The 72,089-nt window shown below is 38.4% G+C and overlaps 1 protein-coding gene across 3 annotated transcripts; it reads right to left on the bottom strand.

Moving 5' to 3' along the window:
- Nucleotides 1-1,910: 1,910 nt before the first annotated feature.
- On the bottom strand, nucleotides 1,911-47,781 carry LOC128855669 (transient receptor potential protein). 3 transcript variants are annotated; one of them, XM_054090760.1, is made up of 16 exons: nucleotides 47,586-47,781; nucleotides 37,575-37,801; nucleotides 33,300-33,540; nucleotides 27,588-27,730; nucleotides 20,765-20,966; nucleotides 20,226-20,402; nucleotides 19,834-20,068; nucleotides 19,595-19,747; nucleotides 19,379-19,524; nucleotides 14,394-14,761; nucleotides 13,908-14,265; nucleotides 3,829-4,048; nucleotides 3,576-3,750; nucleotides 3,356-3,516; nucleotides 3,036-3,196; nucleotides 1,911-2,970 (listed from the first exon to the last, which is right to left on the bottom strand). In XM_054090760.1, exons 2-16 carry the CDS (start codon nucleotides 37,721-37,723, stop codon nucleotides 2,086-2,088), a joined length of 3,774 nt encoding a protein of 1,257 aa, XP_053946735.1. In that variant the 5' UTR covers nucleotides 37,724-37,801; nucleotides 47,586-47,781; the 3' UTR covers nucleotides 1,911-2,085. The 3 variants fall into 3 exon arrangements, with proteins under 3 accessions (XP_053946735.1, XP_053946734.1, XP_053946736.1); XM_054090759.1 differs by having other exon boundaries at nucleotides 47,541-47,781; XM_054090761.1 differs by lacking the exon at nucleotides 47,586-47,781 and adding an exon at nucleotides 45,433-45,532.
- Nucleotides 47,782-72,089: the final 24,308 nt, after the last annotated feature.

Genomic DNA, 72,089 nt, shown 5'->3' on the forward strand with positions numbered 1-72,089 from the left:
GATGTTGTTGTTGTTGTAGTGGTAGAGTATTCCTGCTCAAATATTCGTAATTAGCGAAAAAATACCCTCGGCCTCACGTTGCCAAACCCGTTAAAGCTTACGTGAAAACACTGAAACGGGAAGTCCTACCCCACCCGCCATATTCTCCAAATCTCCAGATATTGCGCCGTCCGATTATCACCTGTTCCGATCGATGCCACATGGTCAAGCTGACCAGCAGTTCCATTCATATGAAGACATCAAAAAATGACTTGATCCGTGGTTAGCCTCAAAAGATGAACAGTTTTACCGCGACGGTATACGAGATCTACCAGAAGGATGGGAAAAAGTAGTAGCTAGCGATGGGCAATACTTTCAATGATTCACTTGTAACCATTTTTTCAGAATAAAGTTGTATTTTCTTGAAAAAAACAGCGAGAACTTAGTTGCGCACCTAATACAAATGGAAATTTATTTCATTAAACAGAAGTAGTCGTTCGCACAAAGTTCAAGCAGCTCATAATTTTCGGGCTTTCTTCAGGTATCCCCTGGATAGCTTTCGAGCATCCAATTGGCAGCGAGCTAATGTGGGAAGGCGAAACAGCCTAGTATAGCTGATTGTGCGCTGATATTGGAACGCACCACATAGAAAAGGAAAAAATTAATGAAAATAAAAACAACGCCTGGTGTGAGAACAGCCTATTCTGATGACGTCCACGGTAAACGAAATAAGCATTGAGATTTGAGGGCATGCACGTGGAATGTGCGGTTCTTTATTGAGAAGACACCAGAGACCCCACATGGCTGTTTGATGTCCTCATGAGAGAAAGGGCTGACATCGGCGTCATTCAAGAGATGCGATGTACGAGGCATGGCAAGAAGATTAGGGGACCTTGCGGTGTAAAAGGGAGGAAATTCGGGGTTAGATATGTGGTCTGAGAGACTTTGCGGCCAAATACGATTAAACAATTTCTATGATCGCTTGAAACGTTTCTATGTGCGATGTTCCTGCCCCGATATATAATCAATGGGAAGGGTGCGGAAGGAAAGGATTTTTAGTCCCACGGGTTTCCAGTTTCTTTGACCTGTAACTTCTTTAATCTTACGCTCAGACGCAATTTATTGCAAGAGCGTAGAGTTGCTGACGCTTGCGAATGATGCTGACATCAGGCTTTAACAACTGCGATGTTAGCTCTGCCTTCTCTAAGCTGGATACAGAAGCAAAGCGAATGGGTTTGGTGGTGAACAAGGACAAGACGAAGTACCTCCTGTTATCCTTAAAGCAAATAGTCGGTGCACTCGCGTATCTATACCGACCTCACTGTTGGCAGTTATAATTTTGAAGTAGTTGGAGACTTCTCTTATTTAAGACCAGCACTAACACCGATAATAATGTCAGCCTTGAAATCCAATAGAGAGCCTCTCCCGCCAACAAGTGCTACTTTGGACTAAGTAGCCATTGAGTAGTAAAGTTCTCTCTCGACGAACACTTTATAAGTCTCTCATCATGCCCGTCCTAACATATGGCGCAGAAGCTGGGACAATGAGAATTATTCGATGGAACGTCTCTTTGAGTATTGGAGAAAAAGATACCTTGGTAGATTTTTGGACCTTTGCACCTGGACGATGGCGAGTATCGCAGGCGATGGATCTGGATACAGCGAATAATCTAGCGCTTACGCGTGCTAGGACATACCGTCTGAGTGGATACAAACACTACAGCTGTGAAAGTATTCGATGCAGTACCCGCATAGAAGTAATGGAGTGTAGGACATTTCATGCCATGTACGCCCTTACGCCCCAACGCCCTTAAACCTGGTAGTCTGGTACCTATTTGGGTGCGACACTCCTTTGATGATACTAATAAACTTGTAGCGGATGAAAGTAATATTTAATGAAATCTTCCACAAAAGCTAAAAACTATCCCTAACTGCAACATGCCATCACCTTTACCGTTTTTATTCATAATTCATTTATTTCACTTAAGACGACTTCAATTTAATATAAATTTATTTGTCCCACACAAAGCTCAGTAAGCCTAAGTATGTTTGTCAGTGTTTAAAATACTTAAATCGGTGGCTAAAAGTATACATAAATCTTCTCGCTTTATAGCCAACCGGATATCATGCGACCCGTGACTGTGGATTTGCCACGTTCACCGCCGGCAGCCGCACTACTTTGACCCACTTTAATAACCGGCTTAGCAGGTGCTGGTGCTGCTGCTTTCTTGTCGTCCGGTTTCTTCTCGTCGGTCTTCTTTTCATCGCCCTTCTTTTCATCGGCCTTCTTCTCATCACCCTTCTTTTCGTCACCCTTCTTTTCATCACCCTTCTTTTCGTCAGCCTTCTTTTCATCAGCCTTCTTGTCATCTGTTTTGGCAGTCGGCCCCGTACCACCCGCAGCATCACCACCGCTACTACCACCAGCAGCTTTTGTAGTAGCCGGCGCTCCCGCCTCCGCTGGTTTTGTGCCAGTTGTAGCAGTTGCATCCGGTTTAGAGCCCGCGGGTGCAGCTGGTGCAGCACCTTTGGCAGCGCTGGCGGTCGCACTGGCACCTGCTGCAGCGGCTGGCTTTGCGGCTTCAGTTTTGGCAGCATCCTCTTTCTTGGCAGCAGCTTCGGGCTTTGTAGCTTCACCGGGCTTAGCAACAGCTGGCTTAGCGGCAGCGGCATCACCAGGTTTGGCGGCAGTTGCGGGCTTAGCATCGGCACCAGCGGGTTTGGCACCATCTTCCTTCTTCGCATCAGGTTTGGCAGCACTTGACGCTGGTTTAGCCGCAGCACCTGCAGCGCCTGGAGCAGGCTTGGCTGCTTCGTCCTTCTTTGCAGTATCGGTTGGCTTGGCGCCAGCTGCTGGCTTGCCGGGTGGTGCAGGTGCAGTTGGTTTGCCATCACCTGGTTTGCCATCTTTGGGTTTGTCATCCGAGCTTGAGGCTTTCGAGACGGTATCGGCCTTGGCATCACTAGCGGTTTTCGCTTCATCAGGTTTTGACTAAATTTGAATGAAAAATGTGAAAAAAGCGATTATTTAGGTATTAGAACAGTATTTGTACATACGCCTGCATCTTTCTCGTCCTTGATAGTGGCACTTGTCGTAGCTTCGGCATCTGCAGTGGTGGTTGCAGCTCCCACTTCGTCAGCGGCCATCTTTTTCTTCATGAACTTTACGTATGCGACACGTGTGGCACGTGTCACGTCGCCCAAGTTGGGATTGTATTCTATGCGGAAAGGAAGGATAAGAAAGAAAGGTTTTGAAAACATAGTAAAAGCGACTAGAGTTCAGGGAAGGTTTGTGCGCTTCTAAAAGTAGATTTAGCTATCGAATTTTGTTTGCTGCAAGAGCGCATATTCCATAAAAAGAAAGCAACTGTACGCACCAATCAGCTGATTCTGGTTCATCCTGAGACCCTCATTCGCTTGATCGATGATCTTGCGCCGCAAGCTGCGCTGACTGTGGCGCTGTATGGAGGAACGCTTGGAGCCAATCGGATCTGCGGTCATCGTATTCTGGCGTGCAATTGCATTCCAGTCCTTCTCGCTGCAAGTGAGATAAATAAACATTTTACAGTTACTCCCTCCTTGCTTGTTTGCACCTACCCCGACTTCAGCGACTTCTTCTTGCCAATCACTCGCGCCAACGACGAGAAGATATCCTTGCTACCCTCATCTCCTACAGTCATTTCGTGTTGCAGATTCTCAACAAAACCGATTTGGAAATCTTTCAGTATACGTCGTTCCATCACCTTACCCTTCTTTGTGCCGGCCGCCGCAGCTGCGAAAACACATTAAGCATTCAACTCCGTCGGGGGATGCGCTCATAAATTCATTGTCACAGCCGTCTATCACTTACCTGCTGTTTTCTTCTCAATATCGGGCACATTGAAACGATTGGTTTGGAAAATATCCAACAACTCGAAACGCAAAGAGCTAATGTCCTGACGCACTTCAATGATATCATCTTCGGTTATGCCATAGTCGTCACGTCGTCGTTGCTCTGCTGTGACGAAACGTCGTATTAGCAGTTTCATGACTTTGTCGTGTAGCGCCTGCGAGCGTTCCTTAGTTTTACGCTGTAAGAAAGAATGAAATGGAGCGCGTATGAGACTCGGTGTTAGCAAATGAAGTGCGAGTGTGTGGATGCAAAAAATATGTGTATGTTAGTGTGTTGATGCTTATTAATGTCTCAAGAAATGCAAACTAGAAAATTTCTGATTTTCCACAACACTTTGGCGCCGATTGTGACAGCTGATGCTGGGCTATGGCTATGGCGTTGACGTAAGGCCACCAACTGAACAAAATCTAACTTAGCCACAACCGTCCAAGTTGCGAAATTGTTAATAATCACCTGCAATTTATTTCAATCTCAAATCGCAAGCGGTATGGCTCACAGACACCTCACTGCTTTATTTAGAAGGCGGACTAGTTATTATTGTCGGGTGAGGTAGGTTAGGATAAAAATAAATTTATTGATCTGATATGAAATTAAAAAAAAATTTTATTTATTTTTGTATGAAAACTGAAACATATTTTGAACACCAAGTTAAAGTATTTTTCTGAAATTAGGGCGAAATTAGGGAAACTTTTCCGAAAGTGTTCCAAAAGGCACAGTGACAAAGAAAATATTTAAACGATGAGTATTAGGAATTGTGGATGGGGAGTGGTTGCATGCTAGGAAGAACAACTTGCGCCCATGCCTGATATCTGACCGGACGTATAGAAAATGCGAGAATGAAAATGTGTTAAACTAATTTCACTTCATCAGAAGAGGCTTGAATTTCAGTTGACTCTCTCTGCTTGAAGTCTCTTCAAGCTACCTTCGGTTAAGTTTCCTGCCCTCACGTATGAGAGTTGCGCCTCTGTTAGCTTTAGTACTTAATTACAGCTATCCTCTTCTCCCAGTGGAGCAAAGGGCCTCGAAAATCTCTCTAAATCGAATTCTGTTGTTTACTTCCACGCATATCTATCGTCATTCAGTTCCCTATCAACAGTTCTTCGCCAGGTTTTAGCAGGGACACCTGGCCGACTGGATCCTTGCGGGCTCTACCTTAGTGCTTGTTACCTTTAAATCAGGTATATCCAACCCTTGAGCTCGCATGTACATGAAAAAATGGAAAAAGTTATATATACGAGTGGTGCCTTTTATATGTCGGGATTAGAGAACAAAAACAAATTTTAATCATCGAAAATCACTTTATTGTTTTTCAAAATATTCTCCATGAAGATCTATACACTTTTGCGTGCTTTTGAACCAATTGTCGAAGCACTTTTGCCACTCTGAATGAAGTACCTCCAAAACATGCATTCTGAATGCCGCAACCGCTTCTTCAGGTGTCGAAAAACGTTGACCTCTCAGTTTGTTTTTTACGTACGGGAATAAAAAGAAGTCATTCGGTGCCAAGTTGCCAAGTCAGGACTATACGGAGGATGACCCATTAATTCGATGTTTTGGGTGCTCAAAAATGCAGTTGTTTGAGCCGATGTGTGAGAGCTCGCATTGTCCTGGTGAAGAGTGATCCGTCTTTGGCGATTGGTTTTCCTAATTTCTTGGAAGACAACTGGCAAACAAATGGTTGTGTACCACTCAGAATTTACTGTTCTGCGTTGTTCTAGTGGTACGGTTGCGACATGTCGAGTTTTTCCGAAAAAACAGGCGATCATTTGCTTACAAGTGTTTCGTGCGCGAACAACTTTTGTTGGATTTGGCTCATCTTGAAACACCCATACAGTCGACTGCTGTTTACTTTCAGGCTCATACGCGTAAACCTATGATTCATCATCTGTCACGATGTCATAGACGTGTTTCGAAGCCCCGCGATCGTATTTTTTTAGCATTTCCTTCGACCAATCGACACGAGCCTTTTTTTGAGCGATTGACAAATTGTGTGGGCTCCAACGCGAACAAATTTTTTTGACAGTCAAATGTTTATGCAATATTGAATGTATGCTGGTCCCACTAATGCCTAAGATTGTCTCAATCTCACGATAGGTCACATGACGATCTTGCAATATCAGTTCGCGCACAGCATAAATGGTTTTCGGAACGACAACTGATTTTGAACGGAGTTTGCCGTATGCTGTCTAACGATCAACACGTACTGCTGAGAAAAATATTCAATTAGCCCGTGCGAATTTCTAAGCATAAGATTAACTAGATTAATTTGTTTTCGGGAGTGCTAGATGTGGACTAAAACCATTCGTCAGTGGTTTCATAAATGATGTGTGAGCGCAATGCGCTTGAATTTGCATTTAAAAATGCTAAAAACCCTGCAAGCAGTGACTTAAATAGAAAAAGAAAAAATGACAACGTGATAGAGGACACAATGTCAAAACATAGCAAAAACAATTACTATGCTATTCTAGACAATGAACTAGAAGAGTGTAACGAAGTGATAAAAAAAATTGAGCAGTACTTGCATACCAACAATCTAAGCAACGAAATAAGTGAACAAATAAAAACTGGTGATACAACAAATAATACCACTGTTACACCAACAAGTGCAAAGTCAATTACAAATCCAGTTGCCTCTACTAATGTAAACAATGACAGTGAAACAAAAACAAACAAAAATGTCAAACACAAAAACAATAGTAAAAATATTCCCCCTATAAATACATTTGATATAGAATCGAAACAAATTATAGAACTAATAAAAGATGGTTTAAGGATAACACAATTCACAATTAAAGAATATAAACAAAACAAATTAGCAATTTACCTAAAAAATATCGCCGACTATAAAAGAGTTCGAGAATACTTAGACAAATCTAAAGTGAAATTCTACTCATATACGCCTAAATGTTTGAAAACAAAAACTATATTAATGAAAGGGCTAAACAGTAACACCGACACCAAAGACATTTTGAGTGAACTTTGCAAATATCAAAACGATAACCTTGAAATCCTCAAAGTAACACAATTCACTTCTAAAAACTCAACACATCAAAAAATAAAACTACCAATTTTTATGATTCAAATAAGTGCGGAAAGCAATGTTAACGAACTGAAACAAATTAAAACCATTTTATACCACTTCATTAAATGGGAACACTTACGTAGGCCTGAGATAACTCAATGCAGGAATTGCCAAAGCTTCTTCCATAGTGCAGCCAATTGTAACCTACCACCAAGATGTGTCAAATGTAGCGGAACACATAAAACCGAAGACTGTTCTTCCTCAAGCGGAACCTTGACGGAGAGGGAAAATGTGTACTGTGTCTTATGCAAGAAGTTTGGACACCCAGCATCTTACAAAGGATGCGACCGATACAAAGAACTGCAGCAGAAAATTAGATTAAGAAAACAAAACCTCATTGCCGCTAAGACAAGCACCACTTCAAAATTCACTACCCCTAAGTTTAGCTATGCCGACGTAATTTAAGAAAATATTGGGACAAATAGTCCTACTAACAATCAAAGTTTAATACTGCTAGAATTAAAAAACACAATGTTATCTCTAAGTAGGCAAATTATGGCTCTTCAGAAGCAGCTCGAAATACAAACTGCACGAATCGATGCAATATGTAGTCTAGTAGACTCAGTATGAATTCGCAATCGCATTTAAAAATAATTTCCATTAATGTTAACTCAATCATTAATATAAATAGAAGAATAGAATTAAGTAAGTTCTTAACAGATAACAATCCAGACATAGTTTTGCTGAACGAAACCAAACTAAACGCAAAGCACAAGCTAAAATTTAATGGATATAATCTAATAAGGAGAGATAGATCTAGTAGAACGGCAGGTGGAGGAACTGCGATTTTAATTAAAGAAAATATGAAATTTACCAAAGTTTTTAATTATAGAGTAGACTCCCTCTCTTATTTAGAAGCATGTATAATTAAAATGCATATGCCCCCGAATAATATCATGTATCTAATTGCAGCTTATTATCCATCAGGAAACAACAACGATGCATTCAAATCAGAACTTAATGTAATATTTGAAGCTCTTGACCTTCAAAACCCAGATCATTACTACATATTAGCAGGCGACCTTAATAGTAAGCACTCGGACTGGGGAAACACGCAAAACAATACTAAAGGCAACGCTTTAAAAAAGTCAACTTCAAAAAGCTGGCCTCGATTGCAATCTGCTAGAAAAAAATTTTACAACAGGCAACTACTGCATCAAAAACAGTGAAGATATACCCGATATAGTAGGGCTTCATTTTGAAACAATTCATTCTTCAAAACAGTGCAAACCTGACAATCTCGTTCACTTACAGGTGCAAGAATGCTTCAATAAGTTTTTAGAAACAAAAACTTTATTCGACAGCTTTCGAGCAACCAAAACAAGATTTGATGCTATCAAACAAGCCAATAATTTAACCGAAGAACAAACCGGCAACTTTTTTATTCGTTTCGATGATCTCTCAGATATATTTTCCAATCTGAAAAGTAAACTGTCCTCAGGCTTAGACCAAATACCTAACATCATTCTGAAAAACTTATCCCAAGAACTAATTTCAGAATATTGCACACTATTCAACAACATGTTGAATAATGCCTATTTTCCTCCTATTTGGAAAACAGCTAAACTGATCGTGATACCAAAAAAAAGAGAAAGACAAAAACTGTTTGAAAAATCTCCGACCAATTAGCTTGTTACCAAACATTAATAAAGTTTTTGAGGTCGTAATCAACATAAATATAAATAGGGTCACTAAAACCAACACCTTAGTAAATTCTAAGCAATTTGGTTTAAATATAGACATTCAACTATATACGCAATTAACGTTTTGACCTCCGAAATTAACTGGAGCTGGAATAAAAAACATGTCACAGGAGCTTGCTTCTTAGACATTGAAAAAGCTTTCGACAAAGTGTGGATCAAAGGCCTGATGTCTAAACTCATAGGCTATAAATTCCCGGTTCACCTCGCCATTCTCATTTATAACATGCTGTCAAATAAAAAATTTTCAGTACATATAAATAATATGAAAAGTAAGCGCGAATTTAATATAGCAAATGGTTTGCAACAAGGGACAGTAAGTGCGCCAGTACTTTTCAATCTCTTTATACTTGACTTGCTGGATAAAATAGACAATATCATAGCCTTTGCTGATGATATTGTCATTTACCATCCAGACAGAACAATAGAGGATATTAACAGAAATCTACAACTGAAATACAATATCGTAGAAGATTTTACAGCAAACTGGCATCTTAAAATAAATACAAAGAAATGTAAAAGCATTTTGTTTCGTCCACCCATAAAAAGATGCAACTCAAATATCAGAAAAAAATGGAAAAACCTAAATATTATATCTAATGAAACCAGAATCCCTATTCAAACCACTGAGAGAGTCAAATATCTCGGTATTCACCTTGATCAATTTTTATACTATAACGATCACATTAACCTCCAAGTCGAGAAGACCGCAAGAGCTTTCCATATCTATAAAAGAATGTTTTCATCGAAACTAGTACACAAGAAAATCAAAATATTAATGTATCAAACCCTGGTAAGACCGATACTCACATATGGTTGCTCAATTTGGTACAACATTTCACCCTCATATATGGAAAGACTAAGGAAGCTTGAGAGAAGAATACTACGATCATGTACTTCCTTATATAGATCACAAAATAGTAACTATACCAAATACATCTCGAACTCAAAGCTATATAACACAGCGAAAGTGCCCAGAATTGATTGTCATATTATAAATTTAATAAGAAAACATATCCGGCGTTGCCTATATAATACCAATAACATATTAATAACAGCGTTTTACTACGAAAGCGACGATTATTTCTCACTAGCTATTTCTAATGGATTTCCACCTCCCGAATCCTTCTTATACCTCGACAAAAAAGGCTTTATACAAAACGAAAACCACACGCCAATAATATATCACATATTCAGAAGAGCGAACAATAAAATAATCACATCAAAAACACTTAATGCAAATAATAAACGTTTTGATACATATATTTCAAGCTGCGGCAAAATCGAATCCACCCTTACCATTAAAAACTGCTGGTGGTTAACAAATGACACGCAACACTAACTCATACCACCTTTCTAGTCTGACTACCTTCTTTTACTACTTTTAAGCCTTTTATTATAAACAATAATCTATGCATCGTTTTTGTTCCCTTTTTCCCTGCATCAAAGTTATAAAATATTTTAATAACTTCTAAGTTAAAACAAAATTAATTTCAATACTAAGGAAAAGTTACTCGACATCAGATAATATACGTACTTGAGAGCTCGTCTAGAGACATTGTACGACACATCATTACTATACTAATACTATTGTTTATTGTAGTACTTAATAATATAATATTAGTTGAAAATAAAAATAAAAAAAAACTGATTTTGAACGACCTTCACGAAATCGTCTTGGAGTGAGCTACGACCACGATTGAATTCACCATACCATCGATAAACACTGGTCCTTGATGGAGCTTCATCGCCAAAAAATGAATTAAGTTCATCCATGCAATGTTGCTGAGTTAATCTATGTCGAAAGTTGTAAAAAATAATCGCACAAAAATATTCACGACTTAAATCCATTTTTGGTCCGAGATGAATCTTTTAAGTTACTGTAAACAACACAAATAGCGCTGGTATTTTAAAACGTTCTGAGTACGTAAAAGCCAAAAAATGTCAAACTTTGCGATACAGCTGTCTAGTTCCCGACATATAAAAGGCACCCCTCGTAAATAAACTAATGCTTTCCCTATAAAATATTTCACATTACTTTTGTGACGGAAAACAGCAAAGTATCCATAAATAAACTTTTACGCGCATCCAAGGCATTCACAAAAATTGCATAAATTGGCGTTGGGCATAGCTGTTGTAGAACAATCCATGATCAGAAAGGCTTTGCGAACTGTTAAGTCCATGTAGTTGCTTAAGGCTCCTGTGGTCCACTTGTCCTTTTGAAGACTATAGGTCAGCTAGAAAAAGGGACCACCTGCAATATGATTGCTGGGAAGGGCAGCAGAAGAGTGCTCTGCACAGTGAGCTGAACAGCGATCTCTATCGTATGTGAGGAGCATTTTTGCTATGTCTCTATTAGCTGATATTCTCATGAGCTTGATAGTGAGGTATTCACCTCTACCCTAGAGAGAAGTTATGCATTTCCCAAATAATTTTGTACTCAGTCGCTGGGTTGCCAATTGTGGCCTCAGAAACAAAGCTGATGAAACGCAGCTGATTATATTTGCCAGAAAATACAAACCTCCACACTTTACATTTCTCAGTTTAAATAACCCTTTTCTCTCGCTTTCGGAAGTTAAGTATTTTGGAGTGATACTTCACTCTTTCTACTTCTGGAAATCTGTGTTCGTCAAAACATAGGGACTCTAGTCATGGGTCGCTCTCTGGGTGTACCACGTAGTGGTTCTGCCAATTTATATTGTATGGATGCCTTGTTTGGTGGGAAGCTCTCTGGAAGAGCTATAATATCTCTAGGTACAAAGAAATACTTGTATTGAAATCACCGGAGCATGTAGAACTTGTTCCACTTGTTTTCACTGTCAGTTCCAAGAGGGAATCGGGAGTGGGAGCAGAGGTTTTCTCTAAATCAGCCAATTGAATTTCCTTAAAATTGCTGAATACTCCTAATCTTTTCAGGCAGAAGTCTTTGTGATCCTACAGTCATGCGGAATGCTAAGGTAACACAGCAGCGAGGGAGATATTAAGGGGGGAGCCTGGTTTATAGGGTCAAAAAAATCAATTTTTTGTTTTTCGTTTTAAGCGATTGCTAATATATTTCAGAATATTCCCACAAAGTTACAGAGCCTAATTCTCAATATTTCCGTAGATACAAGGCCAAAGGTAGGCGAGCGTTAGGTAGTTACGCTGTGTCCGGGCAGCTATAGTACAAACTTTATCTTCTTTTCTCGACTTTTCATTTTTATGATTTCTTTGAATTGGCGTACATGAATGAAAAAAAACTAATGAACCTTTTGAAATTAATCATAGCTTGTTGAATTTAGTATTAAATTCTCTTCTATTTGAACTAACAAAATAGATATAAAAAAATTTTCAAGATTTTTAAACCTCCAAAAACTTGAAATTTTGGAATTTTTCTCAGTTTTCTTAGTTCATCTAGAATAAAAAATCATAATAATTAGAAATCCATTTGAATTTTTTGCTTTAGATAATAATTACGAGCTGTATCTTGTACGCCAGTTGGAAACTCCAGCGTTGCAGCGCACTACTAATTTCTATGTTAAACATTTTTTTCGACTTATTTTAACCAGTAAAAAAATGTTTATACTTTTTAAATGTTCATAAAAAGATAGAAACAATTTGCAGTGCTAAATTAATTTTTTCCTTAAAAAAAATAGCAAAGAAATGCAATTTTTAGATCTCATAAACCAGGCCCCCTTAACATTTTTTCCGATAGTCAAGCCTCAATCAAAGCTCTGACGATGCTATTGTGCAGATCCAAATTGGCAAACCCCTGTAAAGGATATCAAAGCTATTGGGTGTGCAGGTAACATTTCTCTGATTTGCGTTCCAGGACTTAGAAATATAAAGGGAAATGAAGTTGCCGATATGTTTGCCAGGAAAGGAAGTGAGTTGGGCTCAGAGACCTCCTACCCGTTCATCGGCACCCCCCTGGCAGTTGTTAAAAGGGAATTGACCAACTTATTTGTCAGTAAGGCGCAGAAAATATGGATCTCTATTCCTTCATGTGCTACTTTAAAATCCTTTTGGCTCCAGTACAACAGATGCAGGGCGCAGATAGTCCTGGGTACTCCTCGCCATTTAATTTCTAAACTCGAAACTAAATTTGCCGGTCATTGGACGGTCGGCACGCACGCAGGAATGCTAGGCTTACCATTTAATTCCTATCCTATTGCGGATGCTGTAAGGCCCTTTAGAGGAGGAGAGTGTTGCGAACTTTCTCTGTAAATGACCAGACTTGGCATAAGACAATGAAGGTCACTGGGCGCACTGCCCCAGGCTGTCGAAGAAATGAGCGCCCAGTGACCTTAATCGTCTGGGCGCTCCCGACAGCTTGGGTCAGTGCGTTCACCTAAGCCCCATCAATTTTGCCTATTACATCAACAGCTCTGGCTGGCTGTAGATATCTGCCTGTTGGGGGTCTCAAAATGGTATTAAATCGACGCTTTAGTACTACTTGGGGGGTGCCAGAGTGGTACTTCAACCATTGCACGTACCTACTAACTATACTAGTCAACATTGCATTGACTACTTCTATGAGGCCGTCCACTTATACTTGGAAAATATTACACTTATTTGGAAGCTCAAACAAATGATATGGCCAAAAGATTGTTATATGTATGTTCCGTAACAGAATGTTATTCGGCTCTGATTGAGTTTGACAAAATCAGCTGATGGGCCAACGTCACTTGGGTCACGAAGCGGTTTGTTTACAAAAAAAAAAACTGAGATTGAGTTAGTGTTATGCGAAAAAAATCTAATCAATCTTTACTCAAGCTGTTTCGTTGCCATCTGAACAGTGACTGATTGGACGGGTATGTCAGTACTTGTACATGTGAAATAATCGTAAGAATTCGTCAATTGGTAGGTGGCAGTCAAAGTTCCTCTCACAATATTTTGTTCACCGTAGCTAAATAGCACAACTGGTAATCTATCATATTTGAATCAATGTTTAATGATGAGTTTTTCGTAGAAGACTGCTTCACCAACCTTTCCATCAATTATTCCATATATTATTCGGGCCCTTATTTCTAACTATCTTACGCAAATAAATCCTCTATTGAGAATACATGGGTTGAGAAGAGTCAACTTCGAACCAATGTATGTGAAGTAGTCACTTTTAGCCGGAAGGAACTCAAACTTTCTAATATTCGAGGTTTACACATGAGAACATATAACCACACAACAGGACGTGTTTTGAAAAACTGGGACCCCCGACCTTCGTTCCCAATTAAAATGTTTATATAAAAATATTTTTAGCCCTTTATTTTACTTACCATAAAACTCTTGGTGCGCTTTGGCCCCTCCTTGCCCAGTGTCTTGCGCAATAGCTTAACCGATGGCATTATATTGAATGGAGGCGGCACAGTGCCACCATCCTCGAAATAGCTCATCCACAGCTGAGAGCGTGCGAATTTCCATTCCACATCGGCGCGTTCCGAAATAATTTGATATGAATTGGACATCATAGCGATGAGCATGTTGAGGAGCACAATGATGTTGATCACCGAGTATGAGCCGAACATGAGTAATGCCCAGAAGCGGGTGAAGCTCTTGATGCCAGCCAAATCGAATGACACCAAATCGACTAAGCCGAAGGAAGCCCAAAAGAGTGACTGTGAAGTTTCGAAGAGACTGAAAAAAAGTTTGGTATTTAAGTTTGCTGATTTTCATTGTATTTAAAAATCAGTCAATTTGGAAAACATTGAAATTATTTAGAAATTTCTTAAGTGCTAAAATATTTAACTTTTTCACGCTCTTACTTCGAAAATCGTCGCCAAATAGTACAGGCTTTTTCTTGGTCATCGAAGTCTGCCACATCCGGATGCAAATGGTAGCATTTGTTCTTCTCCAATTCAGCATAGTACCACAGCAGTTGGTTGAGTCCACAACCGAAAGCAAACAATACCAAAGTGTAGATGAAGAAGAATTTTATGATATCGATTATCATTCGGCCCAAAGAAACTTGCAATGGTCCCAAATGTGGATTGATGGAGAAGATGTGCACCAACTTCAAATACGAGAAGACCATGCCGGCAGCAAAAGCACCCTCAGAAAGCAACATCGGATCAAAGGGATGCCAGTGTTCGCGTGGAAAGTATGGATCGATGCCGCGATACCACAAATCGCGCTGGAATAGCGGAAATAAATAAATGGAAATGACGAAATTATGAATGAATTGTTTTGAAAAAAATATATGGATAGTTGTACATATCTAAATATATTTATATTTGCTATTTTAATATATAAAAACTTAAAAAACAAATTGCTTTCCTTTCTTCCAATAAAATAAAGTATACGCAGTGGGTATCACAAAAAGTCTATATTTGTTCAGGCACAAAGAAAACAATCATCCGTTTTAGTAGCTTTCATTCTCTTTCGCTTGATACTTTTATAAAAAACAATTTTTTGTAAAAACAATTTTTGGAAAATTTAGTTCATTGAAATTTCAAAGTCCTATACAAAATTTGAAGCAATCAGCAACATCGCTCTTAACAGTGAATCTAACTTCGAAGTGGGCAGCACAACAGCCAGCAGCAAAATAGCAACAACATCTTGTCTTTGTTTAGCGTAGCCCAGGGATCAGGTAACATAAGCTCAACAAAACCAAGGGTAGAGATGGCATACAGCCAGAACTACTGATTGCCAACCCGCAAATTTCAGCGACAATTCTGCATTCTCACATCGTCGCCGTCCGGGACAATGATAAGCTGTCTTCGTCCTGACCAAAAGGCATCATCCGGAAGCTGCCCTACAAAGGCAATTTACGTGACTGCGCTAACTGGCGAGGAATAACTCTGCTAAATGCCACCTACATAATTCTAGCCACGATGATACAAGGCAGACTCCAATTTATCAAACGCTTCTTAAGGAGCGAACAAGCTGAATTTCGCCCTCACACTCTTTCGCATTATAGTAGAGCAATTAATTGAGTGGGGCTCCCCGCTATAAAGCTGCTCGTCGACTTCAAGAAGGCATTTGACACAATCAAACTAGACTCAATATGGCTAGCGTTGACTAGAAAGATTATCCGCCTCATCGGGGCCTTTTACGAGAACTATAAGCTGGCGATGCTTCCTAAAGGCAACATCCGTGACTTTCTGACAGAGCAAGGACGGTATTCAGGCGAATGCATACAATATGAGCCAGTTCCCATATATCCAGGCGCACTATACTGCGATTATTCAGCTCATGTGTGAAATTAGTATTGTTGTATGGAAGCGAAACATGGCTGGTCTCTAACACCGTCACACAGAGACTACAACCCTTCATCAACAAAAGCCGCGGCTTCATCTGCAGAATATTCTGGCCAAACAACATCAGTAACGACGCACTGTGGAGATTAACGAACGAGGGACCCATCCTTAGACAGATCAAACGCAGAAAGTAGCGATGAATAGGTCACACATTGAGAAAACCACCAGAAAGCGGATTGGCACTGGATTGAAACCCGAAAGGTAGCAGAGTTCGCGGTCGACCAAAAACCACTTAGAGAAGGGCGATGTTGCGCGAACTAGCAGATGCTGACATCACATGGGACGGCCCAAAGACAATAACCCAGAACCTTTTTCGATGGAAGAGTCTTGTCAAGGATATAAGTAAAATAAAAAAACTAATTTATGAGAAAATGAAAAACTGAGTCTGCAGAATAACTTTAGTTTCGTGTTCATATGAAATTTTTTCCTAGAAAATAAAAAACATGTATTTGTTTCGTCACCGTGTTCTACAGCGTTGCTTGATTTTTACATACTACTGTGGGCAAAAAGTAAGGTGAATTTATTTGTCAAACTTCGCGAGATTAAAATTTCGCTCTAGTTAATAGGACTATCAATAAGTTCGTGCGGTTTTTTTTCGAAATTTGAAACTTTATTGACGTAAAATGTTTACAAATTTAATATTCAAAATATTGTCCATCGCTTACTACTACTTTTTCCCATCTTTCTGGCAATTCACGGATTCCCTTTGTGAAAAATTCGGTCGGTTTTGCCGCAATCCACGAATCGATCCATTTTTTGACTTCATCGTAATTACGGAAGTGCTGGTCAGCCAGGCCATGTTGCATCGATCGGAAGAGATAGTAATCGGATGGCGCAAGGTCTGGACTATACGGCGGGTGGGGTAGGACATCCCATTTGAGCGTTTCTAAGTATGTTTTGACCACTTGTGCAACATGTGGCCGAGCATTGTCATGTTGCAAAATAACTTTGTCGTGTCTATCGGCGTATTGCGGCCGTTTTTCTCGCAGTGCTCGGCTCAAACGCATCAATTGTCGTCGGTAGACATCCCCCGTAATCGTTTCATTCGGTTTCAGTAGCTCATAATACACAACACCCAGCTGGTCCCACCAGATACACAGCATAACCTTCAGGCCATGAATATTCTGCGCCGACGTCGATGTTGAAGCATGGCCAGGGTATCCATACGTTGCCCGACGTTTTGGATTGTCGTAATGGACCCACTTTTCATCGCCAGTCACAATTCGATGCAAAAAACCCTTTCTTTTGTGCCGTTGAAGCAGTTGTTCGCATGCCATAAAACGGCGTTCAACGTCTCTTGGCTTCAATTCATACGGCACCCAATGGCCTACCTTTCGGATCATTCCCATGGCTTTTAAACGTTTGGAAATGGTTGATTGATCAACTCCCAAAGTTTTTGCAACCTCTTCTTGCGTTTGAGCCGGATCTTGATCGAGCAATTCCTCCAATTCGGTATCCATGAACTTTGGCGGCGCACCCTCGCGTTCTTCGTCTTCCAAGCCAAAATCACCACTTTTAAAGCGTGCAAACCACTTCTGGCACGTTCGCTCAGATAGAGCATGCTCACCATAAACTTCCACCAAGATACGATGACTTTCGGCTGCTTTTTTCTTCATATTAAAATAATGAAGAAGAATTCCCCGCAAAAACACATTATTTGGCACGAAATTCGACATTTTCAAGTGTGGTAAAAATATTGTTGTTTACGCTTCAAATAAAAAACTTATACTGACGTTTGTGCCTTACGACAGTAGCTCTCCAATGAATGTTTGGAAATGTGGATCGATGGAATAATAATCAAGTTACGCCATCTGTTGTAAAACCGCACGAACTTATTGATAGTCCTATTATATTATATCTTTCATGAGTTGGCAGCACTGTTAATAACATTTGGGCCAACTTTCATGTAAATGCCATTATCAGTAATATATTTACGCTTGTGTTTACCAAACGACCAAGAGCGCATTTTTCGATTTTTACAATGTCTGATTTGATTGAGCAGAGAAGTGCCATCACATTTTGTTTGCGGAATGAAATTTCGGCTGCGGAAACGTTTAGCATGTTGCAGAAGGCATTTGGTGATTCGGCCATGTCGCAGAAAAATGTTTATAAGTGGTACAAAGACTTCAAAGAGGGTAGAGAATGTGTTGATGACTTAGAGCGCTCCGGACGACCTTCGACGTCAACAGATGACCAACACGTCCATAAAGTGAAGGAGTTAGTTCTCAAAAATCGTCGGTTGACTGTTAAAGACCTTACCGATATGATCGGAATATCAGAAGGATCTGTTAAAACCATTTTGAAAGACCATTTGGGCCTACGAAAAGTCAAATCTCGTTTGGTACCGAAAACTCTCAATTTCTTGGAAAAAAGTCGACGCGTTGATGTGTGTGAAACAATGCTTTCAGACTATCAGGACAAGCTCAAACGCATCATTACGGGAGATGAGACTTGAATTTATGCTTACGACCCTGAAACAACCGACCAATCAAGCGAATATCGTGCTAAAGGCGAGGCCAGACCGAAAAGAGCACGTCAAAGTCGTTCAAAAATAAAGGTCATGATGACAGTTTTTTTCGATTTTCGTGGTGTGGTGCACTATGAATTCCTTCCACCTGGCCAAACTGTTAATAAGGAATATTATTTGAGCGTTATGCGTCGTTTACGTGAAGCGATTCGCCTAAAAAGACCAGAATTATGGGCCAACAACTTTTGGTTTTTGACCATTTTGCCAAAAACTCCACGCATATCTTTCCGCAACCACCGTATTCGCCTGATTTGGCTCCGTGTGACTTCTGGCTATTCCAAAAACTCAAGAGACCACTCCGGGGAACGCGTTTCGAGTCGATTGAGGAGATAAAAGCTGAATCGAAGAAGGTGCTGATGGCTATACCGGAAATGGACTATTTGGCATGTTTCGGGGATTGGAAAAATCGTTGGCATAAGTGTATTTCATCGAGAGGGGATTATTTTGAAGGGGATGAAATTGATTTACAAGAATAAATAAAGATTTTTCATTTTACAACCAAATTCCCCTTACTTTTTGCCCACATGTGATGATAACCAGAATTTTTAAATTAATTTTGTTGGATGAAGTCACCCCATGGACCGAAAACCATACATTGTATTGCTTTTTCGATATGAAGGGGTTTGAGAACTCATAAAAACAAGGTTCAATAGTTCACTCTTAGCATAACATTCCTTCAGATTTGTCAAATAGCTACATTTTGAAAATTCCTAGTGAAAATCTTTAGGCCCTTGCATAAGTTAGAGGTTTGTCATCAGAATCATTTACTCGATGCTGAGCGACAAAAAAAATTATTCAAACACAAAATTGGATGATTAATTGTGCGCTAAATGGTGGCGGTAAAGTGATCATCTAAATGAGTGTTGAGTGCAAATTAAAAAGCAATTTGTGTAATCCAATAGCAAAACCTTTCAAAACGCCAAGTAAGAAAATAACTCAAAAAATGATGAAATTCTGTACTAACATGCACTATAATCCATGCAGTAGCTCTACAGAGTATCCACGTAACATAGAACATATTCGATACGAAGTCGACAATATTCCAAAGGTCCATAATATACTCGAACAAGCCATCGGAATAAAGTGTTTTCAGTTCGCCAAAGACTAAACCTTGAAGTAGTGAAAATAGTTTGATCAAAATTAGCATTTATACAAAGTTTATGTTTCATTCTCGCTTTACTGGCAATATAGGTGATGATGCCCAATTCAATGGGTCCCGGCAGCGAACCACGCTCGTGCTTACGCCAATCTTCCAACATGGCCAACATCCAAGGAAATGCCAAAAGCTCGAAGGCGAGATCAACCACCCGCAATGAAGCTGCACCCAAAAGCACTGAAAAACGATACAATTAATAACCACAAATATATTAATTCGCAACTTTTGCGTTTCAAAAACTACATACACCCCTTCGGACTTACTCAAAAAGAACATATACGAACAGGAGTGCGATATAAATTTCACAAATGGCTTCCGCATGAATTTGCCTGCATCAGAGTCCGGCGCCAGCAGATAGTTCATACTGTTAATGGGAAACATAGTGCCCAATTTCACTACGTCCATGATCTGTTGAGAGGCTTGTTTGCGCCTAAAACCAGGCAATCCCTCATACCAAATGGCCGCCAGCAGCTGTTGCACATTCGGATGTGCCACAAACTATGGTGGTTGAAGGTGGCGGAGACAAGTTGAAGAAGCGAGAGAAGAAGGAAGAAAAGAAGAACAAGAAAAGTGCAAATTTAATTTATTTACCCAAAACAGATGCATAACCAACTCGGAGTGCATTGATATAGCACACACACACACACACACTTACCGCCTTCTGTTTGTAGCGTATGGCCAATTTGAGGCGCTCCAAAGTTTGTCGCTGCCCCGGCATCCAAATGTCAGTTGTTGGCTCGTGATTGAAGTTAAGCATTACCTCCAGTTCGGTTGAAGTGCGCGCGTGATCCAATAATGATGAGACAAATTCTTGCACGCCTACACGCATTTCCTATGGATGAAAAAGTACAAAAATAAAAAACAGCGCACATTACATAGATACACACCCACACATTTTCTATGTACAACTAATACTACAAATACAAATATCACCATGCTTGTGTGTGCGTGTGCAGGTTCGTAAAAAGCGTCTAAACAAATCAAACAATAGTCAAAGCCTTCCCATTTTGTCAACCTTAGTGCGCATTAGTGGTAATCTTATTTTTGGATTGCCTTTTTGTTTTTTAGCTATTTGCTTTGTAGTGATGCTTTTTTCTCGTTTTTTTTTTTTTTTTGTTTTTCCATTTCATTCCTTTACTTTTTTTCTCTCTCTCGCTCCTCATAAATTTTTTTTATATTTCATGCATCCTTTACCGTATATTCCGCTCTGAATTCCGATTCCATCGCCTGCAATCGCTTCAATTCCCATGAGAGTTCAAAGGCCGTCAAGACGGGATCGCGCGAGCTGAGCGCTATCAGTGAGCTGGCGGAGAGCGCGCGGTAGGCGTTGATGCGCGATTGGGAGTGCCGCAGTGAGTCGGTTTCTTGCGAGGTGACGCACTCATCGCAACCGCATCTGTGGAAGGAAAGTTGTAAGTAATACAGATTTTGACTAGGTGTAGCAAAATAGTGTTCTTAATTTTGTCTGATTTCGGTTTGCGAAGTGTGTAGCCCTATGGTTTAAATTTTTAAACGGTTATTTCATTACTCTTAGGGCTGAAAAGGCATATAAAATCGCAAGACACTTAATACTGAGGAGCCAAATAAATGTAAAAGTTTTACGTGGAATGCAGCGAAGATAATTTTTTTAATATATTTTAAACCTCTACGGCAGCCGCCAGAGTCAAATAGGTTTGTGCGTGCTTACCATTCGGGAGTGCGTAGGTTCAAATCTCCCTGAAACACCAAAATGAAGAAAAAGTATAGAAATTATCTGCCGTTCGGAGCAGTTCCTCCATTTTGTAGAACAACATGAAGACGTACATCACAAATAGGAAGAAGAGCTCGGCCAAAGATCCAAAAATACCACCAATATATATATAAGCCTCTATCTCCGTCATGGAAGTAAATATTTACTCCGTTAGCGAAGCGGCAATTACGATCCTGGGCTTGTTAATGGTGCCCTCGAAATGCATGGCTTCTCTTTCTTTGACACCCGAACTCTTAGATGGTAGGTTCAACTGGGTATTTGTTCATAGTGATATTAGAGGAAACCACTGGATGAGCTAACTAGGCCCGACACCTGTGAGGTACTTTCCGCGCAAAGTGAAAGAATTGGGAATCCCTTGATCACCAGTGATCTGCCCCTGGAAAGGGGCTCAGCAAATGCTAGGCAAGTACAAAAACTTGTAAGGCTGTGAGATCATTCCGGTTACGGGCGATTCAGAGGCGTTCGAGGGAGCTTCTTAGTTTAATAAAGCTTCAGGTCTCGAATTTTGTAGGTACTCTTAGCGGGCATTGCTTGCGAGGCATGCATACCGTGAGTCTCGACAATACTTCGAGTCCCTAGTTTTGGCAGCTGTCTGAAGAATGAGGTGCAACCATCTCAGCACCTCCTCCTTAGACGTTCTGCTCGCACAAGGTTAAGATTTGAGGATTTTTGCTTTTACTTCTTTGTCGCGCCTACTAGTATAGAAAGACTTTTCATTAGACACCAAATGAATTTCACCAGTAGTTTGAAGCGGTTAGAATGACCGTCATTCAGTCGCACTTTGCTCGTTATCCATACCACCATTTGCCCTCTCTGCTCTGTTCTTTCCCTCCATTTTCCTTTGCAATAGTATCACAATGGATTCATTTGATTTTTCCCCCTTGTGGGTTTTCCCTATGGATAACCATTTAATCTAATCTAACTTAACCCTGTACCTCTTACAAATATGGACCAGTGAGGAATTCATCTCACAAGACAATAGAGCCGCCTGACTGTAGCTCAGAATGATAATTAGCTCGGGGCGGAAATTTCTGTCTAAGTTTATCCCTAAACATAGACAGATGGCATACACCTCCGCTTGGAAGACGCTTGGAAAACCACCCCTCGGCAGACCGCCTGATAATGGGACCGTATATTCCAACGTATTGCCTTCTGAGGTTTTCGAGCCATCTGTGTGGCAGTGCAGGGTACACTCCTGGAGTTTCCTTTCAAATGAAAGTCTACTCTAGTTTAACTTATCGTTCAGTTTAATTCTAAACTTCTTCTCGAATTTGATGACTTTAGTGATATTATCTCAGGTATTCCATGTTTTTAGATGACATGATGACGTTTTTCAAGCAGAGGTCTTCGCGATCCTGCAATCATGCAAAATGCTTAGGGATCGCTGTTGGGAGGGAGACATAAATATTTTTTCCGATAGTCAAGCTGCGATCAAGGCCCTGTCGTCGCCGTATTGCAGCTCTCTTCTCGTAAACTCCTGTGAGGAGGAACTCAAACGTCTCGAATGTGTAGCAAATATTTCCCTTATCTGGGTTCCTGGGCACAGGAATATAGAGGCAAAATGAAATTTCCGATGAGCTTGCCAGGAAGGTTTCGACAGCACCGGTTTCAGTTGTCTCCTTCGCAGACATCGGTATCCCTTTGCCATTGTTAAAGGGAAGCTACACAATTTCTTTCTAAAAAAAAAAACGCAGAACAGATGGAGGTCTGTCTCATTGTGTGCTATTTCGAAAAGACTATGGCCTTAATACGATATTAACAGAAAGAACGCTTAAGGAGACGGGAATTCCCCGCCATTCAATTTCCAAACTCATTGCGGTGTTCACTGGTCACTGGATGATCGGTACTCATGCGGAGAAGATTTGAATTCCTTATAACCACTATTGCTGAAGCTGTGGGGATCCTGCAGAGAAAGAAACTGTTGAGCACTTTCTCTGTAAATGTCAGGCTCTTTTAGTGTACCTAGGGTAATCTTGCCATCTAACCTACCTACCTAGATGACATCACTTTTCTTCTCCCGAAGCCTTCCCTGGTAATATTCAGCAGGATATTGCTGATTGACTATATGAAGCGCTGCCAGCTCAAGTATCACCTCCATGGCAGCTGAAGGGCGTTGAAAAATAAACGCCATTTTCGAGGTAGTTCACACTTTTTTTTCTTTTTAATATCAAAACTCAATTGGCTATAAAACTGCATACTCGGAATTTTTTACTAAATTCTGATTAAAACTCTGCGATTTTTTTGAAAATTTATTGACTTAATTTTTAAATTTGCCCAAAAATTAAAGTTTGGACTTATATGGGTTTTGTAAGAGAAGGAAAATAAAAATAAATTTAAAATTTAATGAGTAAAAGGAAAGCAAATACAATTTTATAATAAGTCATAGTGCTGCATTTTTTTAGCAAACCATACTTATAATATTGGTTATGGTGATTGATCAAAGTTAGCTGATGCTAGAAGAGAGGCAGGATTCATTTGGCCTAAATTCAAAAAGTCGATTGCAAATCGGAGTTTTACGTAACAATTCTCCAGGCAGAAATACATGCCATCGAGATATGTGTGAAGAAAGGTCTCCGCAGAAGATGAACCCACATTTACAAACTTTCAGATAATCAGAAGGGTTTGCAATCCTTTCTATCAACTATTTATGATCACCTCATAAATGGCAAAATACTGTCTGAACCCTTTCAGAAGATTAGGCACCTCCTAAACATTATTATTAGGCTGTGCGCATGCACACGAAGGACATGAGGAAAGTTAAACAGCGAGCCATTTAGCAAAAGCTTCTAATTAGACTAGAATCTTTCTGTGGTCTTACCAAGGGCGACGTCCCTGAACTTCTCTGGAGGTTGGAGAAGAAGAAATTCGTTGAATATGAATTTTTATGGGTCAGCGACAAGCGACAAGCTAACGCCGGACTTAAGACTTTTAACTGGTTACTTTACAGGTCATTGTAGCTTGAGACTTAACTGGTGTCACTTACCTTACCCAATTTCTTAAAATGGTCTCTCTGAGATCATCATCTGCCGATTCTGTGAAATACACACAGAAAATTCAGAGCAAATGCCTTGTAAATGTTCTGCAGTAGCCAGAAAACGGCACCTTGTTGGTACTGCCGTGCCTCCATATAACTTATGGATTAATGAACACCAGAATGTGCTAACATTTTTAGAAAGCCTTTAGAAAGTACTTCAGCATGCTTTGCACAATAGATCTCTTTTGGTCGCAGTGCGCAGTGGCCTACTCATGATAATAATAATATGGGTAATTGAATTCTAGCATTAAAGTACGCAGTAGTATCTTTTCTCAATAACTTTGTTTTTTTTTTCATTTTTAAAAATTGAAGCATTTTATTTGCAGCCAAATTTTATAATTTGAGTTCTTGAAAACCAACCAGGTCTATCGACAGCGACATGAAAAAAAATGTTCATGCTTCAAAGGTTATGTTGTGCATCTGGTGAGATCAGCAAGGTGTCATCGGTTATGAACACTTTAAACCCTCTTAAACCATCACTGCTGATCGTTATCGACTGCAGCTAATGCGTTTGAATCGAGCTCTCTAAGAAAAGCGGCGGGAATGGGACGGTAGACATGACAAACTGATTTTGCTGCATGACAACGCCAGGCCAAACGCTGCTAAATCGATTCAGAAATATTTAAAGCTCTTGCCTCACCCACCGTATTCCCCAGACATTGCACGTTCGGATTACCATCAGTTCCGATCAATGCAGTCAGCCCCTGTTGGAGAGCGGTTCACCTCTTACGAGAGAATCGCAAACTGGGCTCAATGAATGGATCAAGTCAAAAGAACTCGAATTTTTCGTCAGAGGAATTCGTATGCTGCCTGAAAGATGGAGTAAAGTTATAGCTTTCAATGGCACATACTACTGTGGGCAAAAAGTAAGGTGACTTTGGTTGTAAAATGAAAAATCTTTATTTATTCTTGTAAATCAATTTCATTCCCTTCAAAATAGTCCCCTCTCGATGAAATACACTTATGCCAACCATTTTTCCAATCCCCGAAACAAGCCAAATAGTCCATTTCCGGTATAGCCATCAGCACCTTCTTCGATTCAGCTTTTATCTCCTCAATCGACTCGAAACGCGTTCCCCGGAGTGGTCTCTTGAGTTTTTGGAATAGCCAGAAGTCACACGGAGCCAAATCAGGCGAATTGCGGAACGATATGCGTGGAATTTTTGGCAAAATGGCCACGAAGAACGAGTGCAGTGTGAGACGGTGCATTCTCGTGATGCAAAAACCAAAAGTTGTTGGCCCATAATTCTGGTCTTTTTAGGCGAATCGCTTCACGTAAACGACGCATAACCCCAAATAATATTCCTTATTAACAGTTTGGCCAGGTGGAAGGAATTCATAGTGCACCACACCACGAAAATCGAAAAAAACTGTCATCATGACCTTTATTTTTGAACGACTTTGACGTGCTCTTTTCGGTCTGGCCTCGCCTTTAGCACGATATTCGCTTGATTGGTCGGTTGTTTCAGGGTCGTAAGCATAAATTCAAGTCTCATCTCCCGTAATGATGCATTTGAGCTTGTCCTGATAGTCTGAAGGCATTGTTTCACACACATCAACGCGACGACCTTTTTCCGAGAAATTGAGAGTTTTCGGTACCAAACGAGATTTGACTTTTCGTAGGCCCAAATGGTCTTTCAAAATGGTTTTCACAGATCCTTCTGATATTCCGATCATAGCAGTAAGGTCTTTAACAGTCAACCGACGATTTTTGAGCACTAACTCCTTCACTTTATTGACGTGTTGGTCATCTGTTGACGTCGATAGTCGTCCGGAGCGCTCCACGTCATCAACACGTTCTCCACCCTCTTTGAAGTCTTTGTATTACTTATAAACATTTTTCTGCGACATGGTCGAATCACCAAATGCCTTCTGCAACATGCTAAATGTTTCCGCAGCCGAAATTTCATTCTCGCAAGCAAAATTTGATGGCACTTTTCTGCTCAATCAAATCAGACATTGTAAAAATCGAAAAATGCACCAAGAGTGGTGGTGTGTTTGGTAAACACAAGCGTAAATATAAATATTATTAACAGTGCTGCCAACTCACGAAAAAAATAACTAGAGCGAAATTTTAATCTCGCGAAGTTTGACAAATAAATTCATCTTACTTTTTGCCACTTCACATAATTCATGTACAATATTATTTAATTTTTTAAATAATTCGTAACTTTGGCTAAGAGAGGACGGAAACTTACTCCCATACCCAATAAATAATTCAATGTGATTCGAAATAATACTCAAGTATTTATTTCACATTGAAACTCCACAGGTACCATTAAAATTATCAAGGCATAAGTGCGAGTTTAGAAGGCATAACAGCTGACCTAATCAAATTTGTGTAATTTTGGACAGATCTCTGGTGAAATTCTCAACATACACACGCACAGGTATATACAGGTATATATATATACAAACCAAACATATAGTACATATAGATATGTACATAGATGCATCGATGAGATATGCACACCAGTGCATGTAGCGCTCACTTTTACTGTTTACGGTGCGAGTTGCGTTAAAGAGGTGCGCTGTGGAATACTCAACGCTAATATAAGCAGTACCCATCAATTGTGGTAGCCCACATAAATTCACACTATTTCAACATCATGTTATGTGGCATGCAACACGAAACAGATGACGGCAATAACATCTACAGTATTGCAAAAATAATGCAAATTCGTTGAAAATCACGTAAGTATTCGCCTACTAATGGTGGGCTGTGCGACGGGTGCGGTGCTTGAGTGCAGGGACAGCACAAATAAGGAAACGTGCCAAAAGCGAGCAATTTCGGCTATAAGAATCGTCAGCAATGGCAGCAACAATAGCAAAAACTAACAACTACTCGCATTCGACATTTGATGAACCTGTTTGAATGCGAGTATGGGTGTACTAGTTTGTGTGTGCGTATGCATGTATGTGTGTATATATGTATGTAGGTGTGCATGTATAATTATGGGAGGCGTGTGCTCTCGAAAGTGGTTGCTCGAAAAGGCGGTCTGGCTTATGCGTTACGTCAAAATGGGTCAATAGTGGCAGTTGAACAAAAAAACAAAACAAAAAAAAAAAAAACCAAGTTCTAACGGAGGTGCGAACTAACCCCTTGATTATTGACAACTGCTAAGCTGCAGCGGATTACAGGTATACCTACCTGGGTTGTGTAATGCCCATATACTCTTTTCTATGTTGGTGTGTGTATGTATGTGTGCGTGCGTGTGATTAGCTTTACTCACTTCACGTCATGCGGCATGGGCAGCGTTGCACCCCGATCCAATAAGATTTTAAGTATCTCGTAATTGTTGCGATGAGCTGCCAATATTAATGGCGTGATATCCGGCGTAAATGTCGACTTATTTCGGTCAACAGACTCCCAGCTCTGCAATGGGAAAAATTTAAAATTATATATGAATTAATTGTGTATATGTAGGAATTACAAAAGTATGAAAATATTTGCAAACAATTTCGACCAACATCAAAATTCACTAAAACTGTTTTACGTTGGTGTGCGGGCGTGCGTGTGTGTATGAGAGGGTGTGCGCTGCCGATGTCAATATATTAAATGTTTACGATACCGATCTTTTCGGGACTCAATTATCGCAATTACGGGATCTCGGGACTAGTCCCTGAATTTGGGTACTCATTATTTTCCAACAACTTAACTCGAAAACACAAAGACACCTAATCCAAAACGTGTAATTTAAGCCTCAATGCGGCCAAGACGGAACTATTGTTTTTTTTTTGTCGGGACAGGCTAGCAAGTACAGTACTCAGATACAATTAAGTCCATTGTACTGCACTCGGGTTCCCCTTTTCATTTTCTTTAAATCTACTCGACCTCCGAAGAAATCTGAGTAGATCTTGTGGTGCCAAGGAGCCAAGTTGGTCGCTTCTTAACACATTAGCGCCAAAAACCTCAAACCTGATTCGAGCGAAAGCGGGGCAGACGCACAGGAAGTGGCCCGCCAGCGCATCCTCCTCTCCACAAACTGGGCAGAGTGCACAGTCTGAGATGCCTAACTTTTCCATGTGCTTTGCCCAAAGAAAGTGGCCCGTCATCTGTCCAACCAGCCGCCTACAATCCCCTCTGCTCAGTGACAGGAAGAGTAGCGACAGTCGGTCGGACATTACAGTTAACATCGGTTTTGTCTATCTCCAGTCTCTCTGAGCCTGCCAAACTCGCTTATGGCTTAGAGTAACTCGTTTGCTAACCGTGGCTTTGATGACTGCAGAAGGCAGTGGCGGAACGGGCTACGGTCCAAGAAAGTTGGCCTGAGTGCCCTTTCTGGCTAAAGAGTCCGAGATCTCGTTACCCGCAATATCCAGGTGTCCCGGGACCCATGTTAGCATCAGGCTTTTATGCCTACCGACATAGTTGAGCCTGGATTTACAGGACTCGAATACCCTTGAAGTACGTGGGTTGCTTACTTTTGTCGACCGGTGACAAGGCGCGCTACCTTGGTCTAACCCTTGACAGGACAATTTCATGGAAGCTGCATTTTCAGGACAGAGTAAAGAAGGCTGCCACGTCGGTGTACTCATGTACAAAAATTCAAGTTTAAAATGAGGCTTAGCTCCGCTTAGCCTCACCGGACCAATTATGACCTACGGATTTCTGGTCTGCTGGTCAATCTTTAATAAGAAAACGTCAAGAGGCTAGATAGTATTCAAAGTGCGGCTAGCCTCAGTATTGCTGGGGCGCTCAAAACAACGCCAACTACGGCTTTAAATGTTATGCTGCATTTATTGCCGATTGACTTTTATTGCGTGTAACTAGCCGCCAAAGCGGGGCTAAGATTGAGGGAAACATCGATGCTCAAGACAAACAAATGTTACAATAACAAACAACCAGAAACACTCGAGCAGACTTGGGATGTTGCCGGGTATTCCTAACACCACTGACTTTTGCGACTTGATGAATACATGCCTGGACAGGCCTACAATCCATTTTCCGTCCAGAGGAGACTGGCAAAATGGTGTAATAAATAATATAAACGGGGTCAAGGGAATATACACCGATGGCTAAAAGCTCAATGAATAAGTGGGAGGTAGTGTATTCTCCGAAATTATAGGCACCGATATATACTTTCGGTTGCCTCATCATTGCAGCGTATTCCAAGCTGAAATCTTGGATATCTCACAAAGCTTTTTAGCGTTAATAAGAAGCATAGGCCCAGTTAAAGAAATCTGCATTTGCTCCGATATTCAGAAAAATCGCGACTATCATGTAAACACTCATCTAAGACAAATTATTAAAAATACTTGCACAGTATTTTTCTATTAATCTACTCTGGGTGCCTGGAAATATTAATATTAAAGGTAACTGTAAGACAGGTGAGTTAGTTGGGTTGAATTCCTCGCTCCAAATTAGTAAGATCAAGGTCGACATACCCATTTCCTTGGCGTCATGTACACTTTTGATAGACAGATACGCCATTACTATTGCAAATTCTAACTGAAAACGGTTAAAAACCTGCGCTATCAATAGACAAACATGTCTCGAATGGAATATGGGTCGCATTAAAAGTCTGTTTCTATACGGGTGTATGGCTCAATGAAGAAGACGGTTGGGATTGCTCGGTCTCGCTTTTCTGGACAACATTACGACCAGCTTTTTAAAGCCCACACAATAGCTTAGAGAGGATCAAGTGTAGTAAGGATAAGATAGTTCCGGTGGTATCACAAGGGGCCTCGAACGGGCGTAGGTGCGTCCGAGGACAGCCACTTAGGTAGGTAGGTAGGGTGGTTGTCGTAAGACACACTTAGACCTTCGGCAGGTCCATTGTGATACCACTGGAGCTTATCCTTACTCTACGTGTTCCCTTTCAAACCATCCGGTTGCTTTAATAAACGAGCAGAACTTCGTTAGTTTCAGATGGGCTATATCCGCTACATCGGTTAGAGATGCGGTATCGAGGGTGCGCAGCCTTCTCCTAGCTAGGCTTTCACACTCACATAAAAGGTGTCTGACTGTTTCCTCTTCTTCTGTATTTAGACAGCTTCGACAGAAATCGAAGTAAGGTAGTCCTAACCTTCTAGCGTGGCTGCCTATTAAACAATGACCTGTTAATACACCTATCATTTTTCTTATAGATTCTCTGTTGAATCTTAGCAAGATCTTCGATCGACCGCTGTTCCAGTTCGGCCATGTCTGTCTGCTTAGTTCGCATGTTGTGAGGTTTTGCCAGATTGTATTTACCTTTTTGATGGTTTCCCCGTCTATAAGTAATTTACAAGTGGCTATAGGCATGGGTATCAGCGCCTTATCCGGTTCGAGATCGAGCGTTGTACCGGCTCTTGCAAGTTCATCCGCCTTACAATTTCCTGGAATGTTCCTGTGGCCGGGTACCCATATAAGGTGCACCTTGTAGCACTTAGATACGTCATCTAGTAGTTTAAAACATTCTAGAACTGTTTTTGACGAGTGCGTTTTTGATTCCAGCGCTTTTATTGCTGCTTGACTGTCCGAGTAAATGAAGACTTCATTTGTGGATAATACTCTCGTTTTTATTTCTTTAAGCCCCTCTTTTATGGCAGTGACTTCCGCCTGAAATACACTGCAATGATCAGATAAGCGAAGTGATTGGCATACTCCGAGTTTGTCGGAGTAGACCCCTCCACCTACTTTGTTATCCAGTTTTGAGCCATCTGTGTAGATGTTTAAGTCATTTATCTTAACAATGAGCCCGTTATCCCATTCCTCTTTGGAAGGAAATACTGTGACAAGGGATTTATTAAAATTGATGTCCTTGGTCCTACAGAAATCCGTTGTGTTGGGAATGCAGGGGAATTGTTCTAAAATTGAGGAAAGTCCTCTTTGGTTCGTTCTGAGTAGGCCGATTTCTCTTAGTCTGAGAGTTGCTTTGGCAGCTGTTTGCTTACCGTACTGCTCTATTGGTAAAATGTTAAGCATGATATTTAGTGCATCTGTGGGTGTGGTTCTGAGGGCCCCGCAGATGCAAAGACTGGCCATTCTTTGTACGTGTGCCATGGTTCTTTTAATGTACAATTTATCTAAAGCTGACCACCATACTAATATGCCGTATGTTAGGATAGGTCTGACAATTGCCGTGTAAAGCCAGTATACGATAGATGGGGAGAGACCCCAACTTAGTCCTATCAGCTGTTTACAAGAGTATAGTGCTATTGTCGCCCTTTTTACTCTATCTTCGACATTTGCCTTCCATGTTAGCTTTCGGTCTAGTATTAGACCTAAGTAGCGGGCCTCATCACTAAATGACAGTGCCGTTCCACCTAGAGTCGGAGGAGTTATATTTGGAAATTTGTGTTTCCTGGTAAACAGGATGAGTTCAGTTTTATTGGGGTTGACGCTTAGCCCATTTGCTTTTGACCAGTTTTCAACCATGTTTAGTAAGTCCTACATGACTTCTATGAGTGTATTGGGGAATTTCCCCCTTACTACCATTGCAACATCGTCCGCCAGCACCCATAGGAGAGGGGACAGCACACCGCCTTGAGGTGTTCCTCTGCTAACTTTTTTCTTGATCTCTGAGGCCCCTAGGGTTGCGATCACAAATCTGCTCAAGAGCATGTTTTTGATGAACTCAACCAGAGCGCCAGAGATCCCTAAATCCGTCAGTGCCTTTATTATGGTATCCGGTAGGATGTTGTTGAATGCGCTCTCGATATCTAGGAAGGCTACCAGTGTGAATTCTTTATTATACATTGACTTCTCGATTTCTGTAACAAGTGAGTTAAGTGCCACTTAACCTAATCTAACCTAATGCAACGAAAAAATTGCTATATTATTGTTTGACGTGCGTGACTACCATTTGGAAGTGCGAAGGCTCGAATCTCCGTGGGTAAAACACCAAAATGATCAAAAAAATATATATTTATTTATTTTTTTTTTTGTTTTCAAAGGTCTTCTACCCTATAACAAATTATAATTAAATATGATTTAAGAATAATTTTTTACCAAAAGTCACAAAATATTTTATTAATAACAAAACAAACGAAAAAAAATTTAATTTATTTGCATTCAAAAATACTTTAGCGGTCGCATATCTGATCAAATAATGAAGCTGAGCAAATGTTTTCATTCGGAAAGTGTTTGTTGGATGTGGAATTCTACTCGTCAAACCCTAAATTGAATTCCTCGTTACCGTTTTTGATCTTTTGCATTTCAAACACTATTTTTACTCGTATTTTATAAGAATATTTGAGTGCGCCACTATTGATTGTCTTGCGAGATTTTGACAACTCAAAGCGAATATAAATATTTCAGTCATTCGCAGACTGGAACAATGAACACAAGAAACCCAGCTGAATTCTAACGCAAAAGTACTTTTTAATGCCGTTTTTTGCTAGTGTAGGTAGGTAGGTAGGGTGGCTATCGCAAAGACACACTTAGACCTTACCACTGGAACTTTTTCTTATAATATGCGATCCTTTTCAAACCATGCTGTAGCTTTTATAAGCGAGCAAAGCTTCGTTAGATAAGGATGTAAAGAATGCACTATCAAGAGCGTCAGGTCTCCTTCTGGCTAACCTTTGACACTCACATATGAGATGTATGATTGGATGTAAAAGGAGGTGTTTCTTCTTCTTCAATATCTTGACAGCATCGACAAAAGTTATGTGACATCCCCAGTCTATTTGCATGCCTTCTGACTAGACAGTGTCCGATGCAGTAGTGATTTTTTGCGGTCGTGCTTATAATGTCGTGAAAACTAATATAAAGTAATAGTCATGAGCTCAATCATTTGCAGCTTTTTGCCCAATATGGACTAGTTCATTAATTGGTATAAATATTGTTATTGCATTCCTTTGATAACCGCCAGTTCGTAAATCATCACCATTTAAAAAATACCTAACAGAGTTACTAGCATTGAGACATATAAGTGAACTACCTTGGCTTCAAAGTAAACTGGTAGCTTAAAACTGGTAGGTTTGACACAGGGTATACGTAGGTGCCGCGTACTTACATAAGGCTGCCCTTCTTTGTGGTGAGATTCCTCCCATTGCAGTAGCTCCTCCACCGCTTCGACATATTCCTCCGATATGGCATGCAACAATGAATCGCCCACTTCAATGCCACACTCCAACAACACAATGATTAAATCGAAGTTCTCATTCTCAATGGCGGAAATGAGTGCGGAGCGATTAAGCGGATCGACGCAATTTATATTAAATTTATCTGGTTGACCTTTATTGTCTTCGATGATTCTGGAAATGTAAAAACAATGAGCAGCAAATTACACTGAAGAACAAGTTTTTTATATTATTTGATTGGAACAGGAAAACAATCGACATGAATTGTGAGTAGTCCAAATTGGCAGTACAAATTTATGGTAGAGTCTATTTTAACACATTTATTTTGATGTAGAATTTCTTATGTTAGACGGATGAACATCAAATTTTAATTAGAAATTCTTTCTACTGCAATTTTCTTTCAAAATAATACTTTGTAATACTGATACGTGATACTTTGTAATAACAAAGAAAATAAAAAATTAATAATAGAAAGGAATACTCTTTAATTACAAATAAACGGCTTTTGAGTTTTCCACAAAGCCCACCGATCTTTTCTTACAAATATTTTCCTAAAACATTTTACTACTCCAAAGAACTTTTTTTGTTTTTTTCTGAAAAAAAGTGTTCGCTTGACCTCTAAAAAGCATAGCTGGAGTGTTAAAATGTTCCAGTAAAATTATTCTCTTTAAATTCTAATATCTACTACTCGTATCATCATCTATTAGCGTTGCAGCCCGAGGTAAGCCTTAGCTGCCTCAGCTATCTTCTTCCATTAAAATGATTCAGCGCTAGAGACTTCCAGTTTTTGACGCCTAATTTCTTCAGGTCCTCGGTGAGTTATGCAGCCAAGTTGGTTTTGGTCTGCCATGTGGTCTCGAGCATAAAGGATTGTAGTTCAGCAGAAGTTTTTGTGGCCTGCCGTCATCCAGGCGGATGATGTGACCTTGATAAATCTTACAATATATTAGGTTGGGGAATAAGTTCGTAGCGTTTTTATATTTTCTTGTTTTTTGCAACGATTTGTTTGCTGTTTGGCAAAGGGTAAGTATTCATTCGATAGAACTCTTTCTGCTCTACAAGTTTGAGGCTTAGAAATGGAATACCAAGGAGGCAGAAGTCACCTGCTCTTCCTTGTTTTTTATCGAGGTCAAAAAGGTGCCAAAGCAGCGCGGAACATTTGCGGCATCTATGAAGCAGGTGTCATAGGCGAGTCTACAGTACGGTAGACAAGGAAAGCAACATTCAAAAATGGCGACCTTGATACGTCTCGCAGCGGAAGGCCTTCTGAATTTGATGAAAAACGTCTCAAATCACTTTTGAAGGTGAACAGTCGCCAAACCAGCCGTGAATTGACGAAAAAACTAACTACGTTCATAAAACGATTCTCAATCACCTTCATCCATTGGGACTTCCCAAAAATTGGGAGCCTGGAGGCTGACATGCTTAACGAAAAAAACAAAGAAAGTCGCCTTCAAATTGTTTTTCAACATCTCGCCCACCATCGAGCAATACGCGGTCATAAACATCGCTTTTTGTACCGAATCGTCACGCGAGATGAGAAATGATGCTTATAATCAATACAAAGCAAAGAAAGGAGTGAGTGACTCCAGAAGATACTCCTAAACCGAGCGTGAACCCGGATATTCCTCCAAGGAAGATCATGATATGTGCTTGGTGGGACTGAGAGGACATGGTGCACTGGCAAATGCTCGAAAATAATGTCTGCATAAAAATAAATAAAATAATAATGGTCTACAAGGAGCTCTACATTACCCAGCTACACCGCATGAATGAGGCTTTTCGACTGAAAATACCTGATCGACCTGGTCAAACCATACTCCATCACGACAACGCCAGGTCCCACGTTGTGCAAGTCGTCAAAGCCGCACTCCAGGAGCCGAATGGGAGATCCTTCATCATCCGCCGTAATCTCTGGATCTTGCACCGACCAATTATCATCTTTTCTGCTCTCTGTTGAACCATATGAAGGGCATTACCTTCGATAACAAAGATGTCCTTAAAAACTGGCTCAACAACTTCTTTCGATCAGACCAGGCGATTTTTAGCTGAACAGCATTAGCAAATTGGTCGAGAGGTGGAGAGGGGTTGTAGAAAGCAACGGCGAATAAAATACTGTGGGCAAAAAGTAAGGTGAATTTATTTCATCTGGGCTAACTTTCATGTGAATGTCTTTATCAGTAATATATTTACGCTTGTGTTTACCAAACGACCAAGAGTGCATTTTTCGATTTTTACAATGTCTGATTTGATTGAGCAGAGAAGTGCCATCAAATTTTGTTTGCGGAATGAAATTTCGGCTGCGGAAACGTTTAGCATGTTGCAGAAGGCATTTGGTGATTTGACCATGTCGCAGAAAAAATGAACGTGTGGATGACTTGGAGCGCTCCGGACGACCATCGACGTCAACAGATGACCAACACGTCAATAAAGTGGAGGAGTTAGTGCTTAAAAATCGTCGATTGACTCTTAAAGACCTTACTGATATTATCGGAATATCAGAAGGATCTATGAAAACCATTTTGAAAGACCATTTGGGCCTACGAAAAGTCAAATCTCGTTTGGTACCGAAAACTCTCAATTTCCTGGAAAAAAGTCGTCGCGTTGATGTGTGTGAAACAATGCTTTCAGACTATCAGGACAAGCTCAAATGCATCATTACGGGAGATGAGACTTTGATTTATGCTTACAACCCTGAAACAACCAACCTATCAAGCGAATATCGTGCTAAAGGCGAGGCCAGACCGAAAAGAGCACGTCAAAGTCGTTCAAAAATAAAGGTCATGATGACAGTTTTTTCCGATTTTCGTGATGTGGTGCACTATGAATTCCTTCCACCTGACCAAACTGTTAATAAGGAATATTATTTGAGCGTTATGCGTCGTTTACGTGAAGCAATTCGTCTATAGAGACCAGAATTATGGGCCAACAACTCTTGGTTTTTGCATCACGATAATGCACCGTCTCACACTGCACTCGTTGTTCGTGACCATTTTGCCAAAAATTCCACGCATATCTTTCCGCAACCACCGTATTCGCCTGATTTGGCTCCGTGTGACTTCTGGCTATTCACAAAACTCAAGAGACCACTCCGGGGAACGCGTTTCGAGTCGGTTGAGGAGATAAATGCTGAATCGAAGAAGGCGCTGATGGCTATACCGGAAATGGACTATTTGGCATGTTTCGGGGATTGGAAAAATCGTTGGCATAAGTGTATTTCATCGAGAGGGGATTATTTTGAAGGGAATGAAATTGATTTAGGTACAAGAATAGATAAAGATTTTTCATTTTACAACCAAATTGCCCTTACTTTTTGCCCACAGAGTATAATTGATTAACTTATTGATATAATTACTTTTTATTGTTTAAACAAACATTTTCAGTAAAAACGCTACGATCTTATTCCACAAATTTGTCATTGCAGAGACTTAGTAGCTCCTTATTGTGTCTGATTCTGTAGTTGCCATCTTTTTCGCGTATTCAGCCAAATAATTTGCGCAATATTTTGCGCTCAAATATTCTTAGGCGCATCACGTCTGCAATATTCATGCTCCAAATTTTGGCGCTGCAGGTCAACACGGGTGTAGTTTGCACCTACATGTGAGAGATTATGATTTCAGGAGATTTATGCTAGCGTAATATGCACGAGTCGCTGCCATTATCCTGTCACATATATACGCGCAGTCCTGCATGCTGTTGTCGTTACTTCTTAGTACATCGTGAAATGTATATTTGGACACGCTCTCAAAACTGAAGCCTTCGATGTCAATAACTTCAGACGCTTTCCTTTTCACTTTTGAGATGCTCATATATGATATTTGGTTTTGTTTTTGTTTATTGCTACACAGGTAAACCAATCTCGCATTTTTTTCTATCGGCGACAAATACTCGCATTTTATTTTATTTTAATAATATTTTTTTATTAATATGAAGTTGTCAATGATCAAAATTTAGAAATTTTAACCCACTGTAAAAGGAAACTGGGATAAGCTTTACCATAACTTTGTTCTACAAAGGTGTTCTACTTATAATGTGCGAGTATGTTCAGAGCTATGTGGCTACTTTGTTGTTTCAAAAATGTTGTAGGACATTGTTATTTAAATAAATTTATACAGATCCTTTGAATTATATTTGGTTGATTTATCTGATTACCCGTTCATCTGTTCACCTGCTTACTTCTAAATTATTTTTCACTTATTTTAGCTTACTTCTTAACACCCTGAATGTCACCACGTTCGGCAGCTAATATGAAATTCTTTTCAATCTCATTTAGCATATACTCCTCTCCCATGGAGATGTTGTAGCTGGGATCACCCTGTTCAGGGTCATCAGCAGCGGTCTTCCGTTGCTGTGACATTTTTCCGTTTCAACACGCACTCCGAGGAAGTTTTTCGCGCAATAAAATTATTGTTGAAGAGTAAGAATTTTTGTGGATCTGAAAAATAAGAGAAAAAAGTTTAAGAAAAAAAGGAATATAAAAAAATTTTAAATTACTAAAATGTGTCATATATCAAATGTTGACTCCAAAGTAAAGTAATTTTTTCTTTTATTTTTAAATAAGTACCTATAAGTATATGTAGCTGTGTACAAAATAAAAGTAGCGCTTTATTCAAAATTTTCAAATACACCAAAAACGGATTTTTTTGATTAATTTTGAGAAAGTTTTCCGATTTCATTTCATTATGATCACATCGAATATTGCAAAGAAGTAAAAAAAAAGATTAAATAAATGTTGCTCCAGGAAAAATGCGAAAACATTCAGTTCGCTGGAAATGTGACGTGTTATTATAACTGATAATATCTATATATAAATGAGGCGCTTACACACTGCTTTGGTTGCTTGGCCGCGTTCTCCCTCCTACAGTAGCACATATTCAGAAAAACGCACTCTTTGCTACCTTCTCTCTCTTTTCTCTTATTTCTCTCTTTTTTCAATGCATTGTTCGAAACAACTGCTGACTTCTATTGCTTTTTAAATATCAAACTAAATATAAGACCAAACAAACCTAAATAAAGAAACCGAAAACAAAGAAACGAGAAAATATTGTAAACATTATGCCTTACGCTATCCTGCGACCAGAACGGAAATGACAAGCGCCCTTCGCGAGAAGCTGCTCACTAATCAGAACAGCAAAGATTGGGAATCAACAAATGTCACGCTCACCCAAATCATTCAAGAGAAAATCGGCACAGTAAGCTCCACCAATACTAAATCATGGATCTCTGACACTACTTGGAGCATTATTCAGCGTAGAAATTAATTCAAAGGGCAACTGATCAGAGCGAGGGCTCTCTTCGGACAGTCTACAGAGAGGCGGCGAAGCAAGTAAAGAAACGGCGGCAAGAGCAAACAATATGAGAGAGCTGTACCGCATAGTTGACCGCCTAACCAAACAGCAGAGTTACAGTAACCAACCATTCAGAGACCTGAATGGTGTTTTACTGACCTCCAATGATGACTAGATCCGTAGATGGAAAGAACGCTTTGAAGCAAATAGCAACATTGTTCTTAGCAGGGAATCTAGCTTCGAAGTGGGCAGCAAAATAAAAACATCTTTCCCTAATCTAGTGGAGATTACGAATGCAACCAAGAAGCTGATCCACAAATTTCAGCAGAAATTCTGCATCCCCACATCACCGCCGTCTGGGATAATGACAAGCTGTCTTCGTCCTGAACAAAAGGCATCATCGAGAAGATGCTCAAGAAAGGCGATTTGCGTGACTGCGACAACTGGCGATGAATAACCCTGTTCAACGCTACCTACAAAATTTTAGCCTCAATGATACAAGGTAGACTTCAATGTGTCAAACGCTCCTTAAAGAGTGAACAAGCTGAATTTCGCCCTCATACACTTCGCATCATAGTAGAGCAATTAATTGAGTGGCGCTCCCCGCTTTGCATGGCCAACGTTGAGTAGAAACGGAGTTCCTAGACATATTGATGAGATGGACTTCGCCGGTGACATCTGCCACGCTCTTACAAACTCACTGACATGCAAGCGAAGGCGGGCAGACTAGTCACACTGGCATGTACTGTCAGACTGGAGGTCAACATCACCAAGACAAAGGCTATGAGAGTCAACCACAATAAAGACATATAATGGTTGACGGTGTCCGGTGGAATTTGTCGAAAGTTTCTGCTACCTCGACTGCGCTCTCACGACAGACGTCGCAGTAGATAAAGATATTAACTGCAGGCTAAACAAAGCAAGGGCGGTAATCAGGCAAATGCATACAGTATGGACGAGTTCGCAAATCTCCAGGCGCACTATACTGCGAATATTCAGCTCATATGTGAAACCAGTATTGTTGTAAGGAAGTGAAACAATCTTTCGACAAGAAATGCCTCCGCATCATCTGTACAATATTTTGGCTCCACACCATCAGTAACGATGCGCTGTACGGATCAACGCATGAGGAACCCATCCTATAGCAAATCAAATGCAAAAAGTGGCCAGGAGTATGTCAGACGCTTAGAAAACCACCAGATAGCATCACAAGAATGGAACTGGACTTGAACTCGCAAGGGAGCAAAGGTCGCGGTCGGCCAAAGATCACTTGGCGAAGGTCGATGTTGAGCGAACTAGCAGATCCCGACATCACATGGGACGGCCCAAAAACAACAGCCCCGAACCGTGTACGATGGAAGAGTTCTGCCGAAGCCTTCTGCTCCCGAACGGAACGAACAAAGATATAAAAACAAAAATGCTGAAGTCAGCCGATAATGGGAAGGGTGTAGCTGTGAGGCTACAAGTCGTGCATGCTGCTATGCCGGTATAGTACTACTCATGAGAGTTTCCTCTTCACGGGCGTCATCGCAGAAAGAAAAAATAATAAAATTTCGCTCAAAAGCACATATATACATATATAGACTACATTATTGGTGTTTATTCCCTTTTGGGGTATTTGGCCGAGTTCCTCCTCCTATTTTGTTGGGTGCGTCTTGTTGTTGTTCCACAAATAGAGTGACCTACAGTTTTACGCCTACTCCGAGCAGCAGATATTTTTATGAGGAGCTTTTTCATGGCAGAAATACACTCAGAGGTTTGCCATTGCCTGCCAAGGGGCGACCGCTATTAAAAAAAAGTTCTTCTTCATTTTGGTGTTCCACCGAGATTCGAAGCTTCCGAATGGTAGTCCTGCACTAACCCGTTCGGGTACGGCGGTGGCCCGAAATCATATACAGTGAGAAAATGAGTTACACAAGCAAGCTCACTCGACTGTCTGTCACATTTGATCTGTGGTCAGTAAGGACTATTCGTCTAACGCCTGGAGAAATAACCTCAATGGTGCGCTGTCTAGTTAATTCAAAGGCTATTCAATTTCATGAAATTTCTTTGTAAACTTGTACCGATATCAACTTCGTTACAAAATATTCAGTTGGCAGTGCAAGGAAAGTTAGACTGTTTCCGGAAAATTTTCAATGAATTATCAGTGAGCTTAGAATCTCTTTTGTCGTTGGCTGCTAATGGAAAGTGATGATGTCTGCAGTACAACAAAAAAGGGAAAATCTTAAATTTGAATTTAAGAAGAGCTCCTTGTAGAAAAAGCCTCTAGCAAACGTTTAACTTCAACTCGAACTTTGAGTCTTCTGTGGGTACAAATCTGTTTTATCCTTTGATAAAATATTCGCTAAGCTAAACTTCGTTCAATAATGTGTGTGACTAATTAATTAAAACACATTTTTTTACCAAAATTCGTTTTTATTCATCAACATAGTCCCCTTTTAGGGAGATACAATCATTCCAACGCTTTTCCAATCTTTCGATACCGCCTTTGTAAAACGATTTTTCTTTGCCTTCAAAATAGGCCTCAGTTTCGGCGATTACTTCATCATTTGAGCCAAATCTCTTACCATGGAGCATCTTTTTGAGGTCTGCGAAGAGCCAGTAGTCGCTGGGGGCCAAATCTGGAGAATACGGTGGATGAGGAAGCAATTCGAAACCCAATTCGTTCAATTTTGCCATGGTTTTCATTGATTTGTGACACGGTGCATTGCCTTGGTGGAATAACACCTTTTTCTTCGCCATATGAGGCCGTTTCTTTGCGATTTCGTCTTTCAAACGCTCCAATAACGCTATATAATAGTCGCTGTTAATGGTCTGCCCCTTCTGGAGATAGTCGATGAATATTATTCCATGCGCATCCCAAAATACAGACGCCATAATCTTGCCAGCCGACTGCTGCGTCTTTGGTCGCTTTGGGCGGCTTTCACCGGCTGCATGCCACTCAGCAGACTGCCGATTTGACTCTGGAGTGAAATGGTGGATCCATGTTTCATCCATTGTGATGTACCGACGCAAAAACTCCGACCTATTGCGCGTAAACATGTCCAAACAGCTTTTTGAATCATCGATTCGTTGTTGTTTTTGCTCCGGTGTGAGCAAACGCGGCACCCATTTGGAAAACACCTTTTTCATACCCAAATGTTCGTGTATTATGGTATGTACACTGCCTGCTGATATCTTTGGAATGTCAGCAATCTCCCTGACTTTCACTTTAGGGTCGAACATTATGATTTTCAGTGTTTTTTCAACGTTTTCCGGAATAATCGGTGTCTGTACGACCACGTTTGAATTCGGCATACCAATAACAAATGCTTCTTTTTCATGGAGCAGAGTCCGAATAATGTTTTTCAAGCCATTCCTGGCATTGAACAGTATTTTTTTTCATTAAAAAACAATGATAAATTAGCACACGGAATTGCTTTGAATTCATTCTTTTTAAAAACTCAAAAGTAGCGTTACTTAAAGCACTGTAACTTGTAAACAAATGGTCGGATTAACATATGATTTTGACAGTAAGCCTAAAAAGGTTGCCGCCATCTACGGTTGTTATTAGAAGGTCTTTAGCATAAATGTCCTCCAGGGGCTTGCCATTGTTTGCCGATGGTCGATAGAAAAAAAAATGTTTCGATCATCTTATGTTCCCCGCCCAGGGTAGGCATCGATCCCAGGAATTAACTGAATGGTAGTCAAAATGTTCGGCATTCAGTTTATATAATTTAAGTAGATTTGTATGAGAGTCACCTTGGAGCTCAAGTCAGGTTCATTTATTCATTTGCTTCAATGGAAAAGCCAATTAATTACAAGGGTTTCTACTAACAAAGCGATATCGTAGATTAAAACAGCATAATAGAGTTCGAAGTGAATGTGCTACTGGAACATACCTTGCACAATTCGTACTGAAGTTCTTGATATAGAAATTATAATAAAAACGAAGAGTCCGTATTGAAATATGATATTGAATGGAAATCGGTAGGTTACGAAGGTATTGACATGTCGTACTTTGTAGGTACAAAACGTGAAATAATTTAGGGAGTAAAAACAACGTTTTTATTCTGTTTTGAATTAGTTGTTGTTGAAAGTTTTCAAATAAAAAAAATAAAATTATAGGTGGGTATAGCTAGAAAATTCATGCATTTGTAATCAGCGCAAGCTATCTGGGAGTTCTGATTTTGTGCTGTCTGATGTTTTCCTAGCGAATCGGGAGAATATTTTAAGTAGTGGGCCAAGAGAATTGCCTAGTAGATCATATTGCCAATGGCAGATCGCCGATTTTATTTCTGCCATGAAAAAAGCTCCTCATAGAAATATCTGCCGTTCGGAGTCGGCGTAAAACTTTAGGTCCCTCCATTAGTGGAACGCACATCACAAATATGAGGCAGAGCTCGGCCAAATACCCAACAGAAGTGTACGCACCAATTATTTATTAATTTTTTTTATGTTTTGTCTTGACAACTCTGATGAAGGCTCTCATTTTCGACGGTCATTACGTTATTTCGAAATTAAGTGTTCTTAATTAATATTGGAAAGGCAGATCCACAGAGAGAGCGTTACACTCACTAGTGTTATAGAGAAAGCTCTAGAGTACAAGGAATATGCTTTAGGAGTATTTCTAGACATTAGTGGTGCATTCAACAATGTGTCGAGAGAAGCCATTTTAAGGGGCTTAAATATAGTACAACGAATACAGAACCCGCTCTTTATTCATGGATAAAGAACTTGTTAGGTTGTAGAATAATGAGGGCGGAATGGAACGAGGCTATACTCACTAAGTAGCAAGCGAGGGTACGCCACAGGGTGGTGTTCTATCGCCACTTCTCTGGCTACTCACAGTTAATGAGTTACTAAAGAAATTTGAACGTACGGCAGCGAAACTAGTAGTATATGCAGATGACATAGCCATAGTAGTGACAGGCAAATACCTAAACACCGTGAGTAACATAATGAATAATACTCTCGCAGCAGTGCACGGATACGATACTTTTTACTACATAGAAGGTGTAAGATCCCCTATTGGCAACCCCCGAAGCTAAACGACGTGGAACTAACTCTTAAAAACCACACAAAGTACCTTGGAGTAATTTTGGATAGTAAACTATCATTGAAGTACAATATATTACAGTGGAAGAAAAAGGCCAGCAACGCACTATACGCATGTAAAAAGATGCTGGCAGTTACATGGGGTCTATCTCCTGCTATAATGTGTTGGTGCTACTCAGCTATAGTAAAACCAATATTACTATACGGTGCTCTGGACTGCGCTAAGAAAACCGACATATAAAAAGCCTATGGAAAGTATTCAACGCCTTGGTGCACCCTACACAGCAGGTGCATTGAGAACTACTCCAACGCCAGCGCTTGAAAGAATACTCAACTTGTCACCGACTGATATTGCGCCGGAATGTCTAGCAGCTAAATCCGCCGTAAGACTCAGTGTGACAGGCGAATTTACCTGCAAAATATGCGGACATAGCTCAATAGGTACGAGCTACAGGGTTCAGATGGACTATATAACTCCGAAATGCAATTGGGGGAAGAAATTCCGAACAACAAAGAAGAAGAGGGGTGGAAAAGAGGAATGAAACCTAACTTAAATACTCTTAATATATTTACTGAAGGTTCGAAAATGTTAGACGGAGTAGGGACAGGGATCTATTGCGCAGAGCTAGGCAACAGGCAGCCGTTTAAGCTTCGTGACCACTGTAGTATCTTTCAAGCAGAAGCCTTTGCTGTAGGTAAGGCTTCGGAAATAAAATTCGCAAAGACATCAAGCAGCGTCAAAATAAATATATACGTCAACAGCCATGCGGCCATAAAAGCAATAAACTCATATGAAATTTCATTTAAAAATGTTCTAAAAAACGGGGAAGCCATAGAGAGACTAGCCGCAGACAGACGGTTACACATCTATTAAATGCCCGGACATAAGGTCATTGCAGGAAACGAAATTGTAGATGAGATTGCCAAAAGCGAAGTTTACATACAATTCGAACAAGAAAGCGACGGTATACAATGGCATCGCTGCGGACATGAAAAGACGGATAGACAGGCGGTGGAATAATCTGCTTCCACTTGTAAAACCGCGAAAATCATGTGTACACAGAATGCAGACAAATACGCCAGATTCGTACTAGCGCTGTCTAGAAAGGAAAGCAGAACTAATGTAGTTATGCTTACAGGTTACAATTTTTTAGCGGCGCACGCATACAAGATAGGAATTACAAACAACGATAGCTGCAGATTTTGCAATGAACTTGAAGAGAGGGACACGCTAGAAAACCGCTAGAACACTTTCTATGTTCTCGCTTTGCGTTAGCTGGAACCAGATTAAAATGTTTAGGAGCTTTACAATATGAGAAGTTAGAATTTCTCTCTGGGATAGAGCTCCAAAGTTTACTTAGATTTGCAAAAGTCGCAGACGTATTACAAGATGTCCACTACAAAGAAACGTAAGGGTCTAGCTCCATCTGGTAACACTAAGAACAAATAGGTCTATGTGATGGCTTTCAGCCGGTCAGGTCAACCTAACCTAACCTAATATTGGAAATATTCGAAGCAGGTTATTTAGCCTCGGTACTGAGCATTTTTGGGTTTTTTTCTGTTTAGGTTAAATATTAAGTACAACGCGAAAGACTTTTTTAAATTTACACGCCGTGAAAATGTGTCTTCGAGCTTTATGGTTTTCAAACTGTTTTCGATAATACATATCGGCCTTCAAAGTGTAACTGTTGTTAAAATTTTTTATTAAAAACAGCATTTAACTTTTATAATATTTGTGTACCATAAATGGTTCGCGAATATCTGTACTGTAACTTTTATTAATCCTTCCCACAGGCTAGGCTGCTGAATTCCATGCTTTCCTGCGCACAACAGTCGGTTCTGTGTGCGTTGGCGGAACGGTCTGGATTTTTATGTAGGACTTCCACCTCAGCAGTATTTATACAATCTTATCGAGAGCGTTTTATAATCTTACAGCAACATCAACAACAACGGCATGAATATCCTTTTACAGGCTTATTTATTTTTTCTACATCACAGAATCATTTATTTGTATTACTTGAGTAAAATTTCAACCAACGCAATTATTTTGTATATAATATTAAGGGGGGAGCCTGGCTTATGAGGTCTAAAAATTGCATCTCTTTGCGATTTTTTTTTTAGGAAAAAATTAATTTAGCACTGCAAAGTTTTTTCTATCTTCTAATGAACATTTAAAAAGTATAAAAATTTTTTGTACTGGTTAAAATAAGTTGAAAAAAATGTTTAACATAGAAATTAGTAGAGCGCTGCAACCCTGGAGTTTCCAACTGGCGTACAAGATACAGCTCGTAATTATTATCTAAAGCAAAAAATTCAAAGGGATTTCTAATTATCATGATTTTTTATTCTAGATGGACTAAGAAAACTGAGAGAAATTCCAAAATTTCAACTTTTTCGAGGTTTTAAAGAAAAAAATGCCTTTCTAAAAAAAAAATGCACTTCAACTTGGTATAAAAAATCTTGGAATTTTTTTTTTATCTATTTTGTTAGTTCAAATAGAAGAGAATTTAATACTGAAGGGAACAAGCTATGAAAGAAATCAGAAAAATGAAAAGTCGAGAAAAGAAGATAAAGTCTGTACTATAGCTGTCCGGTCACAGCGTAACTACCTAACGCTCGCCTACCTTTGTCTTTGTATCTACGGAAATATTGAGAATTAGGCTCTGGAACTTTGTGTGAATATTCTGAAATATATTAGGAATTGCTTAAAACGAAAAAAAAAAAATTCATTTTTTTGACCTTATTATCCTGCAAAAAAATTATTCAGCAAGGACATTCAAGGACATTTCAATCAACAAGTTTGCACTTATCACTTAATTAGTATAGCAGATGCAATATTTTGGCATTGATTTTTTGTGTTAGATGTACTTATTTGTGGGCCATTCCACGTCAAGTGAGGCTCCCTTGTACTCAGACCAGGTTGTGATTTAAGGGTCTAGGGGTAGTCAGAATAAAAAAAAATGGATTTTATTTGCATTTTCTCAAAGTACGATATCCTAAAAATATTTCGTGAAAATTTGAAGTGAATCCGTGAAATATATTTCGAGTTATTCAAGAATTAACGAAGGGCTCTCGGGCGCTCCGGAGCGTTGGTATGCTGAAAAAAATGGTGTTGCACGTATGAAAGAGGCAGATAAGCGCGCTAACGATAGCTCTCGAGAAGGTAGAATGCTACGTAGGCAACAACAAATCGATAGTTTGAATGACGGCTGAAGTACAATTATATGGCCCAGGAATAGATGACACAGTGTAATTAATTAAATAATTCGTATAACTCTACACAAATCGTTTTTATTTCTCGAAAATCTGAAAAATATTTCCTGAATATTTTCCCCAATTTTTTTCAATTAGTCAGATTGACTTAAAAATCGTTACTCGGAAGGCTTTTTGGATCACTGAATACGAAAAAAATAATTTTCGATATTTCAAAATTCAAAAAGGCGGAATTTCGGACACTCATCATTACGAAGGTTTTTTCTTTCCATTCATAAAGAAATATGAAGTAGTGAAAATATACGTATAAACTTGTAAAAGGATATTGAGATCGTTGTTGTTTTAACAGCATAAAATGTTCTCCATAAATTTTTGGTAAATACTGCTGAGGAGAAAGTCCTTTATTTAAGTTATATTCACTTTTAGGCAGGTTGTTGAGGCGGAAGGATCTTTATATTCATTTCGTAGCTATCAAAATTAGTTCAAAACTTAATAGAAAATGTTTAACAAAACATTTTAGTATCCTTTCAATATTGCTTATATGCTTCACACACACATTTTTGAAGTCACTGTATTTTCAATAACCAACACAAGGACACAGTTCGATATATCTCTGTATTTTTTCACAAAATTTACGTTTTATTGGCGTTGTATTCTCCGCTCACACATTTGTCTTTTCACCTTCTAATCCACACAGTATATCCTTTAGTTCGAATAATCCTTTGCTCCTTCACTAGTTATCCACAAATCGTATCCTTTCAAGGATCAATTGCCCTTTTGATCCTTGAGCGAATATCCTTTTTAACGCTTTCAATATTTCCCAAATATTTTACTTTCCATTTTTTCGATTCCGCAATTTTGTTGTTAAGAGTTCAAGAATTCGCGAAGAACTGAAGCCAAATTGGCCTAACGCCTTGGTATATGCTACTAATTACATTAGTGTATAATAAAAGTCGGTCAATGAAAAATCGAAAAAAATCGCAAAAATTCAATCGATTCAAGAGGCTTTAAGTCGACTTCTAGCAGTAAGAATACGAGACCACTAAGCATAAGCGGTAGTAGAGAGAAAATAGAGAAATAGCAAAACCAGCTGCATAATAGATTTTTACGTAGTATTATTGGAAATTGTAAAAAGACAAAGACGAGGCTTTGGAGGTATGCGACTGTTGTTTGGAATGTTGTTAAAATATTATTGGCATCCGATACGCGAGTCATGCGGCTGTTGCCGGCACGTGAGATTTCAAGAAAAGCGGATTTCCAAGCAGAAATTGCTGATTTTGTCTGAGCTTAGCTTGCGGGTTGTCATAGCAGCGGATTTGAAACGTCTGTCATAAATCTGCTAGTGCATTTGTGTTATGAAAAGTCTACTCATAAACACTATTTGCCATTCGAAGGTGCCATTCATATAGAAAAAATCCAACGACAGCAATCTAAGATCCTTGGAATTTTGACCATGTCTGACAGGTACACGAAAAACGATGACATCCACAGGACTTTTAATATAGCAAGAGTAGACGAAGAAATCAAAAAGATAACAACAAGGCACTTTGAAAAAATACACACACACAGTAATGCAGAAATCAACAAACTTCTTGAAAGGGAAAGAAACGCAAAAAGGCGTTTAAAGAGAACCCGACCAAGCGACTTAATAATGATAAATGTTAAAAAACCATAAATATGTAAAAAAATAATTAAAAATAGTTGTAAAATGTAATCATGTAAAGTGAAACTTGTATTGGATTACACTGTGGAACAAATTCAGGTTAGCAAAAGTTAGGTCCATTCTGAGAGTGGCGGGTGAAAATAGAGGCGAAATTAGAAGACCCGTATCGCGCCGTTTTTTTATGTTAGTTCGAATTTTTTTTAAATCGGCATTCGAAGTTCGAAATCGGAGCAAAATTGTTTATATGGTTTTTTGGCTATAACTCGTCGACTAATTGATATTTTTTTAATCTGTAAAAGCCAAATTATTGCTAGAGACCTGTGCAACAATTACAATTTTTGAAAAAATTGATTTCGAAAATTTTTGTGGTACTTATGAAACAATATACCGAAAATCGGCTCCGATTTCGAACTTCGAAGGCTGATTAAAAAAAATTCGAACTAACATAAAAAACGGCGCGATACGGGTCTTCTAATTTCGCCTCTATTTTCACCCGCCACTCTCAGAATGGACCTAATTTTTGCTAACCTGAATTTGTTGCACAGTGTTATTGTATATTATTTCGTTTATTTTAATTTTATCGCTTTTGACACTGACCATTAAGCGATGTATATAAATCCTGACCAAATTGTTAAACAACATACTTAATGTCAATGGACAGATGTATAAAATAAATGGGGGGGGAAAAAAATCCCTTCGAAAACCATAGTCACCGATTTTTAGTGTTTGACCCACATTGTGTCTGACAGAGTCCGATGTAGTTGAAACTAGCGCTTTAGTTTTGGCTTCGTTTATTTCTCAGCCCATACATTTTGCTGCTCTCTCGCGAAGGCTTCTTTCAAACTCGGCAGCGAGGATGCGATTATGTCTATGTCGTTCGCGTAAGCTAGCAATTGAACTGATTAAAAGGGTTCCTTTTCTAAGGGTATTAGTGCTATCAAAGGGTGTTAAATTTTTGAAAGCCGATTGAGAAAGTACTGCCTGTACATTTTCGTTTGGGTTATAGTCCGAGCTGTAGGCAGGATATTCTAAAATTGCCTTAAACTCTTCTGTTGCTGTTCCTCATAGAAACCATCATCAAAGAAAGTAATAAGTACTTCGTCTAGCAGTTCTATATATTCACCTTCCCAAAATTGGAACTTTTCTGCAAATGTCAATCTGGCCCGTTTGTGTCGTTTGGTTAACAACTTAGGCTTAGTTACTCGTTTTACATATTCTGGACTAGAATCCGCTTCATGTACATAATTTCAGTGGGGCTTGATTAATTCACAGCTACGCGTTTAATTTTTTGAACATCTCTAGCGCTAAGTTTTGGTTTTCTACCACTTCTCTTCATATATCCGTACTCTTCTTTCAAATAGAAGCAATGGAAAACCACCGCTTTGCGACTTTTTAATATTGACATGGGTTTTCTGAGCGACATATTTTTGTGTCTAAGCCAAAACAAGGATAGTCAAGGAGGGAAGGAGAAAAATATCAGAGAAAGAGATCGGAAAGAATTAAGGTAGAGATAGAGGTAGAGATAGTTAGTCCTGTGAGAATTTTGCATATTCTTTTACAAATCTGTAAATATCCCCCAGTTTTAGAGAACGAATATTACCCATTATCATGACAACGGAACCCAAAACTCGTAGTCGTACTCTAGCAAAGGCAGGACACTCACAGAGAAAGTGCTCAGTGCTATCCGACTCCTCCAAGCATGGCAGGCACACTGGGACCTCAATGATTCCAATGGTGATCATATGCTGACCCCATGGGTTGTGTCCTGTAATGATACCGGCCATCAACTGAACGTCTTTCCTTCTAAGTTTTAGTAGAAAGTTTGACAGTTTTCTGTTCGGACTTGTCACAAAACACTTCGCAGTTCTGCAGCGTTCTAGACCAGGCTCTTATGTAGATCGCTCTTTATGTAGATCCAGGACCTTCAGTGCAGCCTGACTGTCACTGAAAACTGCAACCTGTTTCCCGCTCCCTCTCCTCTCGATAATACAATATGTATAATTGGACTATTTTCCTATTCTTGCTTTAGTAGAGATCATCATAAGTGGAGAAGAACTTGGCTTCACTTGGTTTAGCGTTTATCACGGCAACTAAGAAAAAAGAAGATAGAAGAGGTCATCTTAATCATCTCGGTAGTATACTTTTTTCGTGCAGTTTATTAATAGCTGATGCAACTTCCGAAAGTAGATGTTTTGTTCACGAAGTGTCCTTTCTATATTCAAACGATGGTGAATGATAAAGAGTGATGCTAAATGAAATAGTGACACCAAACTAAGACAACGCATTTCTTAAACACAAAAATGACAGCAAAACACGAGCAATCAATATATTTGCGGTTCTCTACACAATCAAGAAAAAAAAGCAGAAAAAGGCCAATTGCATATTCTCTTCTCCGTGTGTGGTACCTATGAACTTACTTATAAACACAAAACATACAAATGGCTACTTAAAAGTGAAAGCAACATTGGTTTATTGTTAATTGAAGCCATAGAAAATATTACCAGCCGCATGATTTCAACTCACGTGCCGTGTCTAATGTGAGTCTGGTGGAATTTTTCAAGCGCCTTTGCTTTTGTTTTGTTTCGTTTGGTTTGTGGATGTTGGCATGAAATGAAAACAAAATCCGATACACCAACTGGCACTGCTGGTTAGGCTGTTGTGGGAGGGCTAACTTGTTTAAAAAAAAATTTTGCTTTTGTTTTGTCTCTTGTGTAGCTTCTAACAGCAATGTGCGGTAGGTGTGCATGCAAGTATGCAAGATTTTTTTCGGAGGGGGTTTTGTATACAATTTTATCACTATTCTAAAAAAAATAAAAAATAAAAAAAATTATAATATTTTTTTATTTAGACTAGACAAAAATTTGAAGAGAAACTAGCCGAATTTGTTATCTAAAATATGAGCAAAAATATAAGTTCAATATTAAGCAACTAAAGTTAAAATTTTTACATAATTATTTTGATTTATATAAAGCGAAATCAAGCCGGCTGGTATTGGGTAATGAATTATAGTCTCGATCAATAGGTGCATTACTCGCACCAGTTTTAGTTTTCCAGTCATCACCATAAAAAAGGTAAACATTGCGAAGACTGCTTTGTGGAACATTAAATCTTATCCGCTAAAGGAAATCTGGGCAGCCTCAGATGTTTTTAATTGAGCACCTCCCGGCGACGGTCCGACTCCACGGCGCTCAAAAGCACAACGGATCAAATCAATGCGTTGGTCAGCGCCCCAAAAACGCAAAAGTATTTAACAGTACAAATTGGCAGTGCAGAATGGACACACTAACCACCTTGGTGGGGTTCGAGGCCTATCTAAACCACTGCTGTACTATGGGTCCGGCAACCGGTTGCAATGCAACTCCACATCGGGCGAAAAAGGCACTACCCGCATTTGGGCGTTAAACCACAACTACTACGATACTCCTCGAAGGGCCTACCTCAAGAACAGGGCAGAGCCAGCTCCGAGGGTTGCCTGTTATATTTTACGCCCACAAAATAAAAACATGGACAACAACAATCAAAATGGCTTTATTTTTTTCCAAAATTTTCTTCTTGGAAGCCAATACACTTCTGCACTCGCTTGAAACAATTTTCAAAGCACTTTTGTCTCTCGGAAGTGCATACCTCAGAAACGAGCACTCTAAAAGCGTAAACAGCTTTTTCAGGCATTGAAGACTGCTGATATCGCATTTTGTTATAGAGTTTCTGGAGCAAAAAGAAATCATTATGTACCAAATCCAGGCGGATGACTCATTAGATCGTTCTTTTGGGTGCTCTAAAACTCTCTTGTATAAGTCGATAAGTGAGAGCTCGTGTTGTCTTGGTAAAGGCGGCTGATTTTCCTTGATTTACCGAAAACTTCTGGCAAAGAATTCATTCGGAACTACTAAAAATGTTTATGTTTTAAATTTCTCTTGTATTACACTTGCGATATGACCAGATTTCCCGAAAAAACAAGCGACCATTTGCTTTGAAATGCTTTTTCCCCGAACCACTTTTGTTGGATTGAACTCGTCTTAGAAAGCCCACAGTGTCAATTGTTGTTTTGTTTGTAGCTGATATGCATAGGTCCAACATACGCTACCTGTTCAATGGCATAGACGTGATTTGACCCATCGCGGCTGAATTTCTTTAATACCTTTAATACGACACGAGCCTTTTTTTTGGGAAATCATGCGATATCCAACGAGATCTAAACTTGTTGACAATCAAATGTTCATTGAATATTGAATGTATGCTGAACTCCACCAATAACAAAGGCTGCCTATATCTCGCCATATGACCATCTTGCGCTATCAATTTATCATCGATTGATTCTGGCTCAACAACCATTTTGGGATAACTTTCACGAAGTTTATCTTGCCCGGATCGACGGCTACGCTAGAACTCGTTGTACCAGCGTTTCCCTGTGACTACTTGTTGTGCTAAAATACCCGACTATCTCAGTGTCTTTCAGGCTGAACTGAAGGCAATAATGAAAGCCGTGTCTCTGGTACAGAGTGGTGCGATACTGGGAGATGATAACTACCGTCTCACTTATAGTCAGGCGGCGACGAAATTCCTCACAAAGCAGTGTACAACCTCAAGGTTAGCAATGAATATTTAAAAAATTACGTATGGTTGAGTGTTTGCCTACATAAATAAATAACATAAACGACTAAATACATATTTCATGCTTCTTCCTAGGGTAGAACCTTCGTCAAAAAGCCATTGGTCTCGATATCCCAAAAAGCTTGTGAAAAATATTAAATTCTTGTTCGTACTGATGTGCAAAAAGCACCCTGCATTTTGAATATGTTCCGGTTTGAAAGCTTTTTTTACATTTGAATAAAAAAGCGCATTGCTTGCTTTAGGAGACGTAAAACTTGGGTGCGCGCTTTAAGCTTTCAATTTAGTTATGCCAATCGCGAGTCCATGGGAAAATAAAGCTTGATTCAGTAGTTTTTTAATATATTTGAAAGAAAATACATACAACCACAACAAACCACCTACTAAGCTAACAATTGGCACCGTGAAGTCATTAACTCGGTTCTCTCGTTCATATGAATTTAGCTTAGAACGCACAGTGAGAAGGATAAATCAAAAAGTCTCTTCGCTTCGCTCTTCGGTTCACTGAATTGGAAAAAGTTCACCACAGCTGCCTAAGTGAGAGTTTTTATGTGTGTAAGAGCGCCAAAATATATGCAATTATTTATGTATCTATGTGCGTATTCATATAATAGTTTTTTTTGTAATCTACGTTGTACGTTTTTTACTCTACGTAGTTGTATATAAGCATTTAAGGCGAATATGCAAAATTAAGGAAGGAAAAGTTTGTCAAAGGATGAAAGTGTTGCTCTGGTTTTTTCCAAGTGATTACTTCGGCATATTTTGTGTTTTCTATTTACCGTTTCTTGCGTATATATATGTATGTATTTGTGTTCATGGAACTATGTTAATTTATGCATGCTGGATAAGCAAAGAAGTTTGGCCTTTTCTTTTGAGCTATTCGCAAAAAGTAGCAAAATAAATGCAGCAACGAATTTCTTGTTAAATCCCATTTTGTTCTGATAATGACAGCTAAGCAAATTGCGAATACAAAATGGGCGTACTCTTTTTTTACATCTGAATGATACGAAATTAAATAGCTTTTGCTTGAAAAGTATTTTTAAATTCCGAAAACTCATTGCAACAGTGGATGCTGTTCCTCTAAAATAGAGTTAAAGGAAAACGCCAAGGGCGCAGCGGTAAAAATAAGCCTATTTCATTCAGCGAGACAGTGAAATAAATCAAAGTTTTAGAAATGGTGCCTTTTTGTGCATATCATGGGCTGTGACTTTTCTTATTAACGTAAAGAAAAATGTCAGCTGAAGGGACTTTCTTCGACGAATCGTTTTTTGAAGGTCGTGTGGTCGGGCTAATCTGCATATTTTTAATCTACAGTCAGAAAAAATGCTCCGATTACATATGTGAATAGCTTTAAAAGTACAGAACAAGTTTTCATTGACTCCTTCATTGATTTACATAGAGTTTTGCAAAAATTTGCATTTTTTTAAGTTTGAAACTAAAATAAGTAAAAAATTGGCAGCCAATTTTATATCAGAAACATCACATCACAAAAAAAAAAAATATTTCTGAATTTAAATACTTGAAAAACGTAGTTTCTTGAAAAAAAGTTTCTATGGCTATTGATACGGTCGGCATCGCTTCCGATTGGAAAATTCGAATTATAAGAAATAAAATATTTTTCCAACCAAAATTTTTTAGGTTTGTAATTTGTAAGAATTTAGCTCATCTTGTAAATAATATAAAAATATATTTTTTTGAAATTTTAATAATATATATAAATATTTTTTTTGTTAGTTTTATAGTAGCAGTTTTCACATTTTTATTCCATGCCAAGTGTTCCGAGTGCGAAATGTTATCGCTGAAAATTGGTATGTTTGTAGACTTGAAAAACAAACTGACAAACTTTTGAAAAAAAATAATCTATAATTTAAAGATTTGCTGCCGAATATTTTGGCAAAGAGTTTTATGTATATTAGAACTTTTTTTTTAGTCTAGAAAAGTTTTTTCAAGTGAAATATCTCCGATCGAGCTTAATATTTTAACGAGCTTTTTGTGATCTTCCAGGGTTAAAAAAAATATATTTTTGTACAAAGTTTGTGAGAGCAATTTTTGAGAAAACTGTTTGAGAATTTGTTTGCAGATTTTTTTCTAATCTCTTTCATTAATATTATGTTTGCGAGATTGCCGTAAATTTTTCTGAAAATAGGTTTATTTGTAGACTTGAGTACAATAAAAAGTAATCTGAAAACATTAAAAAGAAAAAATAATAATAATTTTGAAATTTATTCAACCTTGAAAATTTTGGTATAGGGGTTTTTAAGTGAAATATGCTGGGCTCTTGGTTAAATGAACTTTTTTTTTATTTTTTTTAAATTGTTTTGGTTTTTTTTGTTTTGTTCTTTTCAAAAAAAATTTTTACAAACAAATTTTTCTTAGCCATTTTTCAAACTCTATACCGTCAGTTTCGATATTAAATAAATCTCAAAATAATCAGATTTAGTGTTTGGCTAAATATGCACGTTTTTTGTTTTGTTTTTAACACACTTTTATTAGGTCGGGTTGTATGTATGTGTGTAACGGAATCTTTGAACTAAATTTTCACTGGGTTCTAACAATCTGATAGACTTGGAATTTTGCACACCTATCAAGGACCGATGACAATGCAATAATTTGATAAAAGTTTTCCATTATCCTTATTAGGATTGCCAGGATTAATATTTTCTTTTTTTCACCTGTGGGCAAAAAGTAAGGTGAATTTGGTTGTAAAATGAAAAATCTTTATTTATGCTTGTAAATCAATTTCATTCCCTTCAAAATAAACCCCTCTCTATGAAATACACTTATGCCAACGATTTTTCCAATCCCCGAAACTTGAGTTTTGTGAATAGCCAGAAGTCACACGGAGCCAAATCAGGCGAATACGGTGTCTGCGGAACGATATGCGTGGAATTTTTGGCAAAATGGTCACGAAGAACGAGTGCAGTGTGAGACGGTGCATTATCGTGATGCAAAAACCAAGAGTTGTTGGCCCATAACTCTGGTCTTTATAGACGAATCGCTTCACGTAAACGACGCATAACGCTCAAATAATATTCCTTATTAACAGTTTGGCCAGGTGGAAGGAATTCATAGTGCACCACACCACGAAATCGAAAATGGAGTGGGGTAGCCGTTTCTCAGGCTCCCTCCACGAAATAAGTTCTTCATCCCGATTACTTCTTTATCACGGCCGATAACTGCATAGCTTTAGACTCACAGTCGATAAGAAAGGAATTAAATATAACACGAATATATCGAATCTTTAATTCACTGACTGCAATGATAACAATAATTTTCATTCATAATAAAAAATATTAAAAAAAAAAACTAAAAAACAAGCTTTTTTGCTAATCGAACTAAAAAGTAGAAAATAAAAAATAGTTTAAAAAAACTAAAAACACGCTTTTATTGCCAATCCTTCCCACGCTTTTAACTCTAATTTGAATTACTCTATTTGTATCTCAATTTTTGTTATAGTTCTGTTCTGAGGTAGTTGACTATGACTGATCGTTCGATTTGCTATTACTTCATTATAGGTCTCTTTGTCATTAAAATTTATTTTATACTTTTTAGTTCGATTGGCAATAAAAGCGTGTTTTTTAGTTTTTTTAAACTATTTTTTATGTTATATATATTATGTTTTATTTTTTCAAAAGATTTTTTTGGGAAACAAATTTCCTTTTTCTTTTTTTGAAATGCATACCATAATATTCAACATTAAAAAAATTTAACAATGATAAGATTTACTTTTTAGGTTAATATACACTTTTTAATTATGGTAGCATACACCAAAAAAAAAAAAATACATTTTTTTTAGTATTGTGTTTTTAATTTTTTTTTTGGAAAAAAATTTTCCTTTGCCATTTTTGAATTAAATTTTTATATTAAATAATTCTCAAAACGATAACATTTAATTTTTAGTTAAATAAACACGCTTTAAGTAAAAAAAATTTAAGTTATTGCTTTTTAATTTTTTTGGGATCAATAATATACATGATTTAAGAAATTTTTTTAATTTTTTACTTTTTAGGTCAATATACACGTTTTAAGAAATTATTTGTTTTTTTTTTTTCAAAAATTGTTTTTTTTAATTTTTTTGGGAACAAAAGTTTCTTTTGTGATTTTTGAAATTCTATACCATAAATTTCAATATTAAATAAATCTCAAAATGATAACAATTCCTTCAAAATTTTTATTTTTAGTTTTCATTAAAAAATCAGACTATACTTAGTAATCCCTGAAAGATTCATAGTGGTATTCCCATAAGCCTTAAGTTAAATTCAATTACGCACAGTGAACCAGCAGAAAATATCGTGTGTCTGTTTACTAATGGACGCAGCGATACTTCGATCGATCTGCAAATAAACTTAATCTCTTAAGTATGCTAAGGCTTAGTTAAAGCAGTATTTTTCACTGATTTTTTATTGGTTGGCTGCACGTATTTGAATATAACTCGAAAAGTTGAATGAATCTCATTACAAAACTTTCAGGGACTACTAAGCATAGTCTCAGCTAATAATGAAAGGAAACACCTGAGTGGTCCTATTTTTCGAAAATGGCATATTCATTATTCTCAAATAGAGGTATATATAATTTTTTACAAAAAAAATTGAACTAAAAACATTTAATTAAAAATTTGCAAAATATTTTAAATTTTTTTATCCTAAAAAATCCCAAAAAAGCTAATAAGAAGTAAAAACATCGAATAAATTTTGCTTTAAAAACTTTCTACCAACATTTTTTTTTTTAATTTTGAACAAAAAAATTAGATTTTTTCCCAAACATATTTCTTTAATTTGTTTTTTTTTTTATCTTAAAATACCACAAAAAACGTACAAAAATGAAAAAAACCGAATATATTTTACTTTAAAAAGCTCTTTACCAAAATTGTTGTTTAATTTTTACAATAAAAATTAAGTGTTTGCCTATACTTTTTTTAATTTGTTTTTTTATCCCAAAAGACCACAAAATACTGAAAAAAATTAGAAAAAAACAAAAGATTTTTCACTTTAAAAAACTCTTAAACAAAATAGTTTTCTAATTAAAAAAAATTAAGTTTGTACCTAAAAATATTTCTTTAAATTTGTTTTTTTTATATTTAAAGACCACAAAAAATGTGAAAACAACTTAATATATTTCACTTTAGGAAGTTTTAATCAAAATTTTCTTTTTTAAGTTTTTACAAAAACAAAAAAATTGTTTTCCTAAAAATTTTGCTTTCAATTTATTTTTTTATTCTAAAAGACCACAAAAAAATTTGAAAAAAAATTAGAAAAAAAACCGAGGATATTTCACTTTAAAAAAGTCTTTGCTACCATTTTTTTGTTTAATTTTATCCTAAACATTTTTCTTCTAATTTTTGTTTTTATCCTAAAAGACCCCACAAAAAGTTTATAAGCATAAGAAGTTGAAAGAAACAGAAGATATTTCAGCTTAAAAAACTCTTTACAAAAGTTATTTGTTAATTTTTTACCAAAGAAAAGTAAATTTTTTCCCAAAAATTTTTCTATTAATTTGGTGTTTCTTTATCCTGAAATACCCCAAAAAATTAATAAAAAATGTTAAATTAACTGAAGATATTTCACTTAAAAAAATCCTTTCCAAAATTTCCACATATAGCTCTATTTAATCAGAAATATCAGAATATATCTTACAAAAACAAAAAATTTATAAAAGTGTATATTAACCTAAAAATTAAAAAAAAAATTATAAAGACTAAAAAAATCGCTTTAAATAAATATTATGTAAAGTTAATTAATTTATCGCCTTACCAAAATTTTTGACTTCAATAAACTTCAAAATTTGTAAATTTTTTCTACATTTTTTTTCTGTTTACTTCTTTTACATTTACTCAAGTTTGCAAATAAATAAATAAACGGTTTTTGTGCTTACTTCCTTCACATTTCCTTAAGATTTAAAATAAATAAGTTTTCAGAAAAAGTTCCGACAATTTTCCAAATACTTTCATCACTTGTCGCGGAATCGCTAGTGGCCTAACGCTTTAAAAAAATAAAATCAGTTTTATGCTACACCCGAATTTTAGATGATTTGAGGCAAAAGCTTTTCATGAAAAAAATAAGTTCCGCCTGCTGAAGAGCGGGCACTATTGGAAAAGAAAAGTTTATTGTTATCATTCACACAATTTCTTTCCAACCAGGGCCAAGCGAGTGCTAGTTTATTTCTATTTATTTTTTATGTTTTTTTTTTATATTTTTTAAAATTTTTTTTTATTTGGTTTTTATATTACAAAAATATATACAATTAAAAATGCATAACAATGTTTGCAGACACTGCAGCTAGTTACAAACAAACTAACTAGCAGAAAAATTTTGCTTACATAAGGGCAATTTTCTGAAGAAGTTTTCTTAGTCCTTTCCTCAAGTTAACAGCCATCATCCCAGCTCAGGTGGTTTAATTCGGTGGAGTCGTCGGCTTAGGCCTGAGATGTTAAGGAGTTCACTAGCTTCCTCCTTCATGTGCCTTTGAAGACTGAGGGAGTGGAATTCTGCTTAATATTTAATTTCTTCAGCGACCGCAGAGATCTTGAGGCCACGATGAATATCCTTGCGAACGCACCAAGTTGAGTTGAGAGTATCTCGAAAGACACTTAAACGAATGCTATTGAATCAACAACTCGTGCATCCTCGGAAACCGAATACGTATTTTTCGTAATAAACAAAATTTTATTCAAAATTATTCGATAGTATTTTATATGTCATTTAAACACCCAACCAGCCGCTGAGCTACCCTAGGAGCGCAATTTTAGTGAGCACTCAACTTTCCTAAGGCATTTCAGTTTGTTTGTTTTTTGCCAACATTTTAGTGCAATTATATACTTTCACGCATTTAGTAACGGGCATACATACATACATACATACATACATAAATATGCATGTGCACTGCGTACGGGTTAAGTACTATTTAAGTGCACTTAAGTATTACTTTTGCTAACTATTGCATTTTAAAATCGATTTTCAGCGCATTTTTATTCATTTATTCCTTTGGCGGGCGCAAAGTAGCAAATACTTTTAACCTTCAATAAAAAATTGTACACTTTAATGCCTCGAATGCCTTATAAATACTTTAACAAGCACTTCATCATGTTGGGAGTGCGTACTTTAGTGGCGAGTTCGCCATAGCCCGTGCTCGGGGGAGTTGTTGCGTCCGCTTGGGGTTGTACGACATAAACACACAAACAAAAAAGATGTTTGTGGTATTGCGTATACACACACTCACACATATATATATACATACATACACACACACATTTATACATATATTTGTATATGCCCGCTTATTGTATGGAACGTATTTGTAGCATTTTGTAGTGAATGGGCGCACGCACAATTCAGCACAGCACAGCACGGCACGACACGTCGCATTCTCCTTTGTCCTTTGTCCTCGCTGACTGTTTCGCAATGTACGGTTGGCGGCATTCAATGACATGACTTTAGCTACGTAATTAGTTTGCTATTGCTTTTTACAACAACATACCTGCTTACTGTTATGGACATATGTATGTATGTATGTATGTGTGTATGTATATTTGCGGCAAATACTTGTGAGCTGGTGAACAAATGTGGTGAGAGCCAGTTATGCGCTTTGCTTATTAATTTTCTTTGACAATATTAACTTTTCCTTTGCCACTCACACAAAATTGGTCAACAAGGCGCAAAATGATGGCATAAGTGAATGCTTTAGAGTTGTGTATTATTTGTGTTTTTTCTTTTTATTCTTCATATTTACTTGACCTGAAGGCAAAAAGTAGTAGTTGTTGTGAAATGAATTAGAGTAGTAAGTAGTAAGTGATCGTAATAAGCATTGCAATTAATTTTTGAAAGGAATTGCCTAAAATTATGAAAACGAAATAGTCGTTGTGTATGCATACCTATGTAAGTATGTAAGACGCATAAGCCATGGCCAGAGTTTGAGTTAATCTGTCCCAATGGAGACACCAATAATGATCACCTTTTCGGCTAATCTACTCCTTCTGAAGTGTCGCAACTTTTGTGAATTTGAAATAATGACGAATCCTACTCTCTTACTTTTTATGAATTTTTTACAGCAGTGGCATCTCTATGCTATACCCCTCTCTAAGATATGTAGGTAGGTCTAGTGGCTGCCACTCTTAGACCTGTCGCAGGTCCGTTGTGATACCACTGGAACTTCGTGCTTATACTTTGGGATCCCTTTTAAGGAACCTCTGTCTTGATGGTTTGGAACTTTTAACTAAATTCTAGAGGTGAGAGATCTGAAACACAAGTTACAAGATCGTATTAAAATCGTTAGTTTATTTTGAATAACGTTAGGTTAAGTTAGCCTGGTTCGACGTCGCTTAATGCATATACCTTTTGGTCCCTAGCGATATCAGATGGAGATCGACCTCTATGAATACTGAAAATAGATGTCATGGGCGAATCTAAGCAAAGCTGGGATATGCGCTTTTGAAACGTCCAGCAGGGCCTCAAACAGTGGGGCTCTTAGGCATTTTAAACGCTTTTTCGATAATGCCGGACAAACGCACAGAAGGTGTTTTAAAGTTTCCTCAACATCCTCTCTGCATTTCCTGCATTTCCAATCCCTATTTTGTATGCATGTGCGGCCAACATATTATGAATTGTCAGCATACCTATAATAGCTCTGCAGTCCTTAATTTAAATAAAAAAAAAACTTTTACTCAGCTGTAACCAAATTGGTTATTTGGTGGCGAAGAGTGGATGAGAAAGTGGTCACGAAGCCAGGCAATAGGCATAGAAATTCAAGTGGTAGTAAGTCTGCCCATATACTCGATTTTGATGTCAGTAGAGAAGCTTACTTGGTAGAAGTTTCGCCTTCGAGGATTGTTAGGGTGCAGATAACCGTCAATGGGAAATAATTAAGAGAGTCAATTTTCCTTTTGGTACTTAAAATTTTTTTTTTTTTGTGTTTTCCAAGCAGAAGTAGCCGCAATTAGAGAAGTTGTGGATTGGCTGCTCGCTTTTGTAATTACAGTAAAGGAGGTAAATATCTACTCCAACAGCCAAGCGGCAAATAGAGCCTTGGGCTTGCTGTTTGTGCGTTCGAAATTAGTCGGGGAATGCGTGACTCTCCTCTCGATTGCATCGGAATACTTCGATATTAGGCTCATTTGGGCTCCCAGTCCCAGCGGCATAAATAGAAACTGCTGGGCCGATGAGTTGGCCAGACAGGGAACCCTTTAGATGGCTTCATCTCAATATGAGAGAATTGGAGTTCTTATACGAACCTGAGGTCTGCTACTGGAAAGATGGGCCTCGCGTTAACTCAACGAGCGCTGGGCTAGTGCGCACACATGCACGCTTGAGGCAGCTTCTAAGGCTAAAAAAGCTGTAGCTCTCGGATTTGGTAGGTATCCTTAGCGAACATTGCCCGTTAAGTGTCCATGCGGTGGAGCTTGGCATTGCGTCAAGCCGTTTTGACAGAAGCTGTCTGGAGGACGAGGAGGAATCATCTCAGCACCTTCTTCTCAGCTGCCCTGCTCTCGTCGGGCCAAGGTTTGAGCTTCTGGGCTCTCACGTTTGCGCTACACCAGCGGATATTGTGGACTTAAATATCACAAATCTGGTGAAATTCATCAGCAGCTTGAAGCGGTTAACACAAACGATAATCGACACTCATTGGACGTCATCCTAAAATCCTCTAATCCAGGTTCAGGACTCTGTTAGGTTGCTCCCCTCCCCCTGTATGGTATCACAACGGAAAAATTATAATTGTTTGTCCAAGTGGGCCCCTCGCAGGAGCAGCCATTTAACCTAACCTAACCTACTTTAAAATTTTATTTTAATTTAAGCCACAGCATTTCTGCACTGAAACTTAACGCCAAAACTAAATACTCATAGAAATCACGGGAACATAAGCCCTTGGGGTTCACATCAAGAACGGGCATTTGGAAAGTTTCATGATGGTTGTTCTTTAATATCAACAGGCGGGAGGACTACCCACCTTGTGCCAGAGCAGCCGAGCAATCAAGTCACAGCAAAGGTATTAAATCGGTTGGCCAAGATGGTTGCCGATCGTATTCTGCATTTCTAGTTGAGGTTAGCCCGATGTCTGCCGGTACCCGCGTTAAACACATGAATAGAGAATGAGTGGAAGTTTTAGGATTTGGAAGGTTCGATATCGAATTTAACATTTCGTTTTTGCCATTTAAATTTGCTAAGCATTCATTAGAGCTTTACTTTTTCTTTATTTATTGCATAAATATATTTTTCTAGGTATATAAAATATTTCCGTTATTATAGAATAATAAATTTTAGAAAATAAACCAAGAGTGCGAAACTTCCTGATTTCGCTTTTTTATAACAGAGACAGTTCCTGTAGATATTTTCCAATAAAAGGTCTCAAAATGAAGTAGAAATCAATTATTGGAGTTAACTTTACTATTTCTAAAAAAAAATGAAAGAGGTCTTTCATCCAGTGAAGTTCGTTATGAAACTACGCATAGGCTATTAAAGTTTTTATTGATAATATCCGATTCCAATTCTGATTTCCTAAACTTCCAACTGCATTTTATATGAAATTGCTAATTGATCTATGCAACTTGGTTATGTACTGAAATCCGCCTTCAGAATATATTCGCCAGTGGTCCCAATAAAAGCAGAGCAACGTTTTGCAGTTTTTAAATACAATACTTAGTTATTTTTTATTTAATTCTTTTTATTTGTTTACAAAAACAAAAATAAAAAAATTGTACTGTTCCCAGCCTCAAACTTTTTAGAAACCGTAAAAAAGCCAACAAATTTTAATCAAAATATCAAATGTTTTTGGAAAAATTCTGGATATGCAGTTCTCTAGCCCATTCACTTTTGAGTGATGATTTATGCATTTTTTTCCAGTGCATTTGAGATAATGCATTTTTCTTGAATTTTTTTTATACAACATTGTTTTTTTTTTTAAATCAGCGTGCTTCTGAGGCACTTAAAATTGGCAGAATATTGTATTGAGTTTGAATGGACTATAAAACTGCAACTCGACATTTTTCTGAAAATTCCGATTTAAAAGTTTGATATTTAAATCAAGGCGAGTTAAAATTTTTAAAATTTCGTACCAAGTTTTAAATTTTAGTTCTATGGTTTGTTTTTGTCGTATAAACTACACTGAAATCTCTCCTAACGGACACCTCTATCAGACAGACATCTCCCTTGAGCGTAATTTTTTCCTATACCAAATTTTAAGTATACATTTCGAAGCAAATTACTTTCTCTTATGCGTGCACTCTTTTGGCCGAACTCGGGCAGTCATTTTTCACAATAATAATATTGGCTCATATACCGCTATACATTATATCGCAAGACATTAGGATTTCTTTTCATAGGAAATCAAATAAGAACCTCTGTTGAGCGGATGTGAACTTCTCATAGGCGAACAAAATATTAATAATGGAAAAAAGTAGACTTCCGGCATAAAGTTTGATGCTTTTTTACACATACATTTAGTTTGGTTTGCGAAGTGATTTGTGTTCAGTTATAGCGGCCGCCGTAGCCGAATGGGTTGGTGCGTGACAACCATTCGGAATTCACAGAGAGAACGTTGATTCAAATCTCGGTGAAAAACCAAAATGAAGAAAAACGTTTTTCTAATAGCGGTCGCCCCTCGGCAGGCAATGGCAAACCTCCGAGTGTATTTATGCCATGAAAAAGCTCCTCATAAAAATATCTGCCGTTCGGAGTCGGTTTGAAACTCTAGTTCCCTCCATTTGTGGAACAACATCAAGACGCACACCACAAATAGGGGGAGGAGCTCGGCCAAACATGCATTAAAACTCAGGAGTTAAGAATTATTATTATTCGCAAATTTTAAAATAAAAAAATTAAGATTAAATATCAAGATCTTTGATAAAACTCATAAAAATGAACTTTGCTTTCAGGTTGTACCACTTGTTATTTCTAAAAAAAGTTTGGAGAGCTTCTTATTATGAAGTGAATCTCATTATGAAACAATTTATATGCTATTGAAGAGTTTACTGATGACATCCGATTCCGATCTCGATTTCTTCAAATTTCTGGCATACTTTTAAATGAATTTTATATGAAATTGGGAACAGATCTCGAACTTTCAGAACATCCTATAGGTATATTGCTCTTATGTGCCAAGTTGAGTTGTACGATGTAATTAGATCTATCAATATCACGCAATACTCGTAGCCGCTATTGGATACGATCTGAACTACTCAGTGATCGCAATGTTTCGCTTTCCAGCCTTCGGTTTTGCAGCCCGTTTATCACTACAGGGACTCACTCGCAGCTTGGCTTTCCACCAAACCACCGAAACGTGAGAAAAACTCTTACTAGTGCTCATCTCTATTCAGCATAGTACTGGGGCGTATGAGTGATGCGAACATTTCATGTATAGTCAAGTGCCTGGAATTGATTTGGAAATGTTGAAAATTTAATAAGCCTTAAAGTTGACTTTTCTTTCGTGAAAAAAGAAATAAATGAATACTTGTAAATTATCCTCGAATTTATGACAAATATGCGCGCTGTCTGCTATTTTCCATGGAAGTTTAAGCAGATACTAGTACTAATAAATTATTAAGAGGCACTTGGAAATGCGTAATGTATAGCGAGCAGAAAAAGTAAAAAAATAAAAAACAATAAATACCACAACAAAGTGTTTTAACTCAACAAAATATATGTAACTAAGCAGCGAAAAAAGGTGTGAGCAATAAATTCTTATATTTTGTTTTCTGTGTATTTACAAAAACAAAAACGCAGCGTACTTGTGTGAGAGTCAACTCTTACGCGCACAGGCAGATGTGCGCTTATAAGTGAGTTTTTTTTTTTTTTATCCGAAGGGGGAATCTTACATAGATACCGTCAATATAGATGGCATGCACGATTCATACTGATCGCTAAGGGTGCACCTCATTCGGGACCACGTACAGTCAGTATTACTACTAAACTGGACTTGCGAAACAGTACACCTACGTACTAAACCCTAACTCCGACTTCTGTAGCTTTAGTTTGCCCTGCGGTACCGCCGTTTAAGCATTGCATCGCAGGGCCAAGCTAGCCATTATGGCTCTTCACTTATATCTCTCTCTCCGTCTACCCTTCATTATTTCTTTGTCTTCTTTCTTTACTGCGTTCCAATTCCTTTTTTCGCAGTTCCTGTAACGCATTTGCGGACCATTCTCTCATCTTGGCCCACACCAACTTCGACCGCAGCATGTGATCTACAATGTTGCCTGGGGTTATTTTTTCTTTTATGATTTCTTCAATGTACATTCTTTCAGATGCGTATCTCGGGCAGGAGAAGAACACATGTTCCACGTTCTCACTACCGTTGCCGCAGAGCGAGCAGTCAGCTGCGTCTTCGTGGCCGAGTCTTTGGAGATACTCTCTATAGCATCCATGCCCCGTGAGGAACTGTGTGAGGTAGTAATCTGTGTCACCATGTCCTCTCTCAACCCAAGCCTGTACGCTTCTGATAAGCTTATGCGTCCATCTTCCTTTTGTCGCTAGGTCCCAGCGATTTTGCCACTCAGTTATGCTCCCCAGTCTTTCTTCTTTACGCTCTTCCGCCGTTAATCTCCTGTTTAGGCTTTTGCCTTTGTCGTACACTCTACCCAGTTCAGAGGCCATTATATCTGGTGGCATGATACCCGATATGACACATATTGCTTCAAACGACACTGTCCTGAAAGCACAGGCAACTCTAAGGGAAATAAGTCTAAAAACTATTTCCGCCTTCTTCGCGTATGTTTTCTGTATCAGGGCTTTACCCCATATGGGTGCTGCATACATGAGTGTAGACTGGGTAATTTTAGCCAGGAGCGCTCTTCTACTCTGAGTGGGACCACCGATGTTGGCCATGATTCTTGACAGTGCCGCCGTCACCATGGCTGCCTTTCCGCATGCTTTTTTAATGTGCTCCTTGAAGCTTAGTCGAGCATCGATCATTACACCCAAATATCGTAGTGCCGCTTGTGTTGTGACGTTAAACCAATCAATGTTTAGTGTGGTCGTTTCTAACTTTTTTCTACTCGTAATGAGAACTGCTTCTGTTTTTTGCCCTGCTAGCTGTAGTTTAACCGCCGTTAGCCATTGTTTGACCTTCGTTGTGGCCTCGCTGCAGATACTCTGGATCTGAGGGATTGTTTTGGCGACTATGGTTAACGCAATGTCGTCTGCGTATCCTATTATTTGCACTTCCCTCGGCATTGGGAGTTGCAGTACCCCATCATATAGTACATTCTATAGGATCGGGCCCAGCACAGATCCCTGCGGTACTCCGCCCGTCACTGCATATCTCTTAGGGCCTTCATCTGTATTGTACAGAAGTACTCTTTCCGACAGGTAACTGTTTATAACCCGTACTAAGTATGCTGGGGTTTTTTTTCCTTCAAGAGCCTTTATAATATGTGGCCAGTATGCCGAGTTGAAGGCGTTCTTGACATCCAGAGTGACAACTGCACAGTATTCTTTATCACCATGCATCCACCTGTCACCCTCAATAGCCTTACTTGCAATGTTTGTCACCCTCCTGACGGCATCGATGGTTGAACGACCTTTTCGGAAACCAAACTGATGTTCGGGTAGTTCAGCCGGCGCTTTCTCCAGGTGCTGTTCCAGGCGTGTGCAGATTAGTTTCTCCAAGATTTTACCCATAGTATCTATCATGCAGAGTGGCCGATAAGAACTTGGGTCACCCGCTGGCTTATTTGGTTTCTGAAGTAGGACCAGTTGTTGTTTCTTCCATACTTTCGGAAACGTGCCTTCATTTATACACTTGGTGAAGTGTTCTGCAAATGGCTTTGTGTTACGCCTGATAGCGATCTTCAGCGCATTGTTCGGAATTCCGTCAGGTCCTGGAGCCTTAGCATTGCCGAAACTTTCCGTTGCCAAAATGACCTCTGCTCCATTGATTGTGACACTATTTTCTGCTGCGTGGTACTGGGTCTGGCTTGGTTGCATGTCTTGCTTTGGAAAGAGTGTCTGTACAATCTTTTCCAAAAGAATGGGGCAAGTTGGCGCCTGTTCTCTACCTCCTTTGACCTTGGCCATAACGAGTTTGTAGCCATCACCCCACGGGTTTTCGTCCACATTCTGGCACAGTTCTTTAAAGCTAGCTGCCTTGCTGCTTTTAATGGCTTTCTTTAATTGTTTTCGCTTCTTTTTATAGTTCTCGCGGAGCCTGTAGTGTTCTGCCAACCCATAGCTCCTTTGGGAAAGGCGCCTTGCTTTTTTGCATTCGCTTCTTAGGGTGCTGATCTCCTCGTTCCACCAGTATACAGGCTTTTTGGGAGCGCTCTGTATTTTCCTGCTTATAGCGGCATCGCAAGCTCTGCTAACATATTTTACTAGCAGTTCCGCCTGTAGTTCCACATCGTTGGTGCTAGTTGGGTTCTTTTCTAGCATGATTTGGAACATTTCTTCATCAAGTGTCTCCACCCTCCAACCCTTATTCTGTTTTTTCTGTACGGTTTCTTTTCCATGCGAAAAGTCCACCGTAATGGCAAGGTGGTCACTGCCTGTGTAAAAATCATTCACTTTCCAGCTTGCTGATCGTATTAGAGCCCTGCTGGCGTAGGTGATGTCGATTATTGATGCACGACCATTCACTTCGAAGGTGTTTTTTCCCCCAGTGCTTAGCAGAACCGCATCAAGCAGTGAGAATGCCTTAATCAAGGCATCTCCCCTTTTATTGGTATATCTGCTACCCCATTCCAGGACCCACGCATTGAGATCACCCGCAATCACGTTTAGTGTGGTACCACGAGCGTTTTGCACAAGTTCATCCAGTAAGTTTTCGAACTCTGCTTGCGTCAGCTTCGGTGGCGCGTAGCAACTGTAGAAATATATGCCACGTATTTTTGCTCGGGTATAGTAATCACTGTGGGTGTGCGGTTTGTCCTGCAGGGTATTTCCTCCACAGGCTTATAAGTGAGTAGATACACTTGTGTGTGTGTGTGATTTATGAATTTAAAACATAAGAATTTATGCATTTATTTGAACGCGTACTCGTATGTGAGCATCATCTACTTTTTTATCAGAGTAGAAGTATTGTAGTATAAATATGTAAATGCAGCGTATGACATTGTGAAGTCATATGGTTTTGTTTTTCATTCAGCTTTTATTTTTACACTTATACGTGCATTCCACTCCTTTCGCTTGCTTCGGTGCTTCACTTTATGCGATGCAAGTCAGTGTGAATGGAAAACCTGATGACTTATGCATGCACATAAGGACTTGTTTCGTATGTTTTATTTGTTTGTGTATAACTCAACGTATGTATGTATCTTTAGTGATACATAGATATATACATATATATGTGTGTGTGTGTATGTGTGTACGTTTTTTACACTGAATTCTCAATTTCACTCTTATGTAGGCTGTGTGATTCACCTATTCATCTCCAAACGTATGCGGCGATGAGAGTTTACTCTTATAAAAGAGATGGAAAAGCATAAAGAGAAAGGAATTAGCAGGAAATTTAATTAAAAAATGCAGTTTAAGGTTATTTGGGACATTGAATTTTAAAATAACTTTTTCTTTTGATAAATAAATTGTAGTCGTAAAATTTTCAAGCTGGTTAACTGTTTGTACGCTTTAAGGAAACAAAATGGAAATATTATGTTTATTATTATTTTTTGTTAAAAAATAATTAAAATTATAGATTAATCTAATATAAAAGCTCTAGCTACTTGGGCTATCGGCTTAGTCAAGTGAAAGTAAATGTAAGTAAATATAATTATAATATACCTATAATAAGTTGAAAGACATTTATAGATTTAAGTAAGTTGAACATTTTTATTATATTTGCTTCAGAAGGGATGGAGAGAAGATTGATTGGATCTGCGTTATCTAGTGTTGTGGTCCGTAAGGCGATGATAGATGGACAATATAATAGAATGTGGCCTATGGTTAAGGGACAGACCTGTAAACGGCCATATTTTCCCTGATTTTCATTAAAATTATTTGAAATAAAGAAGTCGATATATTTTTTTCAAAATTGGCATACAGCTTACTTATACATTAAAATAATATTATATTGTTATTTTGTATTTTAATCACTTAAAATGGCGGATGTACACTCAATTCCTCCAGGAAGGTCGCAGTGGGACTTTTCAATCGGCGGGCATTGTAGCAGCGGCGTCAGTCACCTGAACAACAAAAAATTTTTCTTTTATTAATGTCATAATTTCTATATGAATTAAAAAAATGGAAAAAATGCTTCAAAAAAAAAAAATTATTTTGGGGCAATTTTCCTACTATTTTTGCTTCGAAAAAAATTTGTTGGGGCGAATTTTCCTACTAGTTTTGCTTCGAACATTTTTTTTCATATTTTCTTAAAACCTTCAAAATTTACACAGACAGTAATATCATATAAAAGATATGTGGAAAAGTTCATCGAGATCGGTCAATAACTTTTCGAGTTATCATGTACCCCAATTCGAAAAATATAATTTTGAGAAAATCGGTCTAAAGTTTGAATACAACGTAACTATACGCCTCCCAGCGCTCAAACGCAAAGAATAGAGTCGTCACGGTTGACGATCTATAATATAAGAAATACTTAAATTTCCGTTCTAAAATTTTTTTGACATATTCTTAAAGGATTATATTAACATTTTATAAAAAAAAAAACAAAAAAAATGTTTTTCGCAATTTGACAGGTATCTGTCCCCTTGAGCAGTTTGCCTTGCAAAAGTTACCCATTGGTTGCGGACTCTTTGTTAAATGGTATTGGTGTGTTAAAAGGGTATGGCCTAGCCGTACAAAACGTCGGTTCATCCAAGTAGTAGTCGAAGTTGGCAGTATCGAGGCGGAACCGTGTGGATTTACTTCTTTGCATTCGGTCTGAAAAATATACCAATTGGCGCCAAGTAAAATGAAAATATTATTTTTGATAAAGTATATATCGCCAGTATTATTTGATTATTATAAAGCAATGTAAGCCACCAGAGTAAATATCCATACTAAGTTTTTTAGCATCACGAATATCTAAAATTTTTGTAATGCACGGCAATTCGATTTTCATTGCCACATGAATTAAGTGAAATTGTACACAAAACTGAATTGAATTTATTTCGAAGTACAGTCAAACGTCTAGTTATATGTTCAACATATGAAGACTTCGAGTTACAGAATAGTATTATGATTTTTTTAAGAAAATGGCAAACATAAGTAAAAGTAGAGACGCATTAAATTAATCAGACACTAGTGACTGAAAACCTAATATCCTTTATGAGTTTTCATTAGAAAAAAATTCCAGTTTCAAAGCCAAAGCGAACATAAATAATTGCCTTCACTTAACCTTCATCTTCACTTTCCATTCCGCTCAAATAGGAATCTGCTGCTATGGTGGTTAATAATGGCGTCGTCTGTGGGAAAGGTTGCTATTAAAACTGATTATACAAAGATTAATAGAAAGAAATGAAAAAAAAAGAAATTTCCTTTACAAATACTTAAGTACTTCTCCGAATGCATTGAACAAAAAATGCGTAAAAAAATACAAACAAAAAATACGTATTTTGGGATTTGCGCTAAATAATTCAGATTCGAGTTACAAAGAAATTCAGCGTAGCAGAATTCGATTTACGGAAGTACAATTGTTCAACGACGTTATCATTTTATTTAAGATGTATAAGAACTAAGCACAAAAGTAAGTAATACGCATACATGTGGCGCAAAATTAATCGTCCCATTTTTTTTTTGAATAACTTAAATAATAAAAGAAGAATACTTTGATTGATGGAAATGTTTATTTCGAGCTTGACGTCCTCCATTTCTTGTATGTTTTTATGCAGCAGCTGTCTAATTCCTAAATGCCAAATAGGACTGACGTATGGCGCCATTTGCGAAAATTATAAATTTTCGATAAGGTGACTAATTTTGTGCCACCCTGTATTTTGAATAGGCTGCAATTATGTAGTTAGAGCAAAGATGTAAGACCTCAATATTTAGCCAAGTTTT

This window comes from Anastrepha ludens, chromosome 2 (assembly GCF_028408465.1).
Source record: "Anastrepha ludens isolate Willacy chromosome 2, idAnaLude1.1, whole genome shotgun sequence".
Classification (NCBI taxonomy): Eukaryota; Metazoa; Arthropoda; class Insecta; order Diptera; family Tephritidae; genus Anastrepha; species Anastrepha ludens.

Excerpts from the sequence above, each read along its gene's own strand:
- LOC128855669 (XM_054090760.1), bottom strand. The coding sequence starts at position 37,723 with ATGTCACAGCAACGGAAGACCGCTGCTGATGACCCTGAACAGGGTGAT. Across the intron at positions 20,967-27,587 it reads CCCATGCCGCATGACGTGAA|ATGCGGTTGCGATGAGTGCG; the intron begins GTGAGTAAAGCT and ends TTCCTTCCACAG. Across the intron at positions 19,748-19,833 it reads TTCGTATATGTTCTTTTTGA|TGCTTTTGGGTGCAGCTTCA; the intron begins GTAAGTCCGAAG and ends ATCGTTTTTCAG.